The sequence below is a fragment of the Euleptes europaea genome, chromosome 11 (assembly GCF_029931775.1).
Source record: "Euleptes europaea isolate rEulEur1 chromosome 11, rEulEur1.hap1, whole genome shotgun sequence".
NCBI lineage: Eukaryota > Metazoa > Chordata > Lepidosauria > Squamata > Sphaerodactylidae > Euleptes > Euleptes europaea.
This window is the reverse complement of record NC_079322.1, coordinates 44,019,943-44,092,031: the sequence shown is the minus strand read 5'-3', so window position 1 is coordinate 44,092,031 and position 72,089 is coordinate 44,019,943. Positions and strand designations below refer to the sequence as shown.

At 42.3% G+C, this 72,089-nt stretch overlaps 1 protein-coding gene across 2 annotated transcripts; it reads left to right on the top strand.

The window, feature by feature from the left end:
- Positions 1 to 26,020: 26,020 nt before the first annotated feature.
- On the top strand, positions 26,021 to 57,944 carry ITGB8 (integrin subunit beta 8). 2 transcript variants are annotated; one of them, XM_056857483.1, is made up of 13 exons: positions 26,021 to 26,100; positions 32,328 to 32,499; positions 37,646 to 37,892; positions 38,130 to 38,295; positions 44,167 to 44,325; positions 47,625 to 47,720; positions 47,802 to 47,891; positions 49,313 to 49,447; positions 50,533 to 50,938; positions 52,977 to 53,202; positions 54,854 to 54,954; positions 57,478 to 57,644; positions 57,750 to 57,944. In XM_056857483.1, exons 2-13 carry the CDS (start codon positions 32,334 to 32,336, stop codon positions 57,870 to 57,872), a joined length of 2,082 nt encoding a protein of 693 aa, XP_056713461.1. In that variant the 5' UTR covers positions 26,021 to 26,100; positions 32,328 to 32,333; the 3' UTR covers positions 57,873 to 57,944. The 2 variants fall into 2 exon arrangements, with proteins under 2 accessions (XP_056713461.1, XP_056713460.1); XM_056857482.1 differs by lacking the exon at positions 26,021 to 26,100 and having other exon boundaries at positions 32,345 to 32,499; positions 49,316 to 49,447.
- The last annotated feature ends 14,145 nt before the right edge of the window (positions 57,945 to 72,089 follow it).

Below are 72,089 nucleotides of genomic sequence, written 5' to 3'. Positions count from 1 at the left end.
CCCCCCCCCCCCCAATCCGAATTCTCAGAACTCAACTGTAAGCCCCCGTGCAAAGTTTTGAGGGTTCGGGTGGGGGAAATGTGCAGCTGGAGAGCAGCGAATCCGAGGCAAAACCTCCCGTGCGTAAATGGCCAAAATCCACTTGCAACTATCATTAAAGTGGACTGAAAGTGCATCGTTTAGCATGGGTGAAAGGGCCCACTTGCCTTACAACAAGTTCAAGAAAAGCGCGTGTGGTTCTTGGCAGTGGCTCCGGGCGCACTCACCTGGATAGGTCGCATGGGACTCTGTGGGGCTTCATTCTGAATAAGCGTACATAGGATCGGGCGGTTGACCGGACTGCTGACGAATAAGAGCCACTGGGTTCAGCGGGGCTTGTACTGAAAGTTACTGAAGTTGGCAGCCTTGATTTAAATCGCCAAGAGTTGTGGTTCGAACGTGGTGTGGCCGTGACTAAGTGAGCGGAGCATCTGCTTCTGATGCCGGTATTCCTCTGACAAGGCTTGGGAAGTAGGTGGTGTGAAGGATCTGCCTGTGACCCCAGAGGGACGTTGTCAGTCATAAAGTGGGCAATGCTGATTCCAGCGAGAAGCGGCTTTATGCGTTCGCATGTGATTCGGGATAGAAATTTTGTTTAAATTCTGGACTATGTACTCTTGTCCTCTAAAGAGAAAGTTTTTGCCTGCCAAAAAACAGGTGTGTGTGGCACTTTAGAACATAAGAAAATCAGAAAAGATGTAGACACGCTGGAACATGTGCGGAGGAGGACAACAAAGATGGTGAGGGGTATGGAGACCAAGTCCTATGAGGAAAGGTTGAAGGAGCTGGGTATGTTTAGCCTGAAGAAGAGAAGACTGAGAGGGGATATGATAACCATCTTCAAGTACTTGAAGGGCTGTCATATAGAGGATGGTGCCGAGCTGTTTTCTGTTGCTCCAGAAGGTTGGACCAGAACCAATGGGTTGAAATTAAATCAAAAGAGTTTCCGTCTAGACATTAGGAAGAATTTTCTAACAGAGTGGTTCCTCAGTGGAACAGGCTTCCTCGGGAGGTGGTAAGCTCTCCTTCCGTGGAGGTTTTTAAGAAGAGCCTAGATGGCCATCTGTCAGCAATGCTGATTCTATGGCCTTAGGCAGATCATGGGAGGGAGGGCATCTTGGCCATCTTCTGGGCATGGTCACTGGGGGTGGGGGTGGGAGAGGTAGTTGTGAATGTTCTGCATTGTGCAGGGGGTTGGACTAGATGGCCTTGGTGGTCCCTTCCAACTCTGATTCTATGAACAACCATGCTGGGTCAGACCAAGGCCCATCAAGTCCAGCAGTCTGTTCACGCAGTGGCCAACCAGGTACCTCTAGGAAGCCCACAAACAAGACAACTTCAGCAGCACCCTCCTGTGTTCCACAGCACCTTTAAAAGACTTGCATTTATTGTGGCATAAATAGTCTTGTTGTCTTTGGGCTACCTATGTAGGGTATTTTTCCCTACCTGCCCTGCATTCATTTTTTATTTAGATCATACTTATTCTGCCTCTCCAGAAGCTGCCCAAGATGGCTTACAAAATAATTAAAAGATACCTGTCTGAAATGCCAGATAAGGTGTGTATGTAGCCACTGTAGCTTGGAAACGCTCGGGTTATTCTACACCAGCATGGTAGGGAATGCTTAAAGGGCAATGCAAGTTTAAAAAGTGTGGGATATTCTTAATCTGGGACTGGGGTCATGACCCTTTGCTCCTAATTAGTTTAATTGTGACAACTTTTAAGCAGCTCTTAGTCCTGTTTCCAAATCTTCTGCTTGCCTGTTGAATGAACGTTTCAGTGGACGGTGAGCAGTTATTCTCATGTTGGATGGAATGAAAGCCAGAGGAGCAGCTCATAAACAGGATAAGAGTGTTAGATTTTTCCACTGGACATATTTTGCTTGTTGTTGAGCCAAATCCATGAGAGTTAATTGTTGCTTCATTTCTCTATCATTCCCTGAAATAATAATAATAGGGGTGGAGTCTAACAGAAGCAATGACTGCTGCTTTGTTACAGTACTGCCCTAAACAGATTCACACCCTTGTTAGCCCATTGATTCCGCTAGGTTAGCAAGGTGCAAATCGGTTTAGGATTGCACTCTTAGTCCCAGAACAGCAACAAAAAGGTAGATGGATTTATTATTATTATTATTATTCAGGTAAGGATATACAGTCTTTCTTGTTGCATGGGATTTGTAATTTGGCAGATCAGAAAGGCAAGCTACTTTTTAACTGGCGAAAAGAGGCTTTGTACAAATGAGAATACTTTAATTCTTTCAGACAGACAACTTTTTATTGCGGCATTGCCATTCTAAAAACACTTAGTAAAACTATTTACATTTCACAATTATAAATTAATTTAAAAAACAAGTACAAAATACAGTACAAATCCATCAATTTGAGTTTTACTCTTCTTCCTAATTTAAAACTGAACTCATCTTTGCGGAAACCTTTGAAGGGCAGACTTTAAGAGCTATTGCTGTTTCAGGCAGAGCATGACCTAACGGACGACTTCCTACACTCCTTTTACTGCCACCACCACCTTTTTTGTGTATGTTTACAATATGAGCAACACCTTGTGGGTTACCTCCTGTGGTTGTCCTGATGAAAGGCAGTGAGACTGAATCAATCAATTTATTTGCAGTCATAGACCATCAAATAGAGCAAATTTACATAACTAACAGCACATTCCTCAAATGTGCTGGCGGCTGTGGCGCAAGGCCTTAGGAGGCCGCCGAAGGCCTCCGCCACTGCAGGGGCCCACACCGCCACTGCTCGGACGACGCACACCGGCGTGAGTGGCCCCAGCGCTGGCGTGCAGGCCCTGATGCCAGTCCCCGGCTGCCACCACAGCCTCCCACCAGCCTCTGGACACTGGCACAGGCCACAGCAGCGAGCCGGGAGGTGTTCTGGTGCTGGGTGGGGGGTGGGGCCAACGTTGGTCGGCCTCCCGAGCCGAAACGGCTTGGGGAATGCCCCTTTTTGTTTTTGCAAAGATATGCCAGCTTTTTGCTGGCGTACCTCCCGTGCAACCCTATGAAGGTTGCACGGGTTTTTGGCGCCTATTACGCACCCCCCCTTTCAACCGCTTCAATATCCCACTCACTCAGCCCAACCGTATATGCTGAGGGAAAAGCGTTGGCCTGAGTATAATTGTGAGGAGATTATTTTCCTTCTCCTCCAGTCTCACACCAGTGTTTACAGTGAGCAAAAAAAGTATTTGAACCCCTGCTGAATTTGCCCATTTGCCCTCTGACGAAGAAATGACCAGTCCATAATTTTAATGGTAGGTCTATTGTAGCTGTGAGAGACAGAATAACAACAGGAAACCCCCCAGAAACCCAGAAGACAAAAGTCAGAGATTGATGTGCATTATAATGAGTGAAATAAGTATTTGATCCCTTTGCAAAAGATGACTTAGTACTTGGTGGCAAAACCCTTGTTGGCAATTACAGAGGTCAGACGTTTCTTGTAGGTGGCCACCAGGTTTGCACACATCTCAGGAGGTATTTTGTCCCACTCCTCTTTGCAGATCCTCTCCAAGTCAGTAAGATTTCGAGGCTGATGTGTAGCTACTCGAACCTTCAGCTCCCTCCACAGATTTTCGATGGGATTAAGGCCACTCCAGGACCTAAATGTGCTTCTTCTTGAGCCACTCCTTTGTTGCCTTGGCCGTGTGTTTTGGGTCATTGTCATGCTGGAATACCCATCCTTTACCCATTTTCAATGCCCTGGCTGAGGGAAGGAGGTTCTCACCCAAGATTTGACGATACATGGTCCCGTCCATCGTCCCTTCAATGCGGTGAAGGTGTCCTGTCCCCTTAGCAGAAAAACACCCCCAAAGCATAATATGTCCCCCTCCATGTTTGACGGTGGGGATGGTGTTCTTGGGGTCGTAGGCAGCATTCCTCCTCCTCCAAACACGGCGAGTTGAGTTGATGCCAAAGAGCTTGATTTTGGTCTCATCTGACCACAACACTTTCACCCAGTTCTCCTCTGGGTCATTCAGATGTGCATTGGCAAACTGCAGACGGGCCTGTACATGTGCTGTCTTGAGCAAGGGGACCTTGCGGGCTCTGCAAGATCTCAGTCCTTCACGGCGTAGTGTGTTACCAACTGTTTTCATGGTGACCATGGTCCCAGCTGCCCTGAGATCATTGACAAGTTCCCCCCGTGTAGTTTGGGCTGCTTCATCACCTTTCTCATGATCATTGCAACTCCACGACATGAGATCTTGCATGGAGCCCCAGACCGAGGGAGGTTGACAGTTAGGGTTAGGGTTGTCACCTTCTCACCAAGCTGCTTGTCAATAGTCTTGTAGCCCAGTCCAGCCTTGTGCAGGTCTACAATCTTGTCCCTGACATCCTTGGACAGCTCTTTGGTCTTGGTAGCTAGTTTGGAATCTGATGGATTGATTGCTTCTGTCGACAGCAGAACCCTAACCCTAATCTGGCTGGTTGATAGGGGATCAAATACTTATTTCACTCATTATAATGCACATCAATCTCTGACTTTTGTCTTCTGGGTTTCTGGGGTTTTTCCTGTTGTTATTCTGTCTCTCAAAGCTACTATAAACCTACCATTAAAATTATGGACTGGTCATTTCTTCGTCAGAGGGCAAATGGGCAAATTTAGCAGGGGATCAAATACTTTTTTCCCTCACTGTACCTCGGAGAGAAATATGACACAAGAGGCTTTTTAACTTAAACAGACAAAACAGGGAAGTTTATTGAACAGAACTCAGAGATTGATTTTCAAGGAAAAGGCAGAATTGGAGGGGAAACTCAAAGTCAGGTTTATCTACATACGATTACTTCAGAGAGATATCTTAGATGTTTTCTTCACTCAAGTCCCTTCAGTTCTTAGTTTCACGCTTAGTTCTGTCCCTCAGAACTGTTATTCAGATTCAGCTTCTAGCTTAGTTCTGTCCCTCAGAACTGTTACCCAGATTCAGACTCTCAAACTCTGTCCCCAGCCTAGCTCACAGGAGCGAAGGAAGTCTGAGTTCCTTTCCCTCCTCAGAGAACTCTCAGAAGTTTGGGGAAATATTCAAAATCCCTCTTCCAGTCCTCTCTCTCTGATTACCCCACACCAGTGGCTGTAATCCTCCACACCTCCCTGCTACCAGAGTAGCTCTACCTCAGAGACCAATTCCCCTTGTGACCTGAGAATGGGCCCTCTCTAACCCAATTCTCACTCCTGTCACTACCACAGGTTGTGTGTGTCAATAGCTTCGGCTTTAACAGAACCCCTCAGGTTCACAGAGTACAGTCTGGCTTCCGCTCAGTCTCGCTACCAAGCTTCCAATCTGTCACAGCCTTCTCTGGCTGGTCCCAAGCTTCGACTACTTTCACAGCCTTCTATCTAGGCTGGGTCCCAAGCTTTGAATGCTTTCACAGCCTTCTATCCAGGCTGGGTCCCAAGTTTCGAATGCGTTCACAGCCTTCTATCCAGGCTAGGTCCCAAGCTTCGAATGCTTTCACAGCCTTCTATCCAGGCTGGGTCCCAAGCTTCGAATGCTTTCAAAGCCTTCTATCCAGGCTGGGTCCCAAGCTTCGAATGCTTTCACAGCCTTCTATCCAGGCTGGGTCCCAAGCTTCGAATGCTTTCACAGCCTTTTATCCAGGCTGGGTCCCAAGCTTCGAATGCTTTCTGTCTTTCAGAGCTCAGAGTGTCAGCTGTCTGGCTCCGCCCACTCTTGGTCTGTCAGCTCTTGCTGCAGATTAACCCCTTATCCAGTCACAGCGGCGGGTGGAGGTTTCGGCACCGCTGCTGGGTTGCCTCCTAAGCCCGGCGCAGGCATTCCTTTGAGGAATGCGCTGTAAATATTATGGGGTAAAACAAGTACAAAATACACTTGAAATTAAAATGCTTAAAAATGGCAAAGGTTACAGAGGCACCTCTACTCATCTCTTGCCTTGAAGACCCCATGGTCCTGGGGTCACCATGAGTTGGTTGTGATTTGATGGCACACAGTTATTATAATAAGAGTAAATATGTTGGTTGTATCAAAATAAGAGAGGTGTTCAATAAAGCCTACAGGCTTAATCAGCAGGCATGAAAGTTCATAAAGCTTTCATGAGTCAGAGCTGATCTCATCAGATGCATTGGAGTGTGTATTCATCAGGTTGATGATGTTACAATGAGAGGGTGGTGTAAAACAAGAGCCAATTTTTTTAAAAAAGTAATTGGATTGCTCACAGTGGGTGAGGGCCACTCCCAATTGTTATTTGATAGGCAAAGTAGTATAAGATCTAGTGCAAGATAAACAGGCCTTGACCTGGATAGCCCAGACTGTCCTGATCTCATGAGATCTCAGAAGCTAAGCAGGGTCGACCCTGGCAAGTATTTGGCTGGGAGACCTCCATGGAATACCAAAGTTGTGACATGGAGGTGGGCAATGGCAAACCACCTCTGAATGTTTCTTGCCTTGAAAACCCTATGGGGTCACCATAAGAGCTGTGACTTGACCTCTAAAAAAAAAAAAAAGCTCAGTAGATATAATAGGAAGTTACAGCAGGATGTGCAAGATCTCATCTCTGGCCTGCCTCAGTATTCAAGAATGGACAAGTGCTGGAAGTTGAACTCTATATTTAAGGACCAGTCAGGAGTTTCCCTAATCCTTGATCTATGTACAGTAATTTATCACCTTTAAATCTTGGTGGAACAGACTGAGGGAACTCTGTTCCAAGTGAATACTTACTTTTTGCCACAGAATACTGTTTGGCATATGCCTGGCTTCCAGAGCGACTTGGTTCTTTTAAAGATGACAGTGGGTGGACAATGTATTCTCAGTATTCAAGCCAATTCAGCTTGCAGAATAAATATATATATATAGTTCTTATAGCTAGGGGTTATAAGAGTTGTGTTCAATTGCTTATCTTTGTTTGTTCTTATTGACCTAAAAAGAGTCTTAATTAACCTTAGATGCCTTTGGCATAAAATATAGTCCTACGCATTGAGTTTGCATTCCAAGGTTAGCCTGGAGTTAATTAAAACGGCCAAATTAGACTCTATAAATTGTTGCTTACTTAATGTCAAGTTCAGAAGGTTTGCCCAGCACTGTAAACAGAAATTACTCTTCTGTGTTGTTTAACTTCACTGCTTTGCTTTTTATTTTGTTTTTACATCTGAAGGTGGAGCAAATCAATTTCAAAGCTCTTTCAATAGTAAGTTTATAATACATCCAAGAAACTATATTTCAGAGCAGTGAGTAACATTGGTGAGGCATTATTTCATTTTGTCCTTAGCCTTTGCACTTGTCTCCAGTGCTTATTGATACTTGTTAGATTCTAAAATCTCAGATTTAAGTCTCTAGCCCACGTAGCTGTCCAGGACCAGTTTTGGAAACTTCATTGTATTGTGCCTTACAGCCTAATTTCATGAGCCACTGCTCATGAAGTCTGATCTCCTTCTCCCCTTCACACCTGTTATGTGCAGAAGATTTTGTTCTTAACTTGTTTTTTTTTGGGGGGGGGGAAGCCTACTCAGAGACAGCGGAGCTGAAGAAAAGCTGTTCTGCAGCTTCGGAGATCAGATATACTTTGCTCCACTTCAGTCTACTCATTAGGGATTTTTCCTTACTTCCGGGCAATGGCTGAGACTCAACTCAGAAATCTACCGCCGCTTTCCAGGCATATGCTCATGCCAACTAATTGAATCAGACTTTAAAAAGCATACAGGAGGGAGCTCTCTATAGGGGTCACACTACCAATTTTAAATTGGCTACAGAGTCACATACATTCAATAGCTTGCAAAACCCAAGAACACTCTTTTCTTCCTTCTAGAGCAACTTGGGAAGTCCCATAGAAGTGGCAATAGCGTATGTATGAGTTTTTGTACTTCTAGTATAATATCCCATGAGAAACTCTTTTCTATTCCCCATGCAAGTTTCACCCATCAGGTGTTCCACCAGACCAAGGGCGTACCAAGAAAATTTATCCAGCTTGGTACAAAGTCTGATAATTGTCGTCAGTCACTGTCCTGATTCTCTGCAATCTTAGTGCCATCTATTCCCTTTGTATTTACCACCTTATCTTTTTCATTGGAGATGCTAGGGATTGAACCCGGGACCTTCTGCATGCAACCCAGAACTTTCTGCCAGTGAGCCATAGGCCTTGTCTCACATGCACAGCAAGGGCTACATGTGAGCCTGGATACAGTGTTGTGCACTTTTGAACTAACCAGTAATAGCTTTAATTTGTCCAATTAATAACAATACAGTTAGGCTTAAGACATAAATTCAGCTTTAATTTTTCCATTTTACAAATACAGTAGAATCTAGGCAGGCAGATAGGCCTTAAAATAAGAGTCAAGCCATTCCCCCGCCCACTAGCCAATGCAGTATTTCACACCTTTATACATTATCTGTTATCCGTCTTGGTTGCAGACATGAAGTTTGAAGGCAGTCTGAGTTCTTCATTAATGTATTCTGGATATAGCCTAAAAAACCAACAAAATGTGAAGTGGATGATTCTTTAAACAAGAATTTGTGTCTTTGAGAATTAGGGTGGTAGACAGAATGCTGGACTTGATGGGCCTTTGGTCTGATCCAGCATGGCTCTTCTTACTTTCTTAGGATTAAAAGGGTTGATAGGTAATGTTACAAATTCTTCTTTGGGATGTGTTTTCAACTTTTTTGTGTGGACATGCTGCAGACAGGCCAGTCGTTCATTACCAAGTGAGCCCTGTGCAGAGTGCTGAAAGAGAGTTCAATTGTAGATGCTGTACTGGGATGGAAAGGGCTGTAAGGGTTTATTATTAATTTACTTCATTTATAGCCCACCTTTCTTGTTGAGATTCAAAGCAGTTTACTTAGGGTTGCCAACCTCCAGGTACTAGCCGGAGATCTCGTGCTATTACAACTGATAGAGATCAGTCCACTTGGAGAAAATGGCCGCTTTGGCAAATGGACTCTATGGCATTGAAGTCCCTCCCCTCCCCAAACCCCGCCCTCCTTAGGCTCTGCCCCAGAAAACTCCTGCTGTTGTGAAGAGGGACCTGGCAACCCTAAGTTTACTCTATGTGTATGTGTGTAAATAATTCAAGCAGATAGCACAAAACATCCAATGAATGCAGTAGGACAGTGATACTCACTCAGGAGTTCATGAGCCACATGTGGCTCTTCTGAGCCCTATTCCCTGATCTGGCAGCACCACACATTCTAAGGAAGTAGGCAAGGCCTTTGCCTGGTGAGTTTGTAATTGGGAGGTGAAACAGCCACCACAGGAGGACAGATAACCTGCAAGCTTTCCTGTGATGCGGACCTTCTGTGATAAGAAGTCCAACAGCCACCCACCCTTCTCAGCCTCTGTACTCTTCATCTTCGCACACAGGCAACTGCTAGGAAGAGAGCAAGCTTGTCAGAGAGAAAAGATTGCAAAGCCAACAATATGGCGGACACCTGGGAAAAAAGAAAGCTGGCCTCATGGGGTGGTAGTGATTTTACTCCCCTGTTTGCAGAACCGCCTGGTCCGACTCTGAGCACCTTGGCAATTTCACAATCTCATCCATCCAGCTGTGCGTCAAGCTGAGGAAGAGGGCGTGAGGGCTGAGACCGAAGCCCTTCCACTCACTCCAGATATACAAGGACTGGCTAAGGTTCTGCCGGGGTGGAGAGAGAAAACCCTACAAGTTCCGAGGTACACTAGCAATGGGAAAAGCTTAGCTATATATTTAATACTTATGTTATTGTGATTCTTTGGTGGAGTGGCACCCAGGGCATACAGTAGTCCTGTGGCTCTTTGGATTGAAGAGAATTGTGAATGTGGCTCTCTTTGAGACACAGAATGAGAACCACTACAGTAGGACTAGGATTAAGAGTGGCTGTTCTAACAGCAGGGAACAGGCTGGTGTGATTCTAGCTCAATTAGGTTGAAGGTGCATTTGTCACTCACGTGTGCTTTCTTGATATCTCCATCTTCCCCTGACTCCTACCAAGTATTCATCCCTGAAGCTTTCGAAATTGTAGCATTCCTGGATGCAATTGAATTTGGTATGGGCTTGGAAGGTGTTCCCCACCCCCCAGTAGAGAGAAATGAACATCTGAGATGGGTGAAGCTTCTGTGAGCTATAGGCTGGTTGGTTTTCATCACTGAACAGAAGATAGGGGGCAATCCATGATGAAAATATAGGTGAAATAGCAGATAACCTCCTGCCTGCTGAAACCTCCACTCTTTTGGTCTCACTGCATACTCCTGCCTTTTTTCATATATATATATATATATATATATATATATATATATATATATATATATATATATATATATATATATATTATTTTTCAATAATTACTGTACATCTCATTTGACAATACATCCTATAACCAATCTTTGAGTCAATCAAAATTTTTTGAGAATTATTAGGTGTACGTCTTCAGTATTAAATGTAATTAAGTTATAATTGACTTCCCCACCGACTTCCTCCCTCCCTACAAATATCTAGTATCTCCTTTGTATTAATATTTTCTAATCCTCATAAGTCATTATTTTTAATGTTATACTTTCCCCTTATTTAATATATTTCAATAAACGATAATGATATAATATTGATAATAAAGAGAGAAAAAAGGAAAAAATCCTTTAAAAAATAAAAACAGAGACAGAACAAAACACATTAACATAATTTCTCCAGTCATTCATCTCTGTCATATGAAAGGGATTAGATCTTTAAAAACTTTATTTACCCCCAAGTAAAAAATTAAGTTGATATCATTTTTCTTCTACCCCCCCTTTCCCATATTAAGAGTCAAGTATTCTTCTGGCTTTCTTAACCCTTCTTTTTAAACTTTTTCTTCTGTCTGGAATTTCTGTTGCCATCTCTGCATACTCCTGCCTGAGCCCCTCCTGCCTGAGCTAGGGTTGCCAGGTGCCCAGTGGTGGCGGGCAAACCCCCGGCAATTTGCCCCTTTGCCCGTCGACCAGCTGACGGTCGGCAGGCAAACGTGCAAGCTCTTACATGCCGCTTCAGGTCACTTTTGGTTTACAACTGGCAGTCCTGCCTCGCGAGGGGTCTTATGCCACTCAAACTAAGAGTGGTGCTTAGCCTGGCCTCTGAAGTGGAGCTTGGATGGGTGGGTGGCTACAGAGTTTATCTTCCTCTCCATCTCTGCTTGAGGGGTAGACCTGATGGAGGGCTTTTGTAAGGCCCAAAGCAAGGAAAGGAAAAATTGATATTCTTGGCCAGAAATAGGGAAGCCTGATCTGGGCTCGCTTGAAATAGTACAGCCAAGTTACAGCAAGGGCATGAGAACAGATCATTTTAAAGAATGTTAATGCAAACATATATATCATCTTTGTGTTCAGTGGGTGGCTGACCAGTTTTTACAAGGCTTGCTGAACCTAATCTGAAGAAGCATAACTGAAACAGAGCAAGAAACATTTGCCTGAACAGTCAGTGTGCGGCCTCATCCCTCTTCCAGAACTGTAAAGAGAATAAAGGCCTGGTAGCCTGACTCTGCTGCTCGCAGTAGGAATGGTCTCTGATCTGTCTAGGCCTCCTGTTGACTAGTGGGGTACTACAGCTATCATAACTCAAATTTTGTACATTTACTAAATTCAATACATTTAGGATTCCACTTAACAAGCTCACCCTGAACTCTCTGGGATCTCCCCTGCACCCGTTTTTACAAAGCAGGGCCACTAAGACCTGATCTGAACATGATGCAAGAAAAACTTACCCAGGCAACTCTGTACACACTGAATAGCTCAAACTACTATTCTTGTAGCGTCTCAGGCTACTATTCTTGTACCATTACCACATCGGGGATTTCTAGTTTGGGCATGCTAAATGTGCATGTGTAGCGAGTAAAGGTCTGGTTTAAATGAAAAGCCAGACATATACATAGATATATTTTTCTTCCGCCTAGATAGCACTTGAATCAGGCCTCATGCATCCGTTGTCATCTCTTCTGTATAACTGACACTACTCTATGAGTGTGCGTATATATTTATACATAGAAAGTAATCTTCTGATTGCTTTCAGAGAGAGAGAGAGCAGTGATTTTGGAAATGGAAAGGAAGAGGGCACTTCTGCTTGCCTATGCTTGCTTTAATTTTCCTAAGATAACTTATTTTGAACTAGTGTACACATGCTAAAAAGAAGGAATGGTTGTGGCCATGGGAGCATTGCAGCAGGCTAAAGAGAAATGAGTGGGAAATTATTGTCGAAGGCTTTCACGGTCAGAGTTCATTGGTTCTTGTAGGTTATTCGGGCTGTGTAACCGTGGTCTTGGAATTTTCTTTCCTGACGTTTCGCCAGCAACTGTGGCAGGCATCTTCAGAGTAGTAACACTGAAGGACAGTGTCTCTCAGTGTCAAGGGTGTAGAAAGAGTAATATATAGTCAGAAAGGGGTTGGGTTTGAGCTGAGTATTGTCCTGCAAAAGTATTGTCCTGTAAGTATCAAGATAATGTGCTAATGAGGGTATGGTATGTTAATATGGAACCATTGTATCCTGAAGTGATCTGTTAATGTGTGTAATCCAAAACTAATCTGTATGGCTATTGTTGAATGTTGTCTTTGTCTGGAGGTGTTTCAGGGCTTGGCTTCCTGCCCTGAAACACCTCCAGACAAAGACAACATTCAACAATAGCCATACAGATTAGTTTTGGATTACACACATTAACAGATCACTTCAGGATACAATGGTTCCATATTAACATACCATACCCTCATTAGCACATTATCTTGATACTTACAGGACAATACTTTTGCAGGACAATACTCAGCTCAAACCCAACCCCTTTCTGACTATATATTACTCTTTCTACACCCTTGACACTGAGAGACACTGTCCTTCAGTGTTACTACTCTGAAGATGCCTGCCACAGTTGCTGGCGAAACGTCAGGAAAGAAAATTCCAAGACCACGGTTACACAGCCCGAATAACCTACAAGAACCAACGAGTGGGAAATTGTCTGTTTTAGTGTAATGCTGCTCTCTTTTTTTGCATTTGTTGGTGGTAAGAGTTCAGTAGATCTTAACTTTCTAGCCCATGTACTCAAAACAAAATAATTGTGTGTATAATTTGCATGTTTCCCACACGGAAGTGATCTCTATATTGAAAATCATCAGAAATTTGAAAAGACCCTCAAAGCAGAGGACTATGCAACAAGAACTCCCAAGTTCATAATATCTGTTTATGGTATGATCTGTAAGCTTGTGGCCAAGGTTTTGAGTAGCTTGCATATTTAAGTGAACTCTTGGAATTAGTGGTAAAAATGTTCTTGGTAATCTAATTAAAGAAGACTTTGACAAGCAAAAACTACAAAACTGAAATTAAAACCTACAATCTTCTCACAATCACAAGCAATACTTTAAGGCTACAATCCTAAAGGGAGAGGCTGAAGTTCCTTAGCAGCCAGCATGACTCTGCAGCAGCGTAAGTGCCCATTTAACCTGGGATAAAGGGCACTTACAGCATCACAGGTTGTATCCATGCCTGTTCCGGCACACGACGCAGTGCGGGGCTCAGGTGCCAGCGCTGCCTCCTGGCAGCGTTCCAGCAGCACAAGTCCCCACACCGGCATCCTGGGAGGCGTTCCCGGGGCATTCCCGGGGGCGAAACTGCCTTTAGGCAGCTTCCTAACCTAGGGTTGACAACCTCCAGGAACTAGCTGGAGTTCTCCTGCTATTACAACTGATCTCCAGCCAATAGAGATCCGTTCACCTGGAGAAAATGGCCGCTTTGGCAATTGGACTCTATGGCATTGAAGTCCCTCCTCTCCCCAATTCTCGCCCTCCTCAGGCTCTGCCCCAATAATCTCCCACTGTGGTGAAGAAGGACCTGGCAAGCCTATCCTAACCCCTTCTGCCCCAGGAATGCCCCTTCTCCCAGCAGTGTAGCTATGCCACCTTTTTTAGGTGGCATAGCCCCATTGATTTCAATGGTTTTAATAAGTTTTATTTTTCTTATATTTTAATCTTCATTGTGCGGCCGGGAATCCACTGTGGCTCCTATGTTGTTATTACTGATGTCATATATGCTAAAACCCATTTTGCATTCTTGCAACATATTAATAGTATTAGTATGTTTGACTTACATTTGTATTTTATCCCTTATCCTTGAAGCTTGTTTTGTATTCCTTTGTTGTTATTTTCTATTGAAAACATTTTGCTAATAAAGAATACATTTTTTAAAATGAAAAAATGAGCTCTGTTGCTGCAGTTGTTGTTGTTGTTGTTTTGCTTTTTGGCAGTATTTAATCTGGTAGTAAGCCATTTTATTAAAGTGAATGGAAACTGTCCATAAAAATCATGGATTGCTTTTGCTGTCCTCCTACATACAGCTAGCCTCCCAGATTTGCAGCTTGTTCTTCAGCCAAGCCCTGATTTCCATAAGGTTCATGAAAAGTTGTGAGAGAAACTAAACAACTTGTGTGTCTGGTTGCAGCTAATTATTTAAGTTTTCCTTGTCAATGTATTTAAGTGAATGTAAAGCTTAATCTGGGATAAAATGGCAAGCAGAACATAACAGCAGAGCGGCATTCTGGAGTTGTGAGTCCCGGAACCAGTGTCCTCCAGCTTTGCTGCCCAGTGACAAAGGATCTCTTGTTCTGTGACTTTAACCAAGGAATAATTACCGCTTAACTAAGCCAACTGAAACAAATACCTGATAGTTGGATGAGAGTGCTGAATAGCTAAGTTTGCCAAAAGCATTTCCCGAAGCAATTTGGCTTATTCTAAAACTTCATGATGAAGTTATCAAATGAAGTGCATTTCTTTTAATAAAGGAGAAAAAATTGAAGTGCATTTCATAGCAAATATACACATGGAGTAAGGGGTCACTGGGTGTGTGTGGGGGAGGTAGTTGTGAATTTGCTGCATTGTGCAGGGGGTTGGACTAGATGACCCTGGTGGGCCCTTCCAACTCTATGATTCTATTCTGCATGGACACAACTGTTCTTCTTTGTCCATGATGTGGTTTACAGCTCCTAACTGTTTGTGATACATGAACTAATTGGGGGGAAAATCTCTTTTTTAAAGTCGCGATAATTGTGATTTGGTAACTTTTCAGTAGAAGGACATAGCCTCAAGATAAGGCAAGCATTCTCATCCCATGTGTTGAAAAAATGCAGTGTCTACCTGTTAAGATGTCAACAAGACACCAAACAAAATGGGGAGAGATGAAGGTTGTACTTAGAGACACCCTTGGAGCAAGCCCCGCCCAACAGTGCTGCCAGCATCTCAGGATTTCGTCTTGTACTTGGCTGGTAGCTGTGCAGGTCGGGGAGGCAATGCCCTTTGCCCTCTCCTGCCCGTTTAGGCCCAGCAGAGCTGCCCGTGCCTTGGTTGCTTGGACAACGATCTGGTCCTGGATGCCAAGCAAAATAGCCTGGCATGCTGCTTTCTGCATGTGTCCTGGGAGTTGCCTACCCCTGACTTAGTCTGTGGCATCCTAGTTCTGGAGAAATAATGCATGCAAAATGCACAGTAACTATTAATGTGGCATTCTATGCAAGACAAACAAGGCTTTGCACTATTGGACTAGGTTGTGTATTAGAATGAATAAAGTTCTAACCAGCCATATTGGCCCGCACAGAATGAATGCCTTTCTAGGTGTCCATAGTCAAAATTGCTCAACTTAAAATAGATTCACAAACCTCTTTCCTGATCTCACCAGCTAGCAGGGCATGAACAGGCTTCGGTTATCTGAGGGGCCCCCAGTGTTTGATGTACTCAGCAGCTATTCCAAAGAGGGTTCATGTTGAGCAGGTACTCCATTTAGTGGTTGCTCCCAGTTTCATTGTTTACAACATTTTTATGCCACCTTTCCACACAGTTCGGGGACCCCAAGGCAACGAAGAGTCAAAACATAAGGTGTAGGTGTGTATACACACCGATAATAATAATGATAATAATGATAACAATTCAACAAAACACAAGCACATAAATGGGAAGGAGGTTCATTGAAAGAATGTTAAACAAAACAGAAAAGTCTTTACCCACTAGCAGAAAATGGCAATAGAGAAGGACAAACAAATAAATCTGGGGCAGGAATTCACTAAATTCGGGGCCATAGCTTGGAAGGTCCATTCTTGGGTGACCTCCTGTCTAACTTGTTTGGTGGAGGCACCCAAAGCAGGTAACTGAAGAGGCTGAAAAAAGAAGAAAAACCTTGTATGTAAAAATATCATGGTCAGTTCCAAAAAAGCGAAAATTATATTAATTATTAATTAATGTTGTAGTTTTAACAAATAGATTGTGTGGTATATAGTGTACAAATTTAAACCACTGTGGAAGGCCTTACAGCTGAAACACATATGGTGTACATGTATTTTATGTTATTAATAACTTTACCTGGTCATAGGAAAGATTGTTGTAAGTATGTGACATCCCCATGTGTAAAAGTGTAATTTTACTAGAATTTGTTTTTGCACTAGGGGAAGGTATCTATATATGTAACCATAGTTGATGGGGGTTTTATGCACAGTTTTTAATATTTACAAAGGTTCTGTGATTTAATATAATTTTAGCTTTTGGGGAACTGACCTTGATATTTTTACACAACAAGCTTTTCTCCTTTTTTTAACCTCTTTGGTAACCTGGTTTGTTCTGAGTTGACATTTGTTTTCTCCCCTGCCCCTTCCTTTTTGTCCATTGTTGCAGCACCCAAAGCAGGGCCTAGAAGGTGACTGTCATGGTGGTTCATATGGGAATAGGTGGTCCTCAGGCTATGCTCTGGGCAGTCTATCATGTACAACATTATCCACAGCAGAAAACAATTATCTTCTAAAGACTACTTGTTTTGGTTTTCCTTTGTTTTTTATATGGTCTGTAAAGTCTTAAGGAAACAGAACACTGCAAAAACATTTAGGGCAGTTAGGGAGGGAGAGAAACAAAATGACTTCACTACATCGTGAAGTGATGCTAGTAACCTGTCTTGGTGGATTCATTCCCTCCCCTCAATATTCTGCTTCAGTATTTTCCCTTTTGTTCCTGAACTTTGCCAGTCTTGTCACAACTTCTCACAGCATCTAGTCACTTAAGGTAAAATGCTTCATTATTTCTCTGAGGTATACAAAAGAAGGCCTCCTGTGAAGAAACTATTTTAAGTGGGAAAGAGCAGAGAAGGGTTTGCAAGGAGTTTGTGGATCAAGCATGTGATTCACTTTGGTAAGTTTTAACACAGAAAGGGACCTGCTTATTAATTTTCTCTTTCTTGTGGGCTTCTCTCCCCACTTAAGTGCAATAAAAGCTGCTTTGTATAGAACGCTCTGTATTCAGGCTGCTTGGCTATTGCTTTTCATGAAGCAACAATTCAGCAGGAAGAAAATCTTTCCTTTCCCTTCTTTCTTTCTCATCCTGAACCACCTTGGGTAATCTGCTGGAAGAGATGAGAACTGCAGTCCTAAGTATATCCGCTGAGAAGCAAGTCTCATTGCTATCTGTGGGACTTATTTCTGAGTAAACTGGCAAGGGATCAAGCTGCAAGGCTTTTCCTTTTAAGATAAACCAGACAGAATGAGGAGAAATGTATTTTAGGATTATTAAGTCTCTTCCTCCCCCGGCTGATTACTTGAGTTCTTTAATAAAGAAATTGCACTGGACATATGTAGAATGAATAATGTGGCTGGAATGAAATTTGGGATTATTTAATTGAGCTTGTTTCGAGCTCTGTTGTCTTGTTGCCCTAATCCTCAACTTTTGAACCGTATCACTGATCGTAAATTATAAGTAACAATTGAGTAGTGGCAGCCCTGACCTGGATAGCCCAGGCTAGCCCATCTCATCAGAGCTCAGAAGCTAAGCAGGGTTGACCCTGGCAAGTATTAGGATGGGAGACCTCCAAGGAATAACAGAGTTGTGATGTGGAGGCCGGCAATGGCAAACCACCTCTGAATGTCTCTTGCCTTGAAAACCCCACCAGGGGTTGCCATAAGTTAGATGTGACTTGACAGCAAAAACGAACAAAAAAATGAAATTGATTATCTTTTTAAAATTTGGTAGGGTCTAACTACACATTGAAACGAGCCCCGTGGTGCAGAGCGGTAAGCTGCAGTACTGCAGTCAAAGTTCTGCTCACATCCTGAGTTCGATTTCAACGGCAGTTGTTTTCAGGTAGCCAGCTCAAGGTTGACTCAGCCTTCCATCCTCCCGAGGTCAGTAAAACGTGTACCCAGCTTGCTGGGGGTAAAGTGTAGAATACTGGGGAAGGCAATGGCAAACCACCCCATAAACAAAGTCTGCCTAGTAAACGTCGTGATGTGACATCACCCCACAAATCAGTAATGACCCAGTACTTGCACAAGGGACTACCTCTACCTTTACCTTAAATGCACATTGTGGCTACACTGCATCTCTGAGATTCTTGGTCATGCAAAAGCTATAAAACAGTGGGGGGGTGGTTCAAGGAGAGAAGTGGGTTCTGGGAAGGATCCTGAACCCTTATCCTGCTCATTGCTTTTCTGATAGTCAGGTGTTGAGACTAGGACAAACCTGCTGCTTCCTTGCTTGACAACTATATGGCACCATTTTTATTCTCAGACATGGGGTGCCAGGGTTATTTAGCAACATCGTTGAATTTTGCAATTTCCTGGCTTGGGCTAAGAAATTGGGGATGCATGAAAGCTTTATAAATGGAGTGACATTTTATTAAGTGTATTTAATAATTTTATATATCACATCTCAATTTATAAGTCCCAACGTGGTTTCCAATGATCAGTGAGGACAGATATAGAATATATAATTAAATTAAATGCAGTTAAAAAAATAATGGCACCATAATGCCAAGTTCAGTCCAGTTGTATAAAATAACCAGAAGCAGTACACAAAACAAGGCTTGTGTAAAAAGACAGCAGATGCTGAAGTCGGCAAAAGAGTGCCCAATGAAATACAATAATTAATCATCTAAGAATACCTGTACGCACAGGGAACAAACTGCAAGCCATTCCATTCTTTACAATACTGTTTGGTAAATTTAATAACCTGACTTTGACTCCAGGGATGTTGTCTCTTCTCCAATAAATGAGATGATTTAGTTGTCAGACTGGGCAAAAGCAGCCGCAAGCTGCAATGATCAGGCTGTGTAGCACAAGCCACTACAACATATATAAAGCCACTCAGTATAGTATTATGCTCAAGGCAAACTTTGCCAGGCGATAGTGAAGTTATTTAGTCAGAAGCTTGCCTCTTGTGCAGTCAAGAGGAAATGAGCACTGTAAGTTATCCGGGCTGTGTAACCGTGGTCTTGGTATTTTCTTTCCTGACGTTTCGCCAGCAGCTGTGGCCGGCATCTTCAGAGGAGTAACACTGCAGTGTTACTCCTCTGAAGATGCTGGCCACAGCTGCTGGCGAAACGTCAGGAAAGAAAATACCAAGACCACGGTTACACAGCCCGGATAACCTACAAGAACCAATGAACTCTGACCGTGAAAGCCTTCGACAATATAATGAGCACTGTAAGTTTGCCTGGTGAATTATGCTTGCTGCATATGGATTAAAGGTTTGTGGACTGTCTTCCAAGGCAGTCCTACAAATAACCCAGTGTGGTATAGTGGCTAAGAGTGGTGGTTTGGAGTGGTGGACTCTAATCTGGAGAACCGGGTTTGATTCCCCACTCCTCCACATGAGTGGCGGACGCTCATCGGGTGAACCAGGTTGGTTTCCCCTCTCTTAAACATGAAGCTAGTTGGATGACCTTGGGCCAGTCACAGCTCTCTTAGAGTTCTCTCAGCCCCACCTACCTCACAGGGTGTCTGTTGTGGGGAGGGGAAGGGAAGTTGATTGTAAACTGGTTTGATTCTTCCTTAAGTGGTAGAAAAAGTCAGCATCAGCATCATCATCTAACCCTTAGGTGACCAGGGCATGAATAACTGCTCATTTCCTGTTTTTCAAGGATGGGATGTATCTTTCTGGCAAACCACCCAAAGCTGATTAAAAATGCCAAGATGAAATTTGGAGAGCCGTCTGTGGATGTAAATTTAGCAGCACACAAGACAGAAACTTGCTCCTTAAAGGGTTTACAATCTCATCTGGAGTAGGCCAGATCCCTAATCTTTGATCAGAACTATTACTGAACAGTAGAAACTGTCCTATGTAAACATCACTCTAATCTGGATAGTGTCTGCACAATGAGGAAGGGGTGCTATGAAGGTGAGGGTGGGATTCACTGGAGTTGGGAACTAATCCTCCCCAAGGGGCTAAGAGAGAGGACCTGGATTCTCTTCCACAAGAGTTTGTGGAGAGCTCCCCTGGAGTAAGGGAGCCTTGGCAGCTGCTGAGTAATGCAGGCACTTGGAGTCGGACCTCTTTGAGCAGTTCTTGTCTGCTTTAAGATTCTGCATATTCCTGGGCATTGTTCATGTTCACCAAGCTGTTTTTTATGCACATGTGCAGAATTACATCCAGAGGAGAACCTATTATTGAAGAGCTAATCAAATTGGGGGGAAGGGGTGAAATACTTCTCTGCTTTTAGTCCGTGCCTGTCTTGTGCAAGTTCCTCAAGCCCATGTGTTGAATCAAACAGGAGGCCAGCATGCTTCCTATTTCTGCCTACAGTCTAGGGTTTACTTTGAACTTCAAAGAGAGCAACATTAGGCCTACTGATGATCCCTCTGTTCATAGCTGCTCCCTCACACCAGACGTTGTTGTGCCTTTGGCTTTTCACATATTCTGTAGAATGCTTTTTTCTTTCTGAAACAATTTAGACTTTCTGCTCCAAGTGACTGATAATTTATTTTCTAAATTTTTGTCTAAAAACTGCTCTAAATAACTGGAGACTGGTCTCCCTTTTCTTTCCTTTGTTTAATTTTGTCTAATTGGTAATGCAGGTAGAGTATAATTCCCAGGAAGTACATTTTGCAAGTCTGCAAAGTGCCTTTTTCTTGCAGTAAATGTTAAGGTTGACCATACTTTATGTTCACTTGTTGGGCTAGTAACCATTGCATATTTTTCTTAAAACACACATTAACTATGGCAGGGAATTCTGAAGGATAGAAGTCCACCAAGTGATGGGAATTACGTGCATTTCCCTTTTCTGGATACAGATATTTCTAAAAAAAAGGGGGGGGGAATCTGTGGCGATTCCTGAAATGCCTCAGTTACCTCAATTGCCCAATAAAGTAATTCTGGAGAGGTTATCAGGATCAATCAGTTCTTTTATTGGCCAATAAAAGAGCAGCGCGTGTGGAAAATGCCCTTAAAGCGTCAGAGCATTCCCCACCCAGAACAAAGAAAGACATCGTGCTTTATACAGTTTAGCATAGGGGGCAGTAATCAGAATTACGCAGAATATTACAGCCAATACACATTAGATTCGTGTGTGTGTGTGTGTGTGTGTGTGTGTGTGTGTGTGTGTATACAACCATTAGCATATCCAATTAGAGTGGTCTTTAAGGCGTTCACTTAGGTGGCTATATGATCTCTTAATGAAGAAACGAAACTTAACATTCTTATCTGACACTTCTGGTGTCTTCGATCATTGGCGTAGGCCTTGTTACGGCGGCTAGTGGTACCAGCCGAACAAGGATGATCTCACTGGCACCTGATTAGAAGTGGCTGCCAGCTTATGCCCACCCAGTGATCACACACTAGTGAATCTGAACCAAAGATTAATTCTTTACCCCTTATACATGGGCAGTGCCTTTACATATGTGTGAAGAATATATGCTCTTATACCTGAGCATAGCACCTCATAAACCTATGAGTATACATACATGTGAAAGAATATGTTTTCCTATAAATGAAGTTTATAGGCACTTCATTCCCAAGACTCCTCCCTGCCATCACCACATCTACCTTCAGGTGGGGCCTGCAGATCTCCTGGAAAAAAATCTCCAGACTACAGGCATCAGTTCCCCTGGAGAAAGCAGCTGCTGTGGCGGGTGAACTCTATGGCATTATACCTCACCCCCAAATTTCCAGGGATTTTCCAAACCAGAGTTGGCAATCCTAGCCAATGGTGGAAGGATTCCTGGGAGCTGGCTGGTACATAGTTTTATATGCAGGTGGCCCTCATTTATTTTGTTGGGAGTTTTGCAAGTGTAACAGTACAGGTCTGCATGCCATTATTGAAGAGTGCGGCCTTCAACCAGCTGGTTCACCTGTGCGTATGCATGAACTGACTTAGCTGCAAAAATAATGTATTTCTAGCACTGATGTCAGGAAGAAGAGTTGGTTTTTATACGCCAACTTTCTGTACAACTTAAGGAAGAATCAAACCGGCTTACAATCACCTTCCCTTCTCCTGTGTCTAGCCCAAGGTCACCCAGCTGACTTCATGTGAAGGAGTGGGGAAACAAATCCAGTTCACCAGATTAGCATCTGCTGCTCATCTGGAGGATGCACAGGGGACCTTTACCTTTTTATGCAAATGAGCATTTAGGCATGACTTGATTATAACTTTCGGCATATCTTCAGAGCGGCTGTTAAGTAGTAAACTGTATTTTTATATGCCGACTTTCTCTACCTTTTAAGGAGAATCAAATCTGCTTACAATCACCTTCTTCCCCTCCCCACAACAGACACCCTGTGAGGTAGGTGGGGCTGAGAGAGCTGTAAGACAGCTGTGACTAGCCCAAGGTCACCTAGTTGGCTTCATGTGTAGGAGTGGGGAAACCAACCCAGTTCACTCGATTAGCATCCACCGCTCATGTGGTGGAGTGGGGAATCAAACCTGGTTCTCCAGATTAGAGTCCACCACTCCTAACCACCACTCTTAACGACTACACCATGCTGGAGTATGAAGTGGTGCAGTTGACTTTGCTTCTCATTCTTCTGCTTGTCTAGACCATGAGTAGACCTAGGCCTGCAGAGAATGTGAGGCATGCAGTCTTACTCTGTTCTTCTGTTTGGTCTTATCCTAGGGCCTGTTCCCTTTTCGTTCTTGCAAGACCTGGTTCCATTAAACCTTAATTGCAGTACTGAACTATAATCTCCAACATGATACACAATTGGGCATGATCTAACGAGCTACACTTAACTTTTATTATGTATATGTGCCTGCACAATTGTGTTTTTTCACTGAGCCAAAATGTGGCCAGACTTGTTTTAAAATACCTTTTGGCATATGTCAGTTATTTAACTAAAGCCAGTAGAAACCTGCCTCTTGATTTTTGGCAAGGAATTGTGCAGTTTTGTCTGGGTTCTTTTGGTAAAATGGCGAGAAAAGTCTCTGTTTTGCACAGCGCCAGCTCATAAAAATATTTCTAGCTTTAGTGCAAGTTTTTTTTCTTTAAAAAATAGCTAATTTAATAGTGCCTTGGTTCTAATTTATGTTTTTTAAAAATAGACTGGCAGCTGAAGAAGAAATACTTTATGAATGAATGCATGTCTGTAATGTTACCTCTATAAGAATCTATTGGAACAAATTATTAACCTAAGAAATTCCGAATCTCATTTTGCAAGTAATGAGAGAGCCCACCTTATTCATTTATTTCCTTTTAAGTTTCCAGTTTGCATTGGGCTTATAATATGTGCCGTTTAATACAAAGGCTTTCTATAAGGAGTGTTTTACATACCGTCCCTGTTGTGTGATCCCACTGATGATATTGTAGCTACTGTAGTGTAGTCAATGTGTTACTATATTGTTATTTGTCAGGATCTGATTTATTGACAAGGAAGATGACAAATTTGCACATAAATGCCTGGGCTCCTTCAAGTCTATGTGGTCCTTGCCACCGCTCAGACATTCACACATGCAAAAGAGACAAATCATGTTTCCTTTTATTAATATGTCTTTGACTACTACAACAGTAAAAGTTAGCCACTTTGCTTTTATCGAGCCAACTTGTAATTTTTTTTGTTGTGAAGAAATTCCTAATGCTTACTGTTTCCTGCTTGTAGATTCCTGCTTGTATATGATGAAGGGAGCTTGGACCCTTGAATGCTTATACCTCCAAAATTGTGTTGGTCTTTAAAGTGCTACTGGACTCGAATCTAGCTCCTCTACTGCCGTCCAACAGGCTACCCTCTGAAACGAATGTGCTAATTTTCTGTATGAGTGGAGGTTTTTTTATGTGATGGGCTTTCCCCAAAAATTTTTCCTACCATCAAGTCACAGCTGTCTTGCGGTGACCCTGTAGGGTTTTCAAGACAAGAGACATTCAGAGGTGGTTTACCATTGCCTGCCTCCGCTCTGATGTAAATTCCAGCTGGAAGTCTTCCATGCAACTATGCTGTTCATGTAATTCATCCTCAGTGTGTGGTTTTCATTCAGAGTCTTTTGAGAGGGGTTGTGTGGGGACTTTTGTTACCTACAAATATTTTGGAAGAATCTTATTCCGACTTCCCTCCAAAGAAGTCAGGGCCATCATACATAGTTGTGTCATCCATTTTAACCTCCTTACAACAACCTTGTGAGGTAGGTTAGACTGAAAGGGTGTGACCAACCATAACATTATGCCTCAGATTATGCATTCTGCTTGGGCATTGGAACTAGGGTGCTAAGCTCCAGGTGGGGCCTGGAGATCTTCCGGTACTACAGTTGATCTCCAGACTGCAAAGACCAGTTTCCCTAGATAAAATGGCTGCTTTGGAGGGTAGATGCTATGGCATCATCCTCGTCTTCAGTCCCTTCCTTCCCCAAACCCCATCCTCCCCAATCTCTACCCCTAAAATTTTCAGGTATTTCCCAACTCAGAGCTGTCAACCCTAATTGGAACCCAGGTCTCCTTGTTCCCATTCGGACCCTTTAACCATTATATCATAGGGGGCTCTAAGAATGTTCTTACTCTGACTTGGCTTGCATACCTTTCCTGTTCTGTCTTAATGAAGTACAGTTTACCTTTTAACTGAAGCAAAAGAGGCATTCAGCACTTTGGCCTAGTTTCTCTCATTTCAGTGTTAGCTCTTTGCAGTTAAAAAGCCGGACTGTGCTTTCCGGTGTGGGCCAATCAGTCCCAAAAGCTGAGGACCTTTCCTCTGTGCAGGACCTGGAGTGGTTGGCCCTTCACGTTCCGGCATTCCAGTTTTGTGGCTTTATGGATAAAGAGACAGCAAATGTTTCATTGTTTGCCACATTGGATGTGCTTGAGAACTAACAGAACAAAGAACCACAGATTGCATTTCAAGGGCAGTCTTCCAAAGCTCTCTGTCAAAGAGTTGAAAATAGCAGATGGCACACTGCCCTTTTAAAAATACAAACATGCAACAAGGCATCAAGCTTAAAAGGGATGTGAATATTCCTGAGGATAGTAGTCACAGTAGGTAGCTGCTGCAGCTTGTGGGCAAATCATTGCAGTTTATGAACCTGAGAAATAAAAGACCTCACTGGCAGTCATTTGCGCCAGATGATGCAGGGAAACTAGTAATAAAGAACTGAATTTCTGCCCCCTGCATGCAAGAAAGAAAGAAAGGTAGTTTATTTTAAAATAATGAAAATGAACCAAAGCTAGAACTAATACCAATGAAATCTCAGTGGTGGCAGATATAGCAGGCAGTGTACCCAAGACTGCCAGTGGGATTTTATAGATCTACTGGGCTATGTTTTGGTATGAATACTTGGGAGAACAGCAAAATAAAGCCAAAAGCATGAAAAGGATTGGGGGGGGGGTATTATAATGCATGTATGCAAATAGGTCAGGGCTTGGACAAATAAGCCCTCTTTTCTCACAAACACAAACACTGCTGGCAGTACAGACACCTCTGGCCTTTCTTTGCTAGTTTGTTCTTTTTCTTGAAAGGAACAAAGCTTGAACTCCAAAATGGAGGTTGCCAGGCAGACACAGGCCAACCATGAGCTATACCCCACTCTGAGTTCTTTACACCTCCCCTCCACCACCACCACCATTTGCCTGGCTCCACTGTTTCCAGTTCGTGTAGCACTTGGAATGATTGCACTATAAACCAGATAAAGATATGGCTTTATTTTGATTCTCCACAAAGTGCCACTAATCTTGTGTTTTGTCTCCTGCAGACATTTTTCTTGCTGTCCTGCTCTGATTCATAAATGTCATTTGTGTAAAATGTTTGTGTTTTTCTTAAAACTCCAAATTTAAAACGTAGATATACACCAGGCATTTTAGCAAAGTACTGAATGGCTTTATATTTTATTACAGCAGAAAACAGATGCACCATCTCAAATGCAGCAACATGTACCAAGTGCCTTGCTGTGGGCCCAGAATGTGGATGGTGTACTCAAGAGGTAAGCGGTTTCTCTGTATTAGGCGTCATGGCTCAGAGTTACTGATTTCAGTGTTTCTAGCCCATGAGCTATCCAAACAAGAAAACTTCCTTATCAAAAGGGGAAATCAATTGCTAGGGAAAAGACCATTAACTTTTAAAAAATAACTTTTAAATTCTCATGGTTTCCATCTGCTTTTTAATTGCATTGGTAGACAAAAATAATAATTGGATACTAAAAGAATATATGGCCTCATGCAGAGACAATCCTTTCTCCCGCTCCGACAAGGATATATGTTTCATGAAAAAGGAAGAATGTACAGTTTGTTGGTTCTTGTAGGTTATCTGGGCTGTGTAACCGTGGTCTTGGTATTTTCTTTCCTGACGTTTCGCCAGCAGCTGTGGCAGGCATCTTCAGAGGAGTAACACTGAACGACAGTGTCTCTCAGTGTCAAGTATGTAGGAAGAGTAATATATAGTCAGAAAGGGGTTGAGTTTGAGCTGAATCATTGTCCTGCAAAAAGTATCAAAGGTAATGTGCTAATCATTGTCCTGTAAGTATCAAGATAATGTGCTAATGAGGGTGTGGTATGTTAATATGGAACCATTGTATCCTGAAGTGATCTGTTAATATGTGGAACCCAAAGCTAATCTGCATGGCTATTGTGGACTGTAGTCTTTGTTAGTCTGGAGGTTTTCAGGACAGGAAGCCAAGTCTTATTCATTCTTAAACTCTCGTCTTTTCTGTTAAAGTTGTTCTGATGTTTATGAATTTCAATGGCTTCTCTGTTCAATCTGACAAAATAGTTGGTAGAATTGTCCAGTCTTTCAGTGTCTTGGAATAAGACCCTGTGTCCTGTTTGTGTCAGTCCATGTTCAGCCACTGCTGATTTCTCAGGTTGGCCAAGTCTGCAGTATCTTTCATGTTCTTTTATCCTTGTTTGTATGCTGCGTTTTGTTGTCCCGATGTAAACTTCTCCACAGCTGCAAGGCATACGATATACTCCTGCAGAGGTGAGGGGGTCTCTTTTGTTGATCGTAGCATCTGTTGTATTTTCTTGGTGGGTTTAAACACTGTTTGTAGGTTATGTTTTTTGAAAGGTTTCTCCATCCTATCAGTGACTCCTTTAATAAATTGCAAGAATACCTTTTCTATGGGAGACTGTTTTTCCTGAGTTTTCTGTTTTTTGTTTGGTTTAATGGCCCTTCAGATTTCATTCTTGGAATAGGCGTTTGCTAGCATGATTTAGATGATTAGTTTCTTCCTTGAGAAACTGTGGTTCACAGATCCGTCTTGCACGGTCCATTAATGTTTTGATTATTTCTCTTTTCTGTCGGGGGTGGTGGTTGGAGTTTTTGTGTAAGTAGCGATCTGTGTGAGTTGGTTTCCGGTAGACCTTGTGACCTAACTGAAAGTACAGTTTGCACCAATTTACCTTTTGAAAGCACAATTGTACAGGCTCATTGCAAGCATTCATGGAAAACTGAGTTTTCCCATGACTCTTTGGAGAGGAAGCGGCCGTTACAGACTGTGAAAAGGAAGTCTTCTTAAAATTCTCCTGGGTTTTTTTTTGAGGTAGAGTCACCAAATTTGCAGCGTAGCTTCAAGGGACTCTCCTTGCAGTAACCACAACGTTTGGTAAAATTTGGGACAGGGGGTCCAATTTTATGGGGTCTGAAAGGGGTCACCCCCTCCTCCATAGAGAAGTATGGTAAAGTTTACAATGCTTCTCTATAGAGGAGATGGGGTGACCCCCTCCGGACCCCATAAATCAGACCCCCTGACCCAATATTCACCAAACCTCAGGGTTCATGCAAGGAGAGTCCATTGAAGCTACCCTGAAAATTTGGGGGCTCTACTTCCAAAAATGCCTCCCCCAAAGCTCATTAAATAAGTTCCTATAGGGAAAATCCTGGGGAAAATGAAACAACTTTCTTCCTATCAGCTTTCTTCATTGTCCAACTTTCACATCCATGCATAGTAATAGGGAATACTGTGGTATGAATTATCTTGATCTTGTTCATCAGCAACCAGGACTGCCAATTTTTAATCTGGTCACTCTAGTCTAGATGCTCCTTTAATACCAATTTGATCTGCAGCAAATATCAGGTGATATTATGAAACTCCATTCAATGAAAAGCTTCAGCTGCCTGTTTCTACACATTTTCTGCCAGTAATATGGTATCATCTGCATTTCTCAAATTGTTAATGTTCCTTCTGCCAATTTTCACTCCACTTTATCTAATCCAGTTTTCCGCATATAGATTGAAGAGATAGGGAGATAAAATACATCCTTATCTGACACCTTTGCCAATTGGAAACCATTCTGTTTCTCCATATTCTGTCCTAGCTCTAATCTCTTGATCAGAGTACAGGTTGTACCTCAAAACAATCAGATGTTGTGGCACACCCATTTCTTAAAAAAAACCATAACTTTTAAGTGAGAGTCTTTTACTGTTATTTATTAAACACAAGCTGCTTTTCTTCTGAAATTCTCTCATATGCTCCAGTAAATTTGCGATATGATCTCTAGTGCCTCTTCCTTTTCTGAATCCAGCTTGAACATCAGGCATTTCTCATTCCATATATGGTAACAATCTTTGTTCTAAGATTACTGTACTTGAATGAGAAATTAATGTGATGGTCCAATAGTTGCTGCAGTCTTTACTATAACCACACAGAAAATATTTCTCAAGATGTAAGCCCAGAAAGAACTGTTGGAAGCTGACTGTTCACTTTGTCCTTTGAAATGTAACTTCAGGCCCTATACTTTTAAATGTTGCCTCAGACCATCATCTACTGAACATAAATGTCATGGTTCTTGTAGGTTATCCGGGCTGTGTAACCGTGGTCTTGGAATTTTCTTTCCTGACGTTTCGCCAGCAACTGTGGCCGGCATCTTCAGAGGAGTAACATTGAAGGACAGTGTCTCTCAGTGTCAAGGGTGTAGGAAGAGTAATATATAGTCAGAAAGGGGTTGGGTTTGAGCTGAGTATTGTCCAGCAAAAGAATTGTCCTGTAAGTATCAAGATAATGTGCTAATGAGGGTATGGTATGTTAATATGGAACCATTGTATCCTGAAGTGATCTGTTAATGTGTGTAATCCAAAGCTAATCTGTATGGCTATTGTTGAATGTTGTCTTTGTCTGGAGGTTTTTCAGGGCAGGAAGCCAAGCCTTATTCATTCTTAAACTCTCCTCTTTTCTGTTGAAGTTGTGCTGATGTTTATGAATTTCAATGGCTTCTCTGTGCAATCTGACAAAATAGTTGGTAGAATTGTCCAGTCTTTCAGTGTCTTGGAATAAGACCCTGTGTCCTGTTTGTGTCAGTCCATGTTCAGCCACTGCTGATTTCTCAGGCTGGCCAAGTCTGCAGTATCTTTCATGTTCTTTTATCCTTGTTTGTATGCTGCGTTTTGTGGTCCCGATGTAAACTTCTCCACAGCTGCAAGGTATACGATATACTCCTGCAGAGGTGAGGGGGTCTCTTTTGTCTTTTGCTGATCGTAGCATTTGTTGTATTTTCTTGGTGGGTTTAAACACTGTTTGTAGGTTATGTTTTTTCAAAAGTTTCTCCATCCTATCAGTGACTCCTTTAATAAATGGCAAGAATACCTTTCCTATGGGAGACTGTTTTTCTTGAGTTTTCTGATTTTTGTTTGGTTTAATGGCCCTTCTGATTTCATTCTTGGAGTAGCCGTTTGCTAGCAGTGCGTGATTTAGATGATTAGTTTCTTCCTTGAGAAACTGTGGTTCACAGATCCGTCTTGCACGGTCCATTAATGTTTTGATTATTCCAATATAACACGCAAGGAGAGAAACGCCATCAAGACCCTCAATGCAGATCCAGAAATCATCATTCTACCAGCTGACAAAGGCAATGCCACAGTGATCATGAAAACAGAAGAATACAAAAAGAAGATTGAGGAACTTCTGGACCCTGCCACATACAAAAAACTAAAACGAGATCCAACTTGCAAAATTACCAGGAAAACTAGCATTCTGATCAAGAATTCCACTCTTCATCCCGACACACACAGAAAACTATGCAAGACTGAAGCACAACCACCACGATTATATGGACTACCTAAAATTCATAAGGATTCTGTTCCACTCCGACCCATCGTGAGTGCCATTGGTTCCCCAACATATGAATTAGCTAAATATTTGACCACCCTCCTACAGAACCACATTGGAAAAACCACTTCTTACATCAAAGATTCAATTCACTTCATCAACAAAATCAGTCCGTTAAGACTCAATCCAAAGGATATATTAATCAGTTTTGATGTTGTATCCCTCTTTACCAAGGTTCCAGTAAAAGACACAATCTCATTGATTAACCAGATTTTTCCAGAAGATATAACAGCCTTATTTCACCATTGTTTGACAACAAGTTATTTCCTATGGGATCAAGAATTTTATGAACAGATTGATGGAGCAGCTATGGGAAGTCCACTCAGTCCAGTAATAGCAAACTTTTACATGGAATATTTTGAAAAGACAGCATTAGAATCAGCACCTTACAAACCTACAGTCTGGTTCAGGTTCGTAGATGATACATTTACCATTTGGAGCCATGGTGAAGAAAAATTAATGGACTTTCTAAACCATCTTAATAATATCCATCCAAACATTCAGTTTACCATGGAAAAGGAAATTGAGGGTAAACTCCCATTTCTTGATACCCTTGTCATCCGTAAAACAAACCTTCAGTTAGGTCACAAGGTCTACCGGAAACCAACTCACACAGATCGCTACTTACACAAAAACTCCAACCACCACCGCCGACAGAAAAGAGGAATAATCAAAACATTAATGGACCGTGCAAGACGGATCTGTGAACCACAGTTTCTCAAGGAAGAAACTAATCATCTAAATCACGCACTGCTAACAAACGGCTACTCCAAGAATGAAATCAGAAGGGCCATTAAACCAAACAAAAATCAGAAAACTCAAGAAAAACAGTCTCCCATAGGAAAGGTATTCTTGCCATTTATTAAAGGAGTCACTGATAGGATGGAGAAACTTTTGAAAAAACAACCTACAAACAGTGTTTAAACCCACCAAGAAAATACAACAAATGCTACGATCAGCAAAAGACAAAAGAGACCCCCTCACCTCTGCAGGAGTATATCGTATACCTTGCAGCTGTGGAGAAGTTTACATCGGGACCACAAAACGCAGCATACAAACAAGGATAAAAGAACATGAAAGATACTGCAGACTTGGCCAGCCTGAGAAATCAGCAGTGGCTGAACATGGACTGACACAAACAGGACACAGGGTCTTATTCCAAGACACTGAAAGACTGGACAATTCTACCAACTATTTTGTCAGATTGCACAGAGAAGCCATTGAAATTCATAAACATCAGCACAACTTCAACAGAAAAGAGGAGAGTTTAAGAATGAATAAGGCTTGGCTTCCTGCCCTGAAAAACCTCCAGACAAAGACAACATTCAACAATAGCCATACAGATTAGCTTTGGATTACACACATTAACAGATCACTTCAGGATACAATGGTTCCATATTAACATACCATACCCTCATTAGCACATTATCTTGATACTTACAGGACAATACTTTTGCAGGACAATACTCAGCTCAAACCCAACCCCTTTCTGACTATATATTACTCTTCCTACACCCTTGACACTGAGAGACACTGTCCTTCAGTGTTACTCCTCTGAAGATGCCGGCCACAGTTGCTGGCGAAACGTCAGGAAAGAAAATTCCAAGACCACGGTTACACAGCCCGGATAACCTACAAGAACCAATGAACTCTGACCGTGAAAGCCTTCGACAATATTTATAAATGTCATGAATTAAGTCTACTATACCTTTTAGTTTAGGGCATACTCCTGTTGAAGTCAATGGCAAAGCTTCACTTTCTTTCAAGAGATGGAAGCTCCTACATTAATTGTAGCATAAATCCCTAAAGAGAAATGTGATATGTAATGTCCTATATATCAAATTAAACAGAAGTTATTAAAATTGTGCAAAAAGGTCAATCACTTCAAAAATCAATGAACCTCCTTTAAAAAGTATTAGAACAATTGGCGTCAATTTTAAATGGTTTCTTGTGATTGTACTAAACATATTTTTGAAAAATTTGTGTGATTATACTGGTTATGTACCATTGTTTGCAATTCATTTTGGTTATGTAGCTGTGCTTGAAGACACTACAGAACATTTTCTTTAGAGCTCTATTTTATTATATTTTCCCTACCTCTCTTAAAACAGGATTTCATGGCTGGAGCAAAGCAGAAGGAACGGTGTGACATAATTTCACATTTAATTGCCAAAGGATGCAGACCAAACTTCATAGAAAATCCCAAAGTTGGTGTAATGGTTTCCAACAATGAAGTTAATATACAGGTGACACCAGGAGAGATTTCAATCCAACTACATCCAGGTTCGCTTATCAAAAAGAAAACACTGTTCAGAAGTTGTGTGTGTGTGTAATCTGCTGATAGTAGGGAGTAGATCTCCTCCCTTTGTCCATCCCATTCTCTCCCCATCCAGTGGTGGAGTTTTGGCTGCATATAGATAAAGCAGGAGAAGCGAGGCCAGGTAGTCTGCTGGCTGTTTCTCCCATGAAAGAATGAGGGGATGGCAACAGTGGGTGAGGACATGCTCCCGCCATCATTGTTTCCCCCATCGCGTTGTGCTATGAGGTGACTTTGAGGGAAGCAGCCAGTGATCCATCATATGGTTGAGTTGGGCCAAGGTGGGACCCAGAGTAAAATTTGTCTTGGGACTCATGGTGGCTCTGAGCAGCCGTAGCAAGAGTGAGACTATGTCATGACTTCATAGACCTACATAACAATAAGTTCTCTTATAAGATAACAAAATATAAATGCTGTTTGGTTTCCTTGACAAAGACCAGGCATATTGATATTGTTAGTATCACAAACTCAGCTAGGAAAATAATGGAGCTTCCTTATGTATAATAGTTCAGTTGATTGTCGGATAATTACAAGGTGAGTGTGTTTGTGCAGAATTGCTCTGGTACTCTTCTGAGAGCCAACATGTATGGCAGGACTGTCCGTAGCAGGTATCAGTACCTTTCTTCTCCCTCCTTCCACTTGAGGAAGTTCCATGCTGTTTATGACCTGGTCCTCTGAACTGTAGCAAAACCACTTTGTTTTGTTGCTCATTGGAATGCTTGCAGCATTGAGAAAAACAGCTGCTTCTGTTTATGGGTGATGACCTGTTTGTCACAGGAAAGAAAAAAAGCAGGGTGGTTGTGTTTGGCCCAAAGTCTATGAGAGCAAACTCCTAGTTGTCCCACATTATTGCAGCATCTGTTGTATCCACAAATGTCCCAGCGGGCTTTCACTGTAAAGAGTAGCCTGATGAACTTGACTTCTCTGAATATATACGGATTCCCTCAGTTCAATTCATTGTGGGACTTGGATTTGTTCAGCCTCAGCTCACACCCGCTACTTCCTGTCCGCTTCTCTCAGAGGCTCTTTGTTCCCTGGGCTGTGTCTTTTGTTGGATTCCTGACTGAGTAGAAATTTAAATCAATGAAGGGGCTTTCTTGGTAAGGGGGGGAAAGACTATTGAAGTGGGGCATGACAGGTTTATAAAATTATGTACGGCATGAAAAAGTAGGTAGTTTTTAAATTATTATTATTAGTCTTGTATCCCACCCATCTTATATCCTACCCTCTGCCCAGCCGAAGCTGGACAAAGAGTGGCTAACATCAGATAAAAGTGGCGTAAAACACAATAAAAACAAAACAATGTCTAAATTAAAAGGAGATGGTGCACAGGGTCCAAGGCCAGCCCGGTAAGCTGTCAGGGTCCCCAATTCTAGATCTAATAAAGAACAGCAAGGGGAATAGGGAGGGAGGCCAGCTATGTTGGAAAACCATTGCTGCCCTCCACCATAGGCCTGGCAGAACATCTCAGTCTTACAGGCCCTGCGGAATCGCCTCTTCCCATAATGCTTGGGATCATCCAATGACATTAATAGGAAATAATTTTTGGAAAGAACAAAGGCAGCAGATTTTCACACAATGCATAATTAATTTATGAATTCCACTACGATAAGACTTGATGATGGCTGCTTTCTTACATGGTTTTAAAGGGGAACTAAACATATTAGTGGAGGATAGGTCTCGCAACTACTACAGGCAGTGATAGCAAGTTCAGAGGCAGAATTGGTCTGAATTCTCATTGCTTGGGGACCACATTCTTCCCATGGGCACAGTGGGAAACAGGATGCTCAACTAGATGGACCCTTTGTCTGACCCTTAGCCTTTTCTTATTTCTGCACACACACATCCTAACTGTTCACTTTGAACTACTCACAAAATCTTTTTATATAACCAAATACCTGATTTTTCATCAGGTGGATCTAAATTACTGGGGGCAGGATAATCTGCATTTTCTGTTTCTATTTTTGGAGGGTATTAGTTTGCTGAACTCTTTTTAAAGAGCATGAAAGTTGCCCTGATGGCTGCTGGAAGATAGCGTTATTCCTGGTTGTAACCCAATATAGAGTATAACACTATATGTCCTAGATAGCGCACTCTCAGAAACTCTAAGCTAGCTACCTACATACTTTCCAAAAAATATTCCCACTTCTTCCACTGTAATTTGAGGCATATGGAATATGGAAATTAGAAGGACATGTACCGTTATTAGTAGAAAAGGGCAAGAGTCCAGTAGCACCTTAAAGACTAACAAAAATATTTTCTGGTAGGGTATGAGCTTTCGTGAGCCACAGCTCACTTCTTCAGCTGTGGCTCATGAAAGCTCATACCCTACCAGAAAATATTTTTGTTAGTCTTTAAGGTGCTACTGGACTCTTGCCCTTTTCTACTACTGCAGACAGACTAACACAGCTACCCACTGTGGATGTACCGTTATTGGCAATTTGACATTCCAGGTAACTCATGCCCAGTGAGAATAAGCTGTGGAAACAGATCAGGATGGGTGGCTGTGTTAGTCGGTCTGGAGCAGTAGAAAAAAGTGAGTGTCCAGTAGCACCTTAAAGACTGACAAAATTTCTGGTAGGGTATGAGCTTTCGTGAGTCACAGCTCACTGCACATCTGAAGAAGTGAGCTGTGACTTGCGAAAGCTCATACCCTACCAGAAATTTTGTTAGTTTTTAATCTGTGGAAAGATTATTGTATTATTTATCACACAAATATCACACTCTTTTAAGGTATGTAGGGTCGCACATATGTGTTTATCCAATTTTGATACTCGTGATAAATTTTGTGATGTCGGCTGAGGGAGAGTGACTTACCCAAAGCCACCGAGTCCACCCAGGACATGTATATTGTATAAATCAACAACAAAGGTAAAAAAGTGACCATTCCTTCCATGGAGTAGCACAATAAAATAAAAGATGCTGGTAATAGGAAAGATTGCATGTTGATAAAAGCAAGTAGTTCAGTAGCATCAACAAACTAGGCTTTTCTATCTAGGCATTGTAATTCCTAGAGAAATATAGAGTTTCTGCTCCTTTGCCAAGTCAAACATGCCTTTGAATTGAGGCTTTGTTTAGTTAATTAAAAGAGGATAGTCTGTACACTGATATTTCTGATTTACTAGAACATGCCTCCCAACCCATACGGGAGGTGCCACCATCACATCTAAAGGAACTGCATCTTGCCTCTTTGTTAGCATGCTTAATATTCTGGAAAAAAATTAATTCTCTGAGGGTTTGGTGGTGTGTAACACACTAATTTTAACATTGAGAAAATGATGTTAAGAAATATCCTTAGCGTGGCACAGCACTTTACCAAAGCCCCTAGAAATGGCATTGGGCTTTCTCGCTACCTCTGTAAGAAGGATTCCATGTTACTCTGAAGCCATGTTTAAAAGTCCCTGTCCAACACAGGGGATTATGAAAAGTTGTGTATGGGGGGGTGTCTAATGTAATTAAAATATGTTTTCTGAGCTTAGCTCTTGAGGGACATATCTGAAACTTAACATATCTGAAACTTAATCCATCACAGGCAGGGAGTTGACCTGGTCAGGATAAGAAAAAAGTCAGTGATCTGGAACTGACCTTCATCCAATAGTTAGTTCAAAAATGTGGATCAGTAACCCAAGTGTTCAGATTTCTCTGAGGGTGATGCAGGGACTTACTCTGCTTCAGTCGCAGAGAGAAGAGAAAACAAAGACAGAAACCATCAGAGAAGAGAGGGTGGAAAGTTTTCTGGGGTTTTCATATCCATTATATAGTTGCTCAAGTAGAGAGCTGTCCACTAGAACTATGGATGTTATCCACCAGAGTTTGGATCATGGATCTGACCAAATATTACATCGTTGCTTCATAGCTAAAATCAGAAATTATTGAGTAAAATCTCTCTACCTGCTTGGTGAGAGCAGCTGGACGTTGAAATAAGGCCCAAAGAGCCTTTCTCTGAACATTTTGGAAGGACTGCTGTATCTCTGGTGTGTGGTACAGGGCATCCTGCCAGTTGAATGACTCAGCAAGAGGAGTAGAGCTTGAGGCTATTGGCCCTTTATGAGCTCTGGCCCAGACTTCAGCTTCTGCTAGAGTTGCCACAACCGCCACAGACTGCTTGCTTCAGCTTTGTCATGCTGTTCCCATTTGCATTTGCTGTTTGCTTGTCTTGCTAGGGGGAGGAGCAGTGCAAGCAGTTCCGCTGACAGGAGAAAAATCAAATGTCAGCATGGGAAGGACAAGTTGGAAGCTCTGAGTCTCTGGTCTGTTTTTGCTTCTCATGACAATGTTTCAGGCAGGTATCAAGGGAGGTGAGACAGGGTTGAGAAAAGAGATGGTTACACTTAATAAGGCCATCCAAGAAAGAGAAGGAGCTTCTTATTGCCACTACTTAGGAAAACAGGTGGGAGGAAGCTACTGGACCTCCCTTCCGTAGTGGCTGCACACAGGAAGAAACCTCAACCCTCTGAAGAGACTGGTAATATCTGACTGCTGAGTGAAGCTTGGCAACCTATTTCTGGAAGATGGTAGTTTTACTCATCACCACCATGCCCAGTATGGTGTAGTTGTTGGACTGGGACTGAGGAGATTTGAGTTCAGATCTCACTCAGTAATAAAGCTCACAGAGTGATTTTAGGCCATTCTCTCTCACCCTAAACTACTTCTCAGGCTTGTTGTGAGGGTAGAATGGCAGAGAAAGGAACCTTTTATGTCATTCTGAATTCCTTGGCGGAAGGACAGGAGAATAATGTAACAGATGGGTAGACCCTAAAAGATCAAACACCAAGAGGAGCAGTGGTAGGAAGATTTTAAAGCTGAGGAGAGGACTCTCTGAACATGTGTGATGACCATTTTTTATATTTTGGATGGACTTTGTAGGCTGCCATGAAAGGCTGTATATAGTGAAATGATTGGGTGCAAAATCTTTTAAATAATAAAATAATGATTTATGGTCTCAGAGCAGTTGGAGAATTGGAAATTTGAGTGAGTGGACCTGGGCCTTAGGGGAAAAAAAATACTAAATACTCATTCAGAAAAAAATGAAATTGTTTTCGAAATAGTTGCTTACCTGTGTTTGTTAATATTTAGAATTATTGATCATAGCCGTGTCTTTTTATGTATCAGGATCTGAAGCAAGTTTTATTTTGAAAGTCCGCCCTCTGGAAAAGTACCCTGTGGACCTCTACTATTTAGTTGATGTGTCTGCATCTATGCACAAAAACATAGAAAAATTAAATACCGTTGGATTTGATTTATCTCAAAAAATGGAAAATATTTCCCTTGATTTAAGACTTGGATTTGGATCGTATGTGGATAAGACGGTGACTCCTTACATTAGTATTCACCCGGGAAGAATCCATAATCAGTGCAGGTGGGTGCATGTTCATTCCATACTGATTTCAATTCTAATGGTGTAATGCGCTCACACAGATAGGTGTTCTTGCAATGCCTACCTAGCGTAGGGTTGCCAGGTCTACACCTGCAACTCCTGGGAGTTTTTTGGGGTGGGGCTGCATTAAACCCCAGAAGTGACCCCTGGAAGCATGGAATAGAACTAACTTCTGCTTTAGCTATACTCTAATTTGTTGTGTTTCCTTTTCCCAAACAGTGATTATAATCTGGATTGTATGCCACCTCATGGCTACATAAATGTATTGTCCCTAACTGACAAGATAACAGAATTCAGAAGTGCAATTAATAGGCAAAAAATCTCTGGCAATATTGATACACCTGAAGGAGGCTTTGATGCTATGCTTCAAGCAGCTGTATGCCAGGTAAGAGGTAAACAGAGAAGAATCAGTTGATAGATAGTAAATACAGATCTTTTGCCAAATTTCTGTAATGGACAATCTTACGGTTGCAGACACAGGGCCGAGCTGTGGGCCCGGTGCCTGGCACCTACCAGCCACTGAGGATGCTGACCCACCTCCGCCCAATACCCCTAACCCAGAGACCCCCCCATAGTTCAAATGATGCACAGAGTCTTCGTTGGATGGAAAACTGGCCACAACTTTATTGGTTACAGCTCTAGGCATTGGCGTAGCATAGAGAAGAACTGAGGGCAGGAGGCAAGCAGGCAGCCCCTTAAATACCCAGCCGGTGGACCTGAGTGAAAACCTCCGGTCTGACTGCACTGGCTGGGAAGCACCAGTCAGCTGATGGGGCCTAATTGGCCCATTCAAATCCTGGCCAGCCTGAAGGGCCCTGATTGGCCCCCTGGACCTGCAGGAGAAAGGAGGCTAGGATGCTGTATGGCCACACGGCCATGGCCACCATTTGCTGGCAACCCTGCTGGCTAGCTGGAGGGCTCCCTGACACGTGGGAGCCGCAGAGCTATGCCTGGCTGGCCGAGGCCTCCCCACCGCCTGCCAGCCCCTCACAGAGCCACTGGCTACCCTCTCACCTCCCTCCCCATGCTGGCATCAGTCCCCCTGCCCGTGCTTGCAAAACAGACCGCAGGTGAGTTGGGGCCCATACTTTTGAGCAGATGATAACTTTTCACAGAGCCAAAGGCAATATTGTGCTCTCCCAGAAGCCTATTACCGGGTCTAGAGATCTCTTTCTGCTAAGCCAAAAAACTTGCTTTGGCAGAGGAAGGCTTCTTGCTTAGCAGAAAGCAGATATTGGCTACAACCCATAGATTTTGGCTAGTGGCTTTATGGAAGTTTGTCATGCTTTAAATAGAACTCTGAAAATCCCAGAACGAATTCCCAACAACACCTACACTGTGTTTGTGCGTGTGTGCGTTATATGTCTGTTGAGTAGTATTATTACAATGTAGTGGCCAATTCTGGAATAGGTTGGGTCCTATTTTACTCTTTCCTTTTAAAAATGCTATTTTTTGTTTCATTTCCAGTATTAAACCAGTCTTATGATACAGTAAATGAAAAAGAAAAAGCCTTCCCAACCCCCATCTCCAAGTCCATGCAACTCAGCACAAAACTTAACCAAAATACAGCAGCCCACAATGCTTTGTTGAAGTCCTTCTTTTCAAGATAGTCTTACATAAATAGCCAGATAAATATATGTCCTCCTTGGCTTATAAACTGAAAAAAAGCAGTTCTGAGCTTCAAATGTTGGGTCTGCATGATGGCAGTCCCCCAACATCTAGTTGCCTGTTGCATCATTGTGGGGATTTGGGCATTTCCCCAGTTCTTAGCAACATGTAATTACTTAATAGATTAACTCGAAGATTTTTGCAACTATGAAATTCCACCTCTTTTCAACTTCTTCCAGCAGACTCAAGCATGGGTTAAATAGAATCTCATGATCTGCCTGTTTGTTTGAATTCTCTTGCCCTCTTCTGGAACTCCTCATTTTTTTAAAAAAAATATTTTTATTATTTTCTACAATTCAACAAAAATAAACATATCTCAACAATATATTCAGTTGTAACTGCTTGTAACAAAAAAAATTCATTGCTATTACTGAGAATATGTTATCTATAATATTCAATGCTATCTACTATATGTGACTTCCCCGCATCTTCTTCAGTCACTAATTCTACTGGTTAACACTTTTGCATTTCAAATTAATTTCTAATCCTTATTTTCTCTCATACAGACTTGCTTTAAGCCATCTATACTACTTCTATAAGCAATTTCAAGTCCTACCTAGTTATAATATTATCATCATTGTCTCTATATAACATTCTATTATTCTATAATAAAGGGATTAGATCAATACATAAACAAATTTTCCCATTAGAAATTCATCAAAGTAAATCCACCGTGGCTCCCTTACACCCCAAAAATAAGCATCATTTTAGCCATTATCTTGTTTTGGGAGGGGATCTGCCAGTCCTTCTTTATTTCCCAATCCCCACCCCCCGTTTTTCAATATAGTAGCTGCAATTCTGGCCTCTGAAAATGTAAAAAAAGATCCCAGTGATTGTATCCATTGGCTTCTTGTTAAAATTTCCAGCAGCTTCTTGGTAAAATCCTTCGTCATGTCTCCCTCCATCGCTGGCTGCCAGGAAGTGTTTTCTTGGGATAATAATGTTCCTCCTGTCAGCAGTAACTCAGACAAGTAGATTGTAGAGGTATTGAGTTCTCTCATGTTGCTCTCTCTCATTGCCAGCTGGTCACTTGCAGCTACCTCTTTAAAATTAAATTGTTCTAATTCATTGTCATTTTTTTCCATTGACATAATTGTTGTCATTATCTTGGGTCTTCATATCGTGGATCTCCTCAATAATTGTGTCCAGTTTTCCATTAATTGATTTAAATAGGATATTCATCACCTCAGCTAGTTGAAATACTTGATGTGAGAGTGCTTGTTGTTTTTCAAAGACTAAATCTTGTTGCACTGCAAACATGTCCATTTGTTTGAGTAACATCTCTTCCATCCTCTTGTTTGACATATCTGCTTGTATTCTTATATAGAAGCAGGCTTTGTAATTTTCAAGTTATCCTCAATTACGCTTCAAAGCAGCACAGATAAAGAAAAGAAAGTAGACAGGAAACTGCAGTATCATAGACCCTGCGTCGTCTCCTCTCGGTGGTTAAATGGTAGGAACGATTTGATGGTTACACCGGGGAGATTCACTTCAAGTCTTCCAATCTGCCCTGTCTTTTCGATGGTAACAAAGCCCTTCTTATTATCTTCCGGTCTTAAGAGGCGACGTGGCTGGACATTGAATCAAAGAAAGCCGGAAGTGGGGGGGGGGAAGGTTTTCGTCTCCCTCCCTCCCCTCAAAGCATTTAATTGGTAGTTGTAAAGTCATTCAAAAGTCCCTTTTATTGCGTCTACTCACTGATCAAGTTGATAAGGTCTTAGTCAGTTCATTTAATGGCATTTGTTTATTTTAAAAGTCTCGTTACGCTGGGCAGGGAGTCGCCGGTTTTCGTAGGTGTTTGTATCGTCATTCAGGTCTTCTCAATCAAGATAAAGGCAAAAAGTGTCTTTTTACTCACTCTGACTTCCAAAGGTGAGGCTTCTTGTTCTTTTCATAGATTATTTGATGTTAATGTATAGAGGAGGTCAAAGCCTATAATCCAAAGAGTCGTCCGTGGCAATGGTGGCCCCTATGTGCCGGCGGAGACAACTTCCAAGTCTAAGAGAGGCTTAATAAAAGCTCTCTCAGAGAATATGGGAGTCCAAACCACTCTTGAAGGCTGCAGGGGAATTTCCTGCTTCCCGATCCACTATTTAGGACCGAGTTGGAGTGCTTTTTGCACTCCAAATCTAAACGACTCTTGGTGTCTCCTGGGAGCCCCAGGAAACAATGGCGCTCGGACCAAACGCTCTACAGGAAGTCTTCTGGAACTCCTCATTTTGTTGGCAAGGCTGCTATAAGTACATGGGAGGCATGTCATTCATATATGGCAATACTGGCAATGCATTTTCCTATAGTTTTTCTACTACTACCTATTGCCCACTTTATGTATACATTGAAGAATGCTGGGTGCAGAAAGCTGCAGTTAGAATGTTGACTGGAATGGGTTATAGGGACCATATTGCTCCAGTCTTGGCCCATCTACACTGGATCCCAATTTGTTCCTGAGCATAGTTCAAGGGGTTGGAGGATCAAGGACCCGAAGGATTGCCCAATCCCTTACAAATCTGCCCAACCACTATGGGCATCTTCCGACACCCTGCTTCAGATGCCTCCACTTTCTGAGGTTAGGCACGTAGCAACCTGAGGAAGGGCCTTCTCAGTCATGGCACTAAAGTCCAGCTCTCCTTCCCCAGGGAAACTCGTCTATTCCTTTTTGTCACCATCTTCAACCAGCAGCTCAAGACTCTTTTCTTTCATCTGGCATTCCCTCATGATCCCTTCTCCATGCCCTATGTTTTAATTGTTATTTTTATGTTTTTGGATGCATGTTTTAGCTTTGGTTTTAATTTTTAATGTAGTTTTTTATTGTTTTCAATAAAATGGTTTTGAAGGCATTTTTTATTATGTATGTTTTTAATGTGTTAGCCATCTAATGAGGGCAGAAAGGGTATACATTTTGTAAAAAAAAAATAACAGTAAATGTATAGTGATCCTATTATATCACATTTGCTTGTGATCCTATTATATAACTTAATTCAGTAAAACAGGAGCATTGTTTGGTTTTGCACTTCTTTAAAAAATGCAGGGTTTTTAAATAAGTGAAAGGATAGGTAGATATCTAGCTAAGGAAGAAAAACATGCCAACTTTCTCTTAGGAGTGAACTTTATCCGCTAATGATTCAACTTAGCCAATATTGCCTTTCTACTTACTAGTCTTTCCCCCACTTCCCTTGCCAGATGGATATTTACTTATTTAGTTGTTGTTACAATGAAACACATTGTAATATTCACTGTGTCTGTGATATAGATAGGGTTGGGGCCAAAAGTTCCATTCTGCTAGCAGCAAAGTCTTCCTCTGATGGAAACAATGCATTCCACTGGTGGAAAATACATGGCACTGGAAGAAAGTTCCGTATCAGTAGAACACAGAACCTTTCAATCTAACACGTGGTCAATGCCAGCATATTTATAAGGTGGTTCTTAGATATTTTTAATGTATATACTAAGAACTAATTTAGTATTGGGAGGAAATCACCTTGCAGGGCAATCCTATGCAGAGTTATTATAGTCTAAGGCTCTCCCATGCTCCTTGGTCGTGTGACCTTATCCCATGGCCTCCTGAGCCAATGGGGCAGCCCTGAAAACTCCTGTGGGTGCTACTTTTGCTTTCTCTGCTGCCATGCTCTCTTGTGGTCTTAAAGTTGCTTCTGAGACGGGCCTCCCAATACTGGCTCTCGCCTCTGCTCCTCCAGCTGCTGACATCCCAGCCCTCCCAACTGCAGTCGCTTGCCCCTGGGCGCTGTTCTCCTCCCCCCAGCTGACCTCCCTGTTGCCTTTTAAACTCTCCAGCTGCCCAGACAGATCCCACCCACCCAGCAGCAACATCACACTCTTTTCGGCTCAGTCCTTTTTACTCTCAGCCAAGCTGTGACAGGCCCCCAGCCACTGACCAGGCCCTGGGGTCTATTAGGGTTGCCAACCTCCACGTATTAGCTGGAGAGCTCCTGCTATTACAACTGATCTCCAGCCAATAGAGAGCAGTTCACCTGGAGAAAATGGCCGCTTTGGCAATTGGACTCTATGGCATTGATGTCCCTCCCCTCCCCAAATGCCGCCCTCCTCAGGCTCCACCCCAAAAACCTCCCGCCAATGGCATAGAGGGACCTGGCAACCCTAGGGATCTGTCCAGTTTGCCACATACAGCTCTATTGTCCCAAGCTGAGATTTCCAGTTGACTTAACAGCATATCACAATGTATGTGACTCAAATTTCACAGAAGGAGATTGTCCAGAGAGAGAGAGAGAGAGAGAGAGAGAGAGAGAGAGAGAGAGAGAGAGATGATGAGATAGGCTGAAAAAAGCATCCTTTTCACAGAATGTAGACCGACCCCCGGTATGCGTGGAATTTTGATGGTGCGTTTTGCAACATCACCTCAGGAGACCTATGCCCTGAAGGTGGTAACTAAGTATGTATCCCAGACTTTTAAGTCAATAACTGCCTTATGGCTGCTGTATATTAAACTGATGTTCACTGTAGCCTTTCCATTACAAATTTGCCCTTGAGCAATGCAGTGCCAAATAAAACCTCTTCACTTGCACTTTTCTATTTAAAAAGCATACAGAATTAATTGTTTCCCTTTTCCTAGAGCCAAATTGGTTGGCGCAGGGAAGCAAAGCGTCTTCTTCTCATGATGACAGACCAGACTTCTCATCTCGCTCTTGACAGTAAATTAGCAGGGATAGTAGTTCCTAATGACGGAAACTGCCATTTGAAAGATAACGTGTACGTCAAAGCAACCAGTATGGTAAGGTATATGTTGTAGATGGTGTTATCTTTGGACCATAGTTCCCAAAGCTTGAGAGGGCCTCCATAATGAGAAACAACTGCTGGGAAGACATGAACTTCTGCCAGATCTCTCCTCACTCAAGCTGTTTAAAGTTCTTGATTGGTCAGGAAGGAGGATGGCAGTCTGCTTCCTCCCAGTCAATGCAGTGTGAGTAACTATGGGCTGTGTGTTAATTGGGAGGGGAAGAGAAGGGAATATCAGTGAGGCAATGGACTGAAATCTATATCACAAAGGCCGTTTGTGCAGGGTGATTTTGATGCTTTTTAAAGCTGCTTTTTTAAAATCCGCCCTTTAAAATGACTATTCACAGTCCCGATGCAAGAGGAGAAAGTCAAACAAATTCCACCCCCCCAATCGCCTGCTCCTTCATTCCTTTCGTTTGCATAGCCATTAGCAATGGTTGTTTGCATAGCTAAGCCATGGCTGTGATTTTTCATGATTCTTTCCGTAAATGCTTCGATGCGGAGGCGGAGCAAATACAAAAGGTCGCGTTAAAGGGGCTCTTAAGAAATGCACCAGCTTCGCAGTGACATCTAAAATGACAGTTCAGCTGGAAGAAAAAAATATATATGCGGGGCACGTCAGCCTGGAACGCACTGCTAATTACCAAGCATAAACGGTCAAAGACTTTAAATGCTTACATAGGCTGCTTTCCCCCTTTTTCTTTTGCTGCTTTATTCAGCTACGAGAGCTACTCCTGAGTAATGAAAAATATCCCAAGCTACTCCATCCCACTCATTAGCATGTTGCTAACTGTTGTTCTGTCCTAGAAACAGAACATGGACTAAGAAGAGCATCAGAAATGAAGCTTTCTTCTAAACAGCACAAAGAAAAATCTGTAAACAGATTTTTACTTTTTAAAAAGCCTAGAGCAGGTCTTTTCACAGTCTTTTCCTGGATCTTCTAGAGGATGCATGAGCTACAGCATCTGGAAAGCTACCGATTGGAGACCCATGCTTTAGGGTATATGCCACACGGAAAAGTCACTATAACTAGCATGAGTCTTGCTAGAATCTTGAGCCAGAAGAGGTTAATATGTCTGAGAAGTTTACCCAAGACAGAATTGTTCCCCCTGTGTGCTTCTGACTAATCAGTTCCTTTATGGAGGCAAAAATTACATTCAGTATCAAATTATTTTGTTAATGTGCAGTGTGCTGGTTTTAAATATTTCTTCTTTTTCTTGTTGTCTTTTAAAATGTTTTGTTCCAAGAAAATAAATAGTAGATCCTTTAACAGTTATTTTAACAGTAAGGCTCAGTGGAATAGGCTAACTAGCTTGCCTCTGATAAATTTTCATTTCTGTCTATAGCCCTTCCTGGTAGAAAACACTACCTGTTAAGCATATGCACTTCTAGTTATTTGTGTTGGGTTGAATGTAGAAAGGAGCCCATTATTTTTAGCAAAACCCTTCATAAATGATGTGAGTAGCATGTTTATGTTAACAATATGGGCTGTATTTGAGTAGAATGGAGGTTTTTCATACTAGAATTTAAGTCCTTGATATTATAGAATGGAGTACACCATAACTCAGGCTTACTGAGTTCAGCAGAAATTTGCCACATCCACTCAAAAAAGAGTTGTGCTCAACCAAATGTGGGCTACCTAATACAAGAGGGAGATGCAAGACTGAAGACCCTCTACCCTACTTAACTGCAGAAGTTCCTGTGATATGTGCTAAATCTGTATTTGTCTGCAAAATTAGTGGTGAGAAGCCAGAGAACATCTGTGGAAAGTGGGCGAAGCTTTGAAACTGAAGCAACATTAAAGCTTTAATAGCAACAAACTGTTACCAAACTGTTCCAAAATAAGCTCTGCGGTATGCTAATTGTGGTAATTTGTATTAACAAAAATCTGCTTAGTGATTGTGAGCCAACGTTCTGGGAACATGTTTGTACCCTTTGATAGATGTTGCCCTAATTAATTTCTGGCCAGATGTCCGTTGATTTCTTTCCTTTCTCCCTTCTCCCTACTGAGTACTCAGTACTCAGGCTGGTTACATCCTATCACAATCAGCTAGGTACAGTAAAGGCTGCCTCTGGATTCTAGTTATCCTGACAGGGTTTCCATGTTACAACAGAAAGTATATACAAAGAATAAACCTGAGCTCACCATAAGAAAATGGTTATATAGCCCAAAGTCTTGAGAAAATGGCAAGGTTAAGGTGTTATTTTATTTTATTTTATTGGATTTTTAAGCTGCTCTTCCAGGCTAGGTCTGGCTCAGAGCGGCTTACAACCATTTGAAACAATTAAAACAGCCATAAGTTACAATAACATTTCAACAGTGATAAAAACTACTCGCCTTCAGTTTTAGCAGCAAGATAACCTACTACCAAATGGTAGAATAACAACAAAATACAACAAAACAAGACAATAGCAGGAAGCACAGCAGAGGCAGGTAGGAGGAGAAGGAGGAGAGGCCAGCCAGATGGAAACCGTCACTGTCCTCAACCATATTCTTGGTGGAATAGCTCAGGTTTACAGCCCCTGTGGAAATGTTTCAAATCGCACAGGGCCCGAACCTCACTAGGCATTAGGGTTGACAGGTCCCTCTTCGCCACCGGCGGGAGGTTTTTGGGGCAGAGCCTGAGGAGGGCGGGGGTTGGGGAGGGGAGGGACTTCAATGCCAGAGAGTCCAATTGCCAATGTGGCCATTTTCTCCAGGTGATCTGATCTCTATCTGCTGGAGATCAGTTGTAATAGCAGGAGATCTCCAGCTATTACCTGGAGGTTGGCAACCCTACTAGGCATAGAGTTCCACTAGCCGAGGCTAACTGCACAATGGCCGAGGCAAACTGCACAATGCTGGTTGAAGGGTGGCATTTTCCCACTGCCTCATTGATCTTCCAAAGTTGTAGTCTGAAATCCAACCTTTTGAACTTGAAGTGAAAGTCTAATCTTTTCCATTTGATTGTAGTTGACATTCAGATTCTCTGTGGCATTTTGCAATATTGTTTTGAATCTTGTATGTCAAGTTAATATTTCTGTTTATAATCAATCGGATTCTACTTATATTTTCATGCAGATAACTGTCGTTGTGTTTGGTTTTTGATGACCCTTTCTGTTTTGTTTTGTGCCTTAATGTATGCCACCTGTTTCACACTGTTTCGGTTCTCAAGCAGCGCTTGTAATTAATCTCCAATCTGGTACAAGCAAGCAGAGATCGTACCACATATATTAGATTTCCTGTTTGTTTTTGTCTATGGAGGTGAAAGTAGTCACATTATTGGTCCCTGTTTCTGTTTTGTTTTTTTACAGGAGCATCCATCACTTGGTCAACTTTCTGAAAAACTCATAGACAACAATATTAATGTAATATTTGCAGTCCAAGGAAGCCAGTTTCACTGGTATAAGGTATTTTAATCTTCATTTTTTGTTGAAAGAAGGCTGTGTTTAAGTTGGCATCGTAACCTTGAGTATATTTCTCTTTCACAGGACCTTCTGCCTCTGCTGCCTGGTACTATTGCAAGGCAGATAGAATCACAAGCAGCAAATCTTAGTGATTTGGTGGTCGATGCTTATGAGGTATTTGTTTCTGAAGATCTTGTATAATTGCGAAGTTATTTTCCTTTCTGTACTAGCTGCTTTCCTAACATCGGTATTAAAGTGACTTATTCAATAGACTCCAAGGACAGCTATAATATAGCAAGATAGCCAGAGAAAATCTCAGAAATCTCTCATAAGGATGAGGACACAAATACTTGATTCATATTTGCTCATGATAAAATAGGGCTATGAACTAACCAAGAAAGACCCCCCTCCCCATTTTGATTAAACTTTATTACTTTCCCCTGTATTCTACCTTTAATTAGATGTTGAAAGCATATGTGTAGTGTATTCAGATAACCAACAGATTTGGAATAATCTTATGGTAACAGCCCTGTTCTATTGCATACGGGGGGGGGGGGGTTTGCATTTTTGTTCCCTTTTTTTTTTAATCCCTACATTTAGAATTTAGCACATCACTTGAGGGGAGGGAATGATTGACTAGAACTATACTATAATCTTTAAAATAACACACGGTTCCTTATTAAGTGGTGAACCAGGATTAGACTAGAATGTTCTCTTGCCATAGGCACTCTGTGCTCCCATGAGGAAGGACACTGCTGCTGGCCATTCAGACATGGAGGCCTTCGAGGGAACAAGGAAGTCACCGACACAACTATGTTCCACTCTGTTCTCTATGTTGTGGGCTGCTGTTTACTTCAATGATACGTTATTGGCTGCTGTTCTAAAATAGAGGTCAGAGCAGGGGAAACCAGCTACAACTAAAGAGAGCTCGGAAGGAAAACAGATGGAACTAGGGAGGGAAAACTTGCATTCCCTAGCAAGAACTAGAGAGTAAGGGTGAAAATGCATGGTCGCTTTAGCCTCCTTTATTCCCTGTTTCAGCCAGGATTCAGCCAGGATCGAATGCATGCGTTTCACCAAACGTGCGTTCGATCCTGGCTGAATCCTGGCTGAAACAGGGAATAAAGGAGGCTAAAGCGACCATGCTTTTTCATCCTAAGACTGCCACAGTTGTCAGCGAGCACAGTGACAGTTCTGTCATCCATTGGCGGCACTGTCTAGGAGGCCCCTGCAGTGGGTTTTGACCACCACGTGTTCAAGGGGGCTCCTTGTGCTCATAGTTCCTCACTAAGAGGTGAATCTGGATTCAAACAGCATTTTCTGTTGTCATACGCACTTCATCCTACAACAGTATAGTTAGCTGGAAACACAGGCATTGCTATCCTCTTATAGAATAACGAGTTCCCCCATCTGTGGCTGTATGATACATAATGGAGTCTTTATGTGGAAAACAATTCATTCCTTTATTGGTGGTCACAGATAAGCTCCCCCCCCCCCCCCGCCATTTTGATGAAATCCACTGAGTCAGATATGCTAATACTTACTGGATTCTAAAATGTTGCAATGTGATGGAATTCTTTCTGTTTTTATTTCAGAAGCTGCTCTCTGAAGTGAAAATTCAGGTGGATAACACAATCCAAGATATACGTGTCAATGTTACTGCAATCTGTCCTGACGGAAGTAGAAAAACAGGCTTTGAAGGATGCAAAAATGTGAAATCTACAGCTGAAGTATGAACATTCTTTTGTTCCCCAAAGGGATGGATTTTTTTAATGTTTATATAAACTTCTTTTCATTTTATAAAGAGGGTCTTTGTATGGATTTAAAGTAAACTGCTGTGGGCCACAGGCACTCCACATTGTTCATTGGTTTTATTTGTACAGAGCTTTATTTTAAATTCAGACTAAGAGTAGCCATTTCTGTTCATGGATATCCATGTTCAAGGCAAGCTAAGAGCTTTCTAGAACTTTTTAGAACTCCCCTGTACTATCTGAGCCCAAGATGTGTCTACGTACATTTTATATATGTCTGATCATTTGAAGAATGTGAATAACAGATTTGAAGGCAAATAACCATAAGTGAAACTTCTATTTTAAATCACCATTCATTCTATTTCCAGAGTTTCTAATGGGTGGCCTTCAGAGCTATTGTCTTTGTTCTAACAAGTCTATTTAGTTTTATTCTTTTGCATGTCCAGTCCTCCATGAATACTGCTAGGTACCTGTTAAGAACATAAGAAGAGCCTGCTGGATTAAACCAGTGGTCCATCTAGTCCAGCATCCTGTTCCACACAGTGGCCACCCAGTTGCCCTGGAGGGCCAAGAAACAGGGCCAAGGCCCTCCCCTGCTCCCGTCTCCAAGCATGGGTATTTAGAGTTCTGCTATTGTGTATAAGGAAGCTCTCTTCAGTCACCATGGTCAGGAGCCATTGGTGGATTTCTCCTCCATGAATCTGTTTAAACCCCTTTAATAGCTGTTTATGCTCATGGCCATCACTACCTCCACTGGCAGTGAATTCCACAGTTTAATTCTACTGGCTGCCAAGGTGCTTGTGGAGCCGGGGAGTGTGGGGGCAGGGCTGCTGGTTTCACACAGCAAGCTTACGAGAGGTGCATGATTGCCCTAAATTATAATTATAATTCATGCCTCAGTGGCCAAAAACAAGATTACAGGTGACAGATGGGTAAAGGTGACAGATGGTGTTTTCCTTTCTAGTTGCTTTGAAATCAATAATCACTGTATTCTTAATGTCACAGTGAAACACAGGACTGTTTTTGACACTACAGTAAGTGAAAGTCCTTTACTGTTAACACAGGTGCTCTTCAACATATCCATTGCCATGAAAGGATGTGGTTCAGTTGGAGGAGGGGGAAAATATGTGATGCTTAAACCGATCGGCTTCAATGAATCCACCAGGGTTAATATACATACAAGATGTTCTTGTCAATGTGAGGACAGCATAAAGCACAGAAGAATATGTTCCGAGGAAACATCTCTAGATGTTGACATGTCCACCTGTAAGGGTAGTAGTTGTAGTTCCAGTGATGAATTACCTTCTGAGCAGTGCAAGATGCAGAAGAACCATCCAGTCTGCAGTGGTCAGGGAGACTGCATAGATGGACAGTGTGTTTGCCGAAAAACCAAACTTGGCTCAATATATGGTAAATACTGTGAGAAGGATGACTTTTCCTGCCCATATCACCTTGGAATCATGTGTGCTGGTAAGCCCTATAACTCTATTGTATTTACCAGTTCAGCTTTTAGTCTTTTCTGTAGTTTGTTCTGTTTCAAAAGCCCTCACTGGATAAAGCTGCTTTATTATTATTATTATTATTATTATTATTATCATCATCATCTTCTCAAAGCGGCTAGAATAATTGGCAATATGCAACATAAAAAAGATTAAGTTTCAGTTCAGATACCTTTATTGGCATATCCAACATTCATCCAAGTACAGTAAGGACACAACATAACTTATTAAAAGGAAGAGTGAATTGCCATCACACCAATAAAAAAATTAGCCACAATTTCTATAATTTTAGGGTCCTGGTTATTAAGAAGGGTGAGAATCTTTGAACAGTTAGAAAATCCCTCCAACTGAATCAAACTAGTATTTAGGAGTTTTAATTGTAATCTGTGATACAAAGGGCACCGAAGGAGAACATGTTGAATGGTTTCCGTCTCTTCCATAAAGCAAGGACACAGTCTATCAGGAAGGGGGACACCAGTATAATGGCCAGTTAGTAAGGCTGATGGTAATTCATTAAGTCTGGCTAGTGAAAAAGCCCTGCGCACTTCTGGAGTGTACAGTTGATATAAATACATGGCAGTTTCACCAGATTTAGGAAATATTCCATGGTGGAGAGGTGAGCATGTCTTAGTAGCAGACTCATATAATAAATGGAGCTCATGTTGAAGTAAATTGGCTCTTATAATTGAAAAGGCCAAAAAAGATTAATATGGTCATTAAACTAACAATTTAAAACATATATATAAACATACGACACTGTAGCCACAAAGCAGACAAGGAATGCCAGTAAAATATTTTATGCAGTATCCATAGCTAGTGTTGAAATAGTTAATTGGGAAAAGACTTTATGCGGGGGAAAATTAATGTCCAGAATATTCATAACTTGTCAGTTTATTTGACCACTGAAGGTGGTGCCAGAAAAATCATATAATGAGCGGCTTTTCAGGCATGTCACCTAGAGTGGGAAGCCCTTCAACAGTGTCCTTCACAAGACCTCATCTCATCCTGTAGGTACTAATGGGAAATCTGAGCAACCACTATGTATTGATGTCTGGAACATACATATGGGGTATATCAAGGTCCTAAAGAGACTGGCTTTTATTTCCCCAGGAAAGCTCACTAATCACCCATATGTGACACCCCTCAGAAGAAAAACAAGGTTGTTCACCTATAGCTATTGCTCTTAAAGAATCATCCACACAGTCATGGCTTTTTCCTGCTGTATGGAGCATGGAGAGCCAACGTGGTGTAGTGGTTAAGAGTGGTGGACTCTAATCTGGAGAACTGGGTTTGATTCCCCACTCCTCCATATGAGCAGTGGACTCTAATCTGGTGAACGGCATTGGTTTCCCCACATGTACACATGAAGCCAGCTGGGTGACCTTGGGCTAGTCACAGTTCTCTTCAAACTCAGCCTCAATTACCTCATAAGGTATCTGCTGTAGGGAGAGGAAGAGAAGGAGATTCTAAGCCGGTTTGATTCTCCTTAAAAGGTAGAGAAAATCGGCATATAAAAACAAACTCTTCTTCTTCTTCCTGCCTTCCTGTTTTAGCATTCACACCCAAATTGACATTCCGTCCAGTGATATGTGATCTGAGTGGGATAATAGGTAGTTTGGGGCATTGTCAGCTGCAGCCAAACAAGTATCAGGAAAGTTCTGTCTCAACCTTTAGGCATTGCTTTCCTCCCAAATTGCCTTCTTGGCCAGTCTCTCTTTGTTTGTGGATCACTCTCCAGGTACCTACAAGTAAGCAAACTTATTTTTCCACAACAGTCTATGAAGTTGGTCAGTATAGTTCCTGTTTTGGAAATGAAAAGCTGAAGCCAAGAGTTGGTAACTTGTCCCAGGCCACTGAGTGAATCCATGGTTGTTGGGTTTCTTAGCCCAGGAGTGTTGGAGCACAGGGTATGGTAGCCTAGGTCTTAATAACTGGGAGAACTTCAGGCTCATCTCTAGTGAGTGACATAGGGTAGGCCGCCTCACCCCTTCACTCTCTTGCTGTTGTAGGGAATGGTGACTGTGAAGTAGGCAAATGCAGATGTTTCGATGGCTGGGAAGGTGACCATTGCCAGTGTCCTTCATCCTCAAGAAAGCACTGCCTTAACTCAAATGGCCAGATCTGCAGTGGAAGAGGAACTTGTATGTGTGGAAAATGCAAGTGCACCGATTACAACAGTTTTGGTCACTTGTGTGAATTCTGCCCTACTTGCAGTACAACCTGCAGTGAAAAGTGGTAAGTTTCTTACAAGTTGAACTTGTTGCTTTTAATTTGCTGTATATAGACTTCTGTGTGGCATCTCGCCAGTGGCTGGTAGTTCTGGGAGGGTATTGAGGAGGGGTGTGCATTTGGATTTGCCGAACTCCTCCCCAAAAAGCTGAAAAATACATTTTCAGCGTTTTTTTTCCTGCTAAAAAATGGTGCCCTTTCACTGTAGCCGAAAAATCAGAATCGGAAAAAGCCCCCCAAAATTGGCTTTTTGGGTTTGTTTGTTTGTTGTTGTTGTTCTTTTGCTTTTCCAGGATTGCCAGCTATTGTTAAAAGGTGCCTACAAAAGCAAAATTTTCAGGATTTCCCAAAAAAGTGAGGGGGGGGGAACCATGCTAGTATGGAGATTTGATATTTTTTGAGAATCCTGAAAAATTTTAAGGCCTAATATACCCAAATCTGAAAAATACCTATATATATTTTTGTGAACACCCCTAATGAGTATTGGCAAATCATCTTGTTTAAGGAAATAATCTTGTCCTTCTTGAGAAAAGACTGGGTTTGAGTGTATGGTTTGCTCTGGACTATCCTTCATGGGTCATTGGCATAACACTCAGGAGGGCATAAACGATAAAAGACTTTCTTTTTTCCTGAACTGCTTATATTGGAAATTAAGGTTGATTACAGTTCTGGCCTACCAGTACAATACAGTGGGGTTGAGTTTATTAACTGCTTTTCACTCCTGCCTTCTTTCTTCTTTTCCCTGCCCCTCCATGTGGGTAGAAGCTGTTGTTACGGTCTCTTCAGGCCTCAGTTTGATGCTTCTGTGAGTGGATATTGTTTAATTAGACATGAAGCTATCTTATGTTGAGTCAATATATTATATTGATCTACCTCAGAACTGAATGTTCTGACTTCTAATAGCTATCCAGGTGTCAGACATGTAAAGCATATGTTGTGGTCCCTCCCTTACGAAGTAAGCTAAAGCGTACTTTCTTCACAGAGATCAGAAGCTGACTTTGTTTGCTTCTTGCTAATGAGCACAAAGTAACTTCTGTAGTTCCGGCACAGCCAGAAACGTGGTCTTTCTGTCTAGTTCTGTGTCTCTCTTGGACACTTCCGAGCACTCTTGGCCAGCTGTTCCTTCACTTCCCCAAATGTAAAGAGGGCAGTGGGAAAGGAGATAATTGAAGACTAATTCCTCAGTGAGGTAGAAATGGCTCCTGTGTCTTAAATCAGCTGCTTCTAGAGTAGACGTTTTCTGAGAAGCATGTGATAGGGTTGTTTAATATCCTAAGCAGGTCTGATGAGAATTCTACTCAGGTCTTTCCAGTGGGGATTATTCCCAAGAAAGAAGTTTTAGGATTGCACTGCTTATGCCCTTCGCACCGCTTTTGTATTCTGAAGAGCACAGTTCTGCTACATTCTTGATTAAACATCATGTAATTTTAATACAGACACTGTCCCACTCGTTTTTCTCTTGGCAATCACTGAAACAAGGAGAATGGTAGGAGTCCAATTTACGGTTAGATGCGATGCCAGACCATCTCCTGCCTTGAGCGACCTTGAACCAAGGCTGTTTGTTCATTGCTAGGAAGATATGAACCAAAAGGGTCTGAGATTATCAGTTACTGTTTTCAGCTTTCAAGAACCCACTCAGTTTCACTTTTCTTTACAGGAACTGTGTGCCGTGTCATCATTCTAATTCCTCTCAAATTACTCTTGACCAGTGCAAAGCCTCCTGCACTTACAGGGCCCATTATATTGAAAAATCTTCAGGTAGGTAAAAAAAAACAACCTACAAACCTATTATGATGTTTTTACATGAAAGAGTTCCTCATTCTGTCGTGTTTTTGACACAGGAACGCTTGGTTGGAATATGTGTCCTTCCTTGGTCAGCAGGTGCAGAATGATGATTTGCTGTAATGCTGCTTAGAGTTTTTCTGGTTATTGTGGGAGAGTGGGTGGTGGCCCCGTCTCCCCATAGCTATGTTTAGCACCTAAGCACCTTGCTGTCAAATGGCCTTGGAAGTGAGGAGAACAGGGAGCCACGGTTTTCTCTTCTCCCCCAACCATTACTCCTTCCAGCATCAGGAGCTAAGGTCCAGCATGTCCTCATAAGCTGGCTTCCTAGTCCTGTTACCCACACTGGCCCTGGCCCCACCTCCACCCTCTTTCCAATAAGACCTCATCCCATGAGAGGCTACAGCCTATCGCTTTCACCTCCCAACTATCACTCTTAAAGTCCCACCCCAGGAACTAGCCCTGCCTGGGCAGTAGGTGGCCAGCACCCTCTCCCAAGTGCTTTCCTCCCACCAAACAGCCTGTTCCACTTCTTGTCCTTTCTTGGCCTCAGGGAAGAGGCTGAGCCCTGGGCCCTACCTGCTACTATCCAGCTGGGGGTTCAGAGGGACAGCCTGGCACCAATCTGGCATTCTGCCATGAGGGTAAGAATCTGGCAAGTCCTAAAAGGAGCTGCTTTACTTGCAGGACCCTGGTGCCAGTGTTAGCATTTCCCCCTTCCCAGAGCAGGTCGATTTCAATGTGTGTCAAATGAACACACATGAAATGAATTCCTAGAGACAGTGCTAGTGCTTACATAGATGTTGTTTTTATAGATACTATTTCTTGCTCTCACTAGTATTTATATTTCCTTGTAGGAATTAAAAGGCAAATCTCTTTTTTTTTTCCTCCAGGGAAAGTGAAACCTAAATAACAACATGTAATGTAATTGGCAAGCATTGCTATGTTGGGTATTTCCATGCCCTTGAGAAATTAATCTGCTGTTGACGTAGCCAGTCAGAGTATTGCAGGAAGAAATATCTCTGTAATCCCATTATTACTATCTGTTTCATTTCTCCTTATATGGTTATTTCATACCAGGCACAAACAAACAAAGTAGATTAAATGTTTCAATACAATTATGAGCTGTCCCTTTTTTAAACCCTTAAAGGATTGCTTATTCCCAGATGAGGTCACACATACGAGGAACTCGAAGCCCTTCATAAAGGTAGCACCCCCATTAGAGGTGGAATGGTTGTCATGGAGTGACTGCCATTCTGTCAGAATCCCTCTTGAGGTAACTCTTCACACACTTGTATGTAAGGTACATTTTTGGTCTCATTCTATCAAGTTTTTAACACAGGTGAGTAACTTGTTCAGTACAGAGAAACAGGTGGCCACTGGATCTTGAATCCAAATGTGGGCCTGAATCTCTACATCCCATGCAAAAGACCTGCCAATGCCATAATTTCATTTCCTGGCTCAAGCTGCTGTGGAATTCAGGAGGCGTGTAAAATCTCAGAGGTTGCTTTTTCCCCCCCTTAATGTTGCTGGGAGCACATTTAACTGAAAGGCACATTTGATGTTTTATGTTTTGAAAAATTCACAAATAGAATTCTGATGCTTGTGGACATTGAAGCCTATTGACAGACAGAGTAGCCTGATAGAACACTAAAAATTTTATCCGGAGAACATGGGCTAATCGGTTCTTGTAGGTTATCCGGGCTGTGTGACTGTGGTCTTGGTATTTTCTTTCCTGATGTTTCGCCAGCAGCTGTGGCAGGCATCTTCAGAGGAGTAACACTGAAGGACAGTGTCTCTCAGTGTCAAGTGTGTAGGAAGAGTAATATATAGTCAGAAAGGGGTAGGGTTTGAGCTGAATCATTGTCCTGCAATCAAAGTACCTTTGATACTTTTTGCAGGACAATGATTCAGCTCAAACCCAACCCCTTTCTGACTATATATTACTCTTCCTACACACTTGACACTGAGAAACACTGTCCTTCAGTGTTACTCCTCTGAAGATGCCTGCCACAGCTGCTGGCGAAACGTCAGGAAAGAAAATACCAAGACCACGGTCACACAGCCCAGAACCGATGAACTCTGACTGTGAAAGCCTTCGACAATAACATGGGCTAATGTTTATCTTTGCCATTGGTGTTTTCAGTGACCTCAACCAAGTCACCTTTTGTCCCTAGTTCTGGATTTGAGGTGCTAACAAAACTAGTCTGTGATCTTGGTACTTTTTACTTTTGGCTTTTCAATATAATTATACAATATAATAATTATGCTGTATTGGTGATGTTAAAGCTGAAGATCTTCCTCATGAATGTTCTTTCCATGACTTGACATACATAAATTCATATATATATATGATTGCATTTATTCAATTTTTAGCATAGTAAAATGGTTAGATAAAGATCATTTGCAAATGGTAACTGAGTTCCTGATAATAATACAAAGGCCTCACTTATTAGATCTTTATGGTAATCCCTATTTTTGTTTTCTTTCTTATTGCAGAATGCATCTCTAATGATCCAAGCTACTGTAGAATCTTTTTCATAATCTTTATAGTTACATTTCTTTTTGGGTTGCTTAATGTACTCATAATCCGGCAAATAGTTCTGCAGTGGAGCAATAATAAACTGAAATCTTCAGCTGACTATAGAGTACCTGCAGCAAAAAAGGTAAATAATGTCAGAGAATCACAAGGAATGCTTTTTTTCCCTTGAACATTTAAGGCCATATTAATTGTATGGGGATTTCTGACCAGTTATATCTTCTCCTTCAAGGATAAGATGTTCTTGCCTGCTGTTTGTACAAAAACCGTAACTTACAGACGTGATAAGCCTGAAGAAATAAACATCAGCCCTACCAAGTTACAAGTAAATGAAACTTTCAAATGCGACTCCTGAAGATGAACCATTTTCTTCAAAGCCTTGTTTTTGCAGGAGAGAAAGTTTATTTGAGAGGCCCGTGTCTGATACTTTGGATACTTTATGGTATGAATACTGTAATGAAAAAAAAAACTGACCTAAAAGCCTTAGTTGCACAACACGGCTAGGCTTGAACAGAGCTGCTCCGTTTTGAAAGACACATGAGTGTTAACTACTGATTAACAAAGTAGTCTAGTTAAGCTGAGATATTTAGACCGGATTCAATTCAGCCCCATTTGATGGCTTTGAATATTCCAGTCAAAGAGGGCTTTATATGTGTTCACATCACCACTCAGCATTGTAGCACTTTAACGTAATGTAACTTAACAACATTTTAGCATAAAATGTTGAACTAAACTGGTGTGACAAAAGCACTGATTTCACTTTAGAGGTAGCTAACACAGGCTTGATCTATGGCAGGGATTCTCGAACTGTGTCAAGAAAAATACAACAGACACAACCAGTGTAATTTTACCTGTCAGTGCTAACAGATCAGTGGACAAGAAGCAGGACCAGGTGAACCAACAGGGAACCCTAAAAACTCTGCCAAAAAATAGGTGGCTCTACTGATTCCTATTCCACCTCCAGCACTGATGGTCAAATCTCAATGTTCTATGTTGCACTAATTAAGAGGTCAGCTTTCAGTCATCCTGCTAACTACAACACTAACAGTTAGCAGAGTTATAGCAGGAGTTAGCAGAGTTATACCCTTCTAAGTCCATTAACCTCAGTGAATTTAGAAGGCTGTAATTTTGCTTGAGACTGCACTGTAAGGCTAGTGTCCTAAACATACCATTATGGAAGTAAGTCCCATTAAACTGTGGCATGTACTTCCAAATAAGCACAGTTAGGATTGGGCTGCAGATTCTCAGAGGCCAGCAGCGGGAGATGGGTCTTTCCAGCAACCATCAGACCCACTTTGCTTTTCGAAAACCACTCTATGTGAACGAGCAAATCATGTGATAAAACCTAACCAAGCTGTATTTCAGAGAGCACTAGAAGCTACAAGAATATTTGTACACAACACATTTTATAGGTTTTTCTCTGCAGTTGCTACTAATTGTGATGATCTTGTTTGTTTTTGAAGTCTTTCTGAAATTGAATAGAATATTTTCTTATAAGAGACTGGAATAAACAAGATTGTGATTACTACTGGGTTTTTAAAACCAAAATGTTGTAGCGGTTAGCATTTGTTTGTACAGGATTTAAGACTGCACATTAAAACATTCCACTCCTCTTGACTAGTAGATTTTAACATGAGTTCCAAAATATTGTGTTAGTACAGAAAGTTAGGTTGCAGTCGTGTAGCTGATACAAAAGGATTATCTCTCAGGATCCAACTATGATACACTGGGAGTTCTTTAAATTAGACAGATTCTGGGAGGATAGGTCCATCAATGACCACAAGCCATGACGACTGAAAGGAACCTCCTCATCCAGAGGCAGTAAACCTCTGAATACCCATGCTAGGAGGAAGCATCAGGGGTAGGCCTTGGCCTTTCTGCCCTGTTCGTGGGACAGTGTGTGAAACAGGATTCTGGACTAGATGGGCCCCCTGGTCTAAACCAGCAGGGCTCTTCTTATGTGTCATGAGTCCCAGTGTTTCTTAAAGTCATTTATCATATGTGCAGTTGCCTGATTCAGATTTGGATAGGATCGCAAGGCGGGGGGGTTAAGCCTTACACCTCCATGCCTTTCTCCTAATCTAAAAATGGTTGAAGGGTGCCATTGTTTTCTCTGTTGGGAAAACTTATGTGTAGTGATATCAATACACTCAGGTTTTCTCAGTATGGCAAATAGTGGCACAGGGAGGAGGCTTAACCTTTCCTTTTGCATCATTGTCTTGATCAAAATCCCTGTACCTGTTGGCTTTTTAAAGTAAGGGGTGCTCCTGACACAGAACTCCCATTGTATCATCTAGTTAGGCCCTCAACCACTGAAAGCATACAATTTCACCTTAAAGAGGCTGCTTAAAATCTCCACCAGCTCAGACTTCAGGCTCGTATCTATTTAAAATTTTTAAGAAACTGACCCGGCAGATGCAGATATCTATGGAGCTCTTACCCCAACAACTGAGTGGCAGTGTAAGTTCCACGCTCATATCCATTGCACAGAAGGGAACTACCCTCAGCACTGATTTGAAATTGGAAGAACTTCCATAAGTGGAAACTCTGCACATTGTAATCTGTGCATCTTTTGATCAAACCAAGTTATTTATTTGTGGAGATAGCGGGGTTACCAGCCTCTAGATGGGACCTGGAGTTCTCCTGCAATGGCAACTGATCTTCAGACTTCAAACATCAGTTCCCCTGGAGGCAATGGCAGCTGTGGAGGGTGGATTCTATGGCATTGCATCCCCACTGAGCTCCCTCCCCAGGTACCACCCCAGATCTCCAGGAACTGGAGTTGGCAACCCTAGGAGATAATCAAGTGTGTCCCTGTGACTACAATGCTCAAACTACACAATCATAGCACTTTGAGGATTAGAACGTATATTGTTCTCTGGAAACGTTTCTTCCTAAATAATTCCTTTCTTTTCCCCTTTGCACACTTTTGGAAAAGGTACGTAATAGTGTCAAAATACTTAAATGTCACTTGAACATCATGCAGCCTAATATTTCTGCTTACAAATAATTGGGTTTTCCTTCTGTTTACTATGTTATAATCTGTTTGATTCTTGCATATAACTACATAACTGAAACAGAAAATAGACCCACTTTGAAATGTATATTTTGTGGTAGTTTCTGTTGTTTTTGCCTTTATCGTATTTAATTTGTAAAAATTTAATTTTGTATTTAATTTTGTAAAAAAAAAAGTGTGAATAAGTCATTTGTTTTTATGGACTTATTTAATATGTAGAATCTTTCTAGGAAAGAAAGAGCAGTTCAGAATATAAATACTCATTGTTCATTATAATCTTTTAAACCATTTGAAACAAATCACTGAAAGCTTACTACATGTTTTATTTAAAGTATATTTTTGTAGTGTATATGACTAACTTTAATTTCAATTTATTTATTAATTTGTCACTTTAGTATATCTGGAGATAGTTTATTTTTCTATGAGAGCTGCAATAACTGACTTAGCATTAAGTTAATGCAAAATTATTGTACTTTGTCTTAAAAAAAATTAAAAGAATTCTTGCCTCTGGTCCATTTTGTTAAGTTGTGCATATGTGTGCCTTTCTTCCACCTTAAGTGGCATGCTTGTAAAGTTCTCTCTTCTGAATGGCCTTTATTTAAAAATAATAATATTTGAGTGTGATTGCTGTAATTCTGCTAATCATAATTTATGTGCAAACACTGTTGAAGTCATGGTTTACTTTCTTTAATGATAGGGTCTTTAAAAAGTCTTGGGTTGGATCCAAACGTTGCGTTCCAGTAATAGTGAAACCTTCTTCCAGTAAAAAAAAGAATAGAGAAAGTATTCCTCATTAATAGGTGACCTTTGGAACAGACACCTGAAATTTATCTTCAAATAATTAAATTTCAGAATTGGCCAGTTGGAAACTGAAGGGTTCAAATCATCATGAGAAATAGTTGTATTGAAACATGATTACTTTTTTGTAGGCTGTTTTTCAAAGTTTGTCTGAACATAAGATCCACGAATTTGCATGGTTTTGGAACTCAAATATTAGTGATCATTTGATGGAAGAAGTATAAATGAAGCCCCAAACCTGATGCAAAATATGACACTCTATGTACTTAATAGGAAAGTCGCATACATCCAGAACCAATGGGGAAAATGTCACTATTGCACTAGCCTTCTTCATGAAAGACAATTACTACAAATAACAATAACTACAGATAACTGGTTCACTCATTCCAGTGCAATCCTAAGGGTACTTTCCCAGAAGTAAGCCCCATTGAGTAATATGAGATTTAGACCTGCTCAGGATTGCTCCCATTTTCTTGTATTGGTTCATCAGTTTGGAAAGTATTTACTGACAAGTTTGTCCTTATGTAGTTGTCCAGCACAGTCACATTGTATAGAGGCTTTGGGAGACAATTGTATAACACTTGCACTTGAGTCTTGATGGGGAACTTTATTTATGTAGCCCTCCCCACTTAAATGCCAGGACACAAAAACTAATTTCAGTTTCCACTATCCACAAGAATGAAAACAAATCCATGAGACTTTGGTCTGCTACGTTTTGGTCTTTCTGCAAATGAACAGGGAGATTACAGAGATTACAGTAGGAACAGATAAATCTCACTAAAGCTTCCATTTTGCTTTTGCTTTTTTGATTCTTTTTCATTTAGCAATGCCCACTGTTTGCTCAGCATAATCTCTGCATGCTCCCAGGAACTTTAGTTTTGTTGGATTTACTTGAATTGCAACAGCTTGGACAGCCAAAAAAAGCCAACTTGCTTTTTCAGAAAGACGTGTGTATGAAAATATTTATGTCATGTAGGAACCCAGATTTCATATATGCCTTGTACAGTACAATGGAAATGAGGTGCACAATGAAACTGAATGACAGTTACTGCTTAACTCTTGACACCCAGATTTAATGGTACACAACCTGTGGCAGGTGGAAAAAGGGAATTGCATATGGAGTTGCACAATGGCATTGAAGTAGTAAAGGGCTGTGACAAACATGCAATGCCTTGGGAAAGTGCCAACTGAAAGTCCACTTCCTATGAAGATCTTGTTCATCATCATGTCTTCAGTGCAGTCCCGCATCAAACTGCACTTGTGCAGGCCAGTCGTGTAGAACTGACTAGAAAGCTTTCAGAAGCCTCAGAGTGCCAGGAGCACTCCCCCTTCCCACCGTCCCAAGCTGAGAGCGAGGTGGCTTCCCACCCACCAGTCATATGATGGAGGAGGGAAGGGAGCTTCTCCCTCAGTTCTCTTTTCGCCACCGTAGAGCAGGGGTAAAGAACGTCAGGCCCGGGGGCCGTTTAAGATCCGCTAATTCATTTGGTCTGGCCTTTTGTGGGTCCTAGCAGATCTCTAGCTCAGAAGGATCTAAGACTGGTGATCCGCCCCCTTCCATGGACAGGAATCGCCTTTATTCAAGGCAGATGTGAGTTTGTTTTGCCAAGAAAAGGAACCTTCCCCCCCCCTTGCAGAAGAGTCGTTAGCTATGGAGCTGCAAGGATCACCCAAGAAACTGTTAACCCTTTCCCACCTGGGCCATGGAGAAGTGTATTCCCTCTGTACTACAAGAGGGCTGGAGGCGGAAATGGCAACAATGGAGGGGCTAGAATCTGCACGGGGGTGGGGGGAGTTCTTAGCCAGTTTGTCCTCATTTCATCCCTGCAGGCGGAGGTAGCAGGAGCCAGCTGTAGAATCCAGCCCCGACCATGCGGAGCAGGAGCAACTCCGGCGTGCAGCTGGACAGCTATACCCAGCTGGTGCAACAGACCATCCTGTGCCACCAGGTGAGCAAGTGTGCCACCGGTTGGATGCCTGCCTGCTTGCCCACGCAGGGGGGTCATCTGGGGCAGCTGCCTGCTTGGTGCTTGGTCGGCTAATTTTAAGTTGATAATTTTGTATGTCCCGCGAATGATGTTATAAACATCCAAATGGCCCTTGGCGGGAAAAAGGTTCCCCCCCCCGCCATAGAGAGAGGACTAGCTTTGCTTAAGAGCATCTTTTCTTTTACCTTGAAAACCTTTCTGTTCGGGATTTAATTTATTTTCTGCCAGTATGGCTGTATTTAACTAATGTGCCCAGAATGTGTATGGCACAAAATAATTATTGCTGTTCCGTTTGAGAGATTTGTGTCTTGCTGTCTCCGTTCCCTACTAGGGTCACGATTATTGCATATCCCTTCGATTCCTGCTTCTTCCCAGAGTTCTGGGGAAAGCCTGTCCAACAGGGCGAGCATTATGCTGATTACACCTCAAGGCCATAGTCTTCCAATATCCAGAGCTGTGGTATGATCTCTCCAGTACTGAGGCTCTCACAGTACTTGTTTAAAGACATGCACCTGAACACACGATCTCACATTCATCTACTGGAAGTCCGGACAATCTGGTACCATTTCAGCCACTGTCACTAGTACACATACAACAATATAAATTTGCACCTCTGTGCCAAGTTCTTCCAGTTGTGGCAATGGGCCACACAATGCAGTGTTTCCTTTCCGGCCGTCCAGGTGGTGGGAGAAGACCTCTTTGTTACAAATTTCCCAAGCAGACAGGTTGCGTCAACCCACAAGTGGGCCCTCAATCTAGGTTTTCCTGCTTCCCATTTCTAGAGAGTAGAGTTTGCCCTTGTAGATTCCTTTTGTCACAAGTGCTGATGCAAAATGTCCCTGTTTTACTCCAGGACATTGTCAGGCACGGGGCTGTTGGGGATGACTGCCAGTTCCTCTGGTCATGCTCTATCTAAGATACCTTCCCCTTTTGTTTTCCCTGGCTCCACAGAAACAGGACAACAGAGATGCTCATCGCTCCCTGTTGGTCACACTGGTTTCAGTTTTCCACTTGTGGATTACTTCTGATGGGGATTTTGGTTACTTCCTTGAGAAGAGGATCTAATCATAGTATGGTCTACTCTGCCACAATGTCCATTCACCACATATGGCGGTGTGGTTCTCCCAGGCAAGAGGTGTTGATAGTGCTAGGCATACATTCCACATAAGAGTCTTATGCTGCCAGGTGAACTCAGGTTTCCAAATGACTGGGGTCAGCCGGTCCACATCTTCATACTCATCATTATATGAAGTGTATAGTTACTCATACTCATTAAATGAAGCTGGCCTGGCCATTTCCTCCATTGGGCACATTAGGCACATCCAGTAGCCATCTCAGTCTTCCATATCCTGTTAGGTCGTGTTTCTGATCATTATCACTTAGACCAGAATGATGAGGGCCTTATCAGCATTATGATTTGCTTCCCTTTCACCACATACCTTCCAGTTAAGGTAGTTTTGTGGCCTGGCTTGGAATTCAGGCCTAAGGTGGTGTCTTCCATATATTTCATGGCATTGCCTAACCTGCTTTCTTCCCAAACCCCTAGTCTTTGAGAAATTATGTCACACACTCTATGCCAGAAGGGCATTCCTTTTTATTATGTCATTCAGGTTCAGCAGATAAGCAACCTATTGGTGTATTTTAAAATGCCTAGAAGGCTACAGCAGTAGCTTCTTTGCAAACTGTTTCCAGGTGGGTGTACTCCGTGAGACAATGTGCTTATAGCAATGCTTAACTACACTGTCAACTGCAGGTTGGGGCTACTTGTACCGGGCTCATGCCTCTTTAGCTGTTTTCCTTGCCATGACAGGTCTCCAAGGCTTCTGTATAGTGGCAACGTGGTCTTTCCATCCATGTTCCTCTGGCATTGCCCCGTAGACATGGACTCCAGGAGGGAAGCAACGGTTGGGAGAGTTGCCTTTTAATTTGATGACAAGCCCACACCCTCCTCCTTTGTAAGTGAGCTTGCTACACTCCCAAGCGAGAGTGCACTGAAGACATGATGATGAAAACAAAGTTGAGTTTACTTGTAACTGTTGTTCATTGAGTGTCTTCAGTGCATGCAGGCATTCCTTCCTCCTTTCCCCGTTGTGGGCTACTGTTTAACGACTATTATGCTCTTCCACAGCAGCAAAGGGAGAACTGAGGGAGGAGCACCCTTCCCCCCTCCATCACGTGACCGTAGAGCGGGAAGCCGCCTCATTCTCAGTTTGGGACGGTGGGGAGGGAGAGCTAAGGTAGTAGCAGGCGATCTCCTGCTATTACAACTGATCTCCAGCCGATAGAGATCAGTTCACCTGGAGAAAATGGCCGGCCTTGCCAATTGGACTCTATAGCATTGAAGTCCCTCCCCAAACTCTGCCCTCCTTAGGCTCCACCCCAAAAACCTCCCACTGGTTGTGAAGAGGGACCTAGCAACCCTAGGGGGAGCACTCCTGGTGCTCTGAGGTTTCTGAAAGCTTTCTAGTCAGTTCTCCGCAGCTGGCCTGCGCAAACGCAGTTCCCATGCACGCCTGCACTGAAGACGCTAGATGAACAACAGTTACGGATAAGTGCAACTTTGTTTTTTTTCTTTAGGTGTTTCTCATTGAGGCATTTGGCTGCATTTAAAGCTAAAGAGATTTTAACCCAAGTTGGTTATGGCCACAAGCCATGACTAATATGGACTGAGAAAACCACAAAAAACAAAGCTGTTTTGCCTTTTTACCATGTAATCATCATGGATTGTATATAACAGAAACTGGAGCTGGCCACATGTTCAGCACAAGGTCATGGAAAAATGATCTTCCCAGGTCTTCCAGAACATTGCATCCACTAGTCTCAGTAACTCCCCTGGGTTTGGTCTCAGTAACTCCCTGAGCAATACACATCGCAAAGCAAAAGAAGGCTTTATGGAAGAAATTTAAGATGAGACATTAAAAACAAGGCATATAGTTCAGTGGCGGTGAAATGCACAAAATAAGAAAACTGACCATTTATCTTATTTACTGGAGTCCCAACACAGCGTACTTGGTTTTTAAACAAAGAGTTCCAGACTATAATACAAATATCTTCTTGGCAGCAAGGTGGAAAGGGTAAAAGGATAAAAGATTCTTCTCTCTAACTATACTTACAGAAAAATGCTGGCCATAACTTCCTGACTTCCTTGACCAATCACTGGGGAATATTCATGGATCTTTCCAGGGTGACAGTGAGATCCCCCTCCCATACCAGACTCACAGCTGGTGTGAGTGAGCTAATTAACAGGCCTGAGAAGATGGCCTTGACAAGAAACGGCCAGTATGTGTGTGTGTGGGGAGTAGCTAACACCCACAGAAAACAGTAAACATAGCTGGAACCGATTTGGCAGAAGTTCCAAAGCTTTGGCACCATGACCAAGAAGGCCCTTTCTAGGGTTGCTATAGAACCCTAGAAGGCCCTTTCTAGGGTTGCCATAGGGTTGCCCACCTCAGTTGGTGGGGCCCAGGAAGTAGGGCCTCTGAAGATGACCAGATTTCACAGGAAGGTTCATATGGGAGTACATGGCCCTTCAGGTATGCTACCTAGGGCTGTTGATTTGGTTCCATCCGACATGAAAAACAGCCAAATTTTCCCTGATTCGGCGGGTTCTACTTTGAATAGAACTGAAGTCAAAAAAGGTGGTAAAACGACGAGTCGAACTCAGCGAGTTCGGGTAGACGCCGGATAAATTTGTACAAATTCGGCGCCTCCGAATCAGCATTCTCCCACAGCCAATGGTGGCCAAGCTGGGTCTTCTTCTGGCCAATCAATCACGGATGAGTGTGTGAAACTGGCCGCTGTGCGGCCCGTGGAGAGAAAGAGAGAGTGTCTGTTTGTGTGAGAGAGAGATCCCCATGGGGGTGTGTGCACATTTGCTGCTTTCCGCGGCTCCGGAGGGCATGTTTAGATGTAGGGGTTCCTAAAGTGTAGCTTTAGGGGACCCTTCTTGCAAGAACCCCCAAGTTTGGTTAAGGTTGGGTCAGGGGGTCCCGAGTTATGGGGTCTGGAAGGGGTCCCCCCATCCACCCATTGGAATAAAGCCATTTAAAGCACATCCGCGGCTTTCTGTGGCTCCGGGGGGCATTTTTGGAGGTAGAGGTACCAAACATTCAGGGTAGCTTGGAGGGATCCTACTTGCAAGAACCCCCAAGTTTTGTTAAAATTGGGTCAGGAGGTCCTGAGTTATGGGGTCCCCCCATACGCCCATTGGAATGAATGGGAGCAGGCGATCCTTAATGTGCATCTAGAGAGCGGCAAATCCAAGGCAAAACCTCACATGCATAAATGGCTAGAGAGTCTGTGTATGTGAGTCTGTATTCCTTCCATTGCTGCTGCTCCTGTGCTGCTCCTGTGCTGATCATTAGAGATCCTGAGCTGAGCTGACCTGCTGCTAGAATCGTATTGGATTACTCCTGAGTCCTGAGTCCCAGTCCCTGCTCCTGATGGAAGAGAAGACATCCACAGTTTGACCCATTTCGGGGCTTTTCTCAATAACTTTTTTCCTGTGTGTGTGTATGTGGGGGGGGGGGAGATTCTCTCTCTGTGTGTGTGTGTGTGTGTGTGTGTGTGAGGGGGGAAGCCAAAGGGGGGTGGGTTTACCTGTTCTGCTGGGGGGTGGGCTTGATTGCCTCTGTGTGAGACTGTCCTTTCTGCTGTTTTCACCGATTGCCAACTTCGTCTGGAGTTAACTGTGGGTCAGTAAGTCTCTCGCTGGCTGGCTCCTATTGTTTCCGATGGGCTGTGCAGCCGCTCCTGTGGTTTCTAATGGGCTAGCCTGTCATTCGTTTTAGTACATCCCATGTCAGTGAGTCTCTCTGACTGGCCTGTTCTCCTTTGTTAGGAATTTGCGTCTTCTGGTTCGGGGGGAGGCTGTTCTGCTGGGGGGGCTTGATCTCTTTGTGAGTGTGATTGTTGCTGTGGAAGATTTGAATACAGCAGCATGAAATCTATCAATACTGAAGATACACAATTTGCGCAGGTCGCACTTACGCTAGTAGCCTTATGAGATACACTTTGGCTGTGTTGAAATGAAAAGATACGTTACCCATGCTAGTTACGCTATTTACTTATGCTCTGAGCGTTGTTGGATGCACTTTCGGCTTTTAGAAGCCACGGACTGGCTTCTACTGTGTTTGTGTGTGTGGGGGAAGCCAAAGGGGGGGATTTGTCACTCTCTAGATGCACATTAAGGATTGCCTGCTCTCATTCGTTCCAATGGGCGGATGGGGGGACCCCATAACTCAGTACTCCAGACCCAATCTTCACAAAACATGGGGGTTCTTGCAAGGAGGGTCCCTCCAAGCTACCCTGAAGGTTTGGGACTTCTATCACCAAAAATGCCCCCCCCCGAGCCGTGGAAAGCCGCAAATATGCTTTAAATGGCTTTATTCCAATGGGCGGATGGGGGGACCCCTTCCAGACCCCATAACCCGGGACCCCTGACCCAATCTTCACAAAACTTGGGGGTTCTTGCAAGTAGGGTCCCTCCAAGCTACCCTGAAGGTTTGGGACCTCTACCTCCAAAAATGCCTTCCCGGAGCCACAGAAAACCACAAATGTGCTTTAAATGGCTTTATTCCAATGGGCGGATGGGAGGACCCCTTCCAGACCCCATAACTCGGGACCCCCTGACCCATTCTTCACACAACATCGGGGTTCTTGCAAGAAGGGTCCCGTCAAGCTACACTGAAAGTTTGGGACCTCTACCTCCAAACATGCCCCCCCAGAGCAGCGGAAAGGCGCGAATGTGTTTTTAATGGCTTTAAATTGCCGAATTTATTCGCGAACTCCGAATTTCATGCCGAATTCCACGGATCCGAATCGGGGGAGTTCGGACTTCGGCATTTCCTGAATAAAAACAGGCCGAAGTTTGCCGGATTGGAATTTTACCAATTTTTTTTCAACAGCTCTAATGCTGCTGCCCCAAGCCTACTGGGCTTTAAAGGTCAATACTAGCACCTTGAATTGGGCTTGGAAGCAAATTGAGATCCAACATAGATGGGCCAACTTTGGAGCAAGATGGTCCCTACAGCCCATCCATGTCAACATTCTGGCTACAGCATTCTGTACCAACCAGGTTTTGGACAGTCTTCAAGGGTATTCCCATAGAGAGCCCATTCCACTAATGTAATCTAGATGTTGCCACAGTGAAAATATCTTTCTTTCACAGGAAGGGCCACAGCTGGTTCATGAGCCAAGCCTGGCAAAAGGCATTCCTAGCCAGTTCTGATATCCCAGGTTCAGCAGCACCCCCAGCCTACAAACCTGCTCTTTACAGGGAATGCAACCCCATCCAGAAGATATCCTAGTTCCTGGGTCCATCCTTCCCCTCACCAATAGCACTTCCATTTTGTCAGGTTTCAGTTTAAGTTTGTTAGGCCTCATCCATCCCAAAACTTTCCCCAGGCTCCTTCTCACAGTTTTCACAGCCTCCTTGGGATCATTTATTCCTTCTCTCTGCTTTCTGTTTTTTTTAACCAATTTCCAGTCCATAAGAAGACGTGTCCTCTTATTCCATGACTTTGAAATTTTCTCAGGTGTTTTTGGTGAGGGACTTTGTTTATTTGGACCTCAAAAGGCTTTTGACAATGTCACCTGTTTCATTCCTGTCCAAATGTTTATTGATACTTTCAAAAAACTCTAAAAGGTTAGAGGGACATGACTTACCTTTACAGAAGGTATGTTGGTTTTTACTCTGTAGGGCTTGCTTTTTTGTATGCTTGACAATTTTACCTTTAATAATGTTTTCCCTCAATTTACCCAAAACAGACTTTTAACTCCAATTTCTCCCAATCCCCCTGGATCCTTTTTTTAAAAATGGGTGTTCTACTGGCCACTGTCCAGTCCTCTGGTTCAGAGGGCTGATTTTAGGGACATGTTACATAACTTAGAAGATAAGCAATTTCACATTTTAGTTCTTTAAGAACTCTAGGATGGATACCATCTGGTCCCAGTGATTTCTTAGTTTGCAATTGTTCTTTAAGTTCTAGAACTTCCTCCCTTGTCACCACTATTTGCTCAAGCTCCACATCCTCCCCTCCTGAAAACATCCATTCAGAAACAGATATCTGCCTTATATCTTCAGCAGTGAAGAATTCATTTAGCTTCCCAGCAATTGCTTTATTTTCCTTTAGTATTCCTTTAATTCCATTGTCATCCAATGTTCCAACTGCTTCCCTAGCTAGTTTCCTGCTCCTGATGCATTTAAAGAATTCTTTATTGTTGGACGATGCTTTTACGGATATGTTTCTCTGTTATTCTACCCTTCATTTTATGCAATGTGTTTATTCAAATTGGTTCTAAACCCTAATTTTCATGGAAAACCTGTATCACCAACCTTCCTTCTGCATCTACTATTGTGGAAACTACTAATGATTCCTGCTACTATTTTTATGAAAAGCTGTTCTTCATGAGGATATAAACTGTTAAATTATCTGATCGTACTGTAGGTCTGTGTGGGAGTATTGAGTTCTGTTTGACACAGTAAAGTTCTTAAAGAAAACTCTCCGAGGAATTTCATCTTGGAATCTCTCCTCCTCCACTCTTGAACTACTCGGTTTTTCATTCGAATGCTGTTTATTCATCTGTAGCTGGATTATGTCTGTTGAAAATCTGCTTTATTACTGCAAACTGTGGGATTCCAATCTTGGATCTGTGCCCTTGTTTCCACATAGAACCTCTATCAGTAATTCTCTAGCTTTCCATTGCTGCTTTGTCCTCTTCATAGTTCTCTGGAAATATTTATTTCTTCCTCTAAGATCAACTAATTGGTTGAGCAGCAGGACTGCAACTCATTATATACATACTAAGAATGGGCCAGCAATGCATACTGAGTTTGACAGATAACCTTGGATTAGCTTGGAAGATGCAAAAACTGTTTGGGCTAATGTCCAAGTCAACATCGTCACCCAAGGAACACCAAGAAATATAATTTTTGGCAATGGTGTGGTTCATGGACTCTAAATCCTGTGCCTTACTTCTTCCCTCTATGTTTACAAAGTCCTTCCACTCTGTTTTTCCACGCTGTGTCAGGGAGTCTTCAACATTGATATGGAAAGGCAATGTGTAAGTTAGTACTGAAGGTCAGTAATGTAATTCAATTGGGAATGTAAATGTAGTTTTCCATATTATTATTTTTGGCGGAAGAAACTGATTACATTCAACATAAAATAGGTGTGAGAGATGCAGATAAATTCCTCAGTGCTACATACTATTATTAGCTTAGTTCAGAGTTATATTTATTATGAACTATCTACTATTAAACGTCAATAAACCGTCAAATCAGATATTATTAACCTAGCTAGCACATTCACATTGTTTGTTCCATATGCCATAACAAATCAGTCTCATCCATTTCCTCACCCTTTCCATAAATTATTTCTTTATGGTATTTTCTTTCATTTCCACAGTTTGGCTAATGTCAATCAAGCTGTGGTTATAATTATAATGAAATCATTCTAAATTTCTTTGGGATGGTAGCAATGAGGTTCAGTAAGAATAATTCAGGTGAAAATTCAATAGTATGTTCAGTTCCTTTTGCTAATATTATGGCCACCGTCTTCCAATATTTAACTGCTCTAATGCATTTCCACTACATGTGGAGAAAGTCAGTACGAGATTCATCACAGTACCAACAGTGACTAACACCATAATAAATGTTGGTCAAGCTTGCAGGCATAAGATGCCATTGATGTATCATCTTAATGGCTTTCTCCCTTAAGTTCCGGCAAATAGAAAAAGACAAGTGGGGACCCGCAATGAGCCCCCACTG

What these genes read in the sequence shown, in the direction of transcription:
- ITGB8 (XM_056857483.1), top strand. Translation starts at nt 32,334, where the DNA reads ATGGCTGGAGCAAAGCAGAAGGAACGGTGTGACATAATTTCACATTTA. An exon ending in GCCAGTTTCACTGGTATAAG is followed by an intron (nt 47,721 to 47,801) that starts GTATTTTAATCT and finishes TCTCTTTCACAG; the next exon opens with GACCTTCTGCCTCTGCTGCC. An exon ending in TTATATTGAAAAATCTTCAG is followed by an intron (nt 54,955 to 57,477) that starts GTAGGTAAAAAA and finishes TTCTTATTGCAG; the next exon opens with AATGCATCTCTAATGATCCA.